At 43.6% G+C, this 72,089-nt stretch overlaps 2 protein-coding genes and 1 pseudogene across 7 annotated transcripts; 2 read left to right on the top strand and 1 right to left on the bottom strand.

Moving 5' to 3' along the window:
- Nucleotides 1-34,827: 34,827 nt before the first annotated feature.
- Nucleotides 34,828-40,404, top strand: LOC127753292 (wall-associated receptor kinase 2-like). Its single transcript, XM_052278773.1, has 3 exons — nucleotides 34,828-35,830; nucleotides 37,921-38,094; nucleotides 39,075-40,404. The coding sequence occupies exons 1-3, from the start codon at nucleotides 34,912-34,914 to the stop codon at nucleotides 40,196-40,198; spliced, it is 2,217 nt and encodes a 738-aa protein (XP_052134733.1). The 5' UTR covers nucleotides 34,828-34,911; the 3' UTR covers nucleotides 40,199-40,404.
- A 2,497-nt stretch (nucleotides 40,405-42,901) lies between these two features.
- LOC127752463 (heterogeneous nuclear ribonucleoprotein Q-like) lies at nucleotides 42,902-50,275 on the top strand. 6 transcript variants are annotated; one of them, XM_052277843.1, is made up of 10 exons: nucleotides 42,921-42,971; nucleotides 43,137-43,154; nucleotides 43,319-43,744; nucleotides 43,831-43,947; nucleotides 44,034-44,174; nucleotides 44,256-44,441; nucleotides 45,092-45,296; nucleotides 45,506-45,666; nucleotides 47,310-47,395; nucleotides 47,488-47,891. In XM_052277843.1, exons 3-10 carry the CDS (start codon nucleotides 43,334-43,336, stop codon nucleotides 47,597-47,599), a joined length of 1,419 nt encoding a protein of 472 aa, XP_052133803.1. In that variant the 5' UTR covers nucleotides 42,921-42,971; nucleotides 43,137-43,154; nucleotides 43,319-43,333; the 3' UTR covers nucleotides 47,600-47,891. The 6 variants fall into 6 exon arrangements, 2 of the variants coding, with proteins under 2 accessions (XP_052133802.1, XP_052133803.1); XM_052277842.1 differs by lacking the exon at nucleotides 43,137-43,154 and having other exon boundaries at nucleotides 42,902-42,971; XR_008012363.1 differs by having other exon boundaries at nucleotides 42,909-43,154; nucleotides 45,506-46,177; nucleotides 47,488-47,520.
- Nucleotides 50,276-58,386: 8,111 nt separating this feature from the next.
- On the bottom strand, nucleotides 58,387-59,296 carry LOC127752659 (putative wall-associated receptor kinase-like 16; annotated as a pseudogene).
- Nucleotides 59,297-72,089: the final 12,793 nt, after the last annotated feature.

Genomic DNA, 72,089 nt, shown 5'->3' with positions numbered 1-72,089 from the left:
AGATACGGAGCAAATACGAATCGAAACGAATACGGTAACGAATAATTATCAAAATATCAAGACCCCTCAAAATAAGCCTCTTAAAACGAGGAAGAGATGTAGCCATCAAAACATCAGTATTTTCAAATTTTATCTCTATTTATAAGGGCAAGGGGGAGATAGAAAATTTTTTGTTTACTTTCCATACAAATTTATGTTATCATGAAACAAATAAATTAATGTGTATCACTGAAATTTTCGTAGGCACATTGAAATTTTTGAAAATTGGTTGAATTTTTAAAATTTTGGGTTGAACATTTCAATTGAAAGATTTAAAAATTTGAGTGGTTATTGAATTTTTTTCATTTTTCTGTATGTGGACCATTTAAGGGACTTAAGAAGCCGTATGCAAAAATAAAATTTGGAAATTCGAAACTAATTTATCTCACTCATATGAACTTTAAATTGGATGATTATTTTTCCTAAATGTTTCTAAAATCATGCTCTATCATATTATTGTGTTCTTACTGCTATTATTTGGCCATTTTTTTCTTGTGACTTTGTTTTATCAATTAAAAATTTGAATTTCAAAACTTCAAATAATACTTTGAAGCTGTAATTAATTTCAGCTGAAAAAGTCATAAACATAAAAATTGTAGAGCTCATCAAGACATACAACTTTTATTTTGGTCATTACTTCATCCGACAAAGTAATAGTAAGATTGTTCACAAAGTTTATATATCTCACTTATAGTTTATAGAACCAAATGAGATAGATGTAAATTTTGTGAACAACGTTACTATCACTTTGTCGGATGAAGAAATGACCAAAATAAAAGTTATAGATCTTGATGAGTTATACAACTTTGTTGTTGATGACTGTTTCAGTTGAAATCATTTAGTATTTCAACATATTGTTTGAAGTTGTCATATTTTGAAATTCAAATTCAAACGGTTCAAACAAAGTCATATAGAAAAATGACCAAAACAAAAGTTGTACATGTTGATGCGTTATAAAACTTTGTTGTTGACAATTTTTTCATTTGAAATCATTTACTACCTGGAAAATTATTTGAATTTATTATATTTTTAAATTCAAATTTTATATAGTTTAATCAAACTCGATAGAGAAATGACCAAAATAAAAATGATAGATCTCAATAATTTATACAATTTTGTTTTTAACAACTTTTTTCATATGAGTTGATTTAGTGCCTTTAAATTCGTTTTAAAGAGCCACATGTAAAATAAAAATTAATTTTTACATTTAAAAAAATCTACCATTTTTTTTCACCCCAACCTTATCCTCTTACTCTTCCTCTCCTCTCTCCCACACACCTTCTACTCTCTCTCTCACTTCCTCTCATCCACACACCACAGGGCGCAGGGCGGGGCGTGCGGCGGCCGGCCGAGCCGGCGCGGGGTGGGGCAGGCGGCGACCGGCCGAGAGCGGCGCGGCGGGCTCCCGTGGCCGGCGTCGGCGGGCGGGCTCGAGCGGCGGCGGCGTCGGCGGGCTCCCGCGGCCGGCGGCGGCGGGCAGGCTCGAGCGGGGCGCCGCGTGGCGGCGGCGTCGGCGGGCTCCCGCGGCCGGCGGCGGCGGGCGGGCTCGAGCGGGGCGCCGCGTGGCGGCGGCGTCGGCGGGCTCCCGCGGCCGGCGGCGGCGGGCGGGCTCGCACGCGGCAGCTTGCGCGGCCAGCTAGCTGGCTAGGGTTTCGGGATTTTTTTGTATTTTTGTTTTTTTTTGGCTGAAAAATATCTCCGGATATCTGATGAAAAATCCCGGATAGTTTCCGACCGTTTTCCGATTCCGTCGGATATCACCCTTACTGTATTCGTTTTCGTATCCGAGAAAAAAATCCGAATTCATTTCCGAATCCGAGAAATTCCGGACAGTTCCGACCGAATTTTTCCGAATCCGAAAATTGGTCCGGACGGACGGAAACTATCCGAACCAGTTTCATCCCTATCCATATTGGTCTCTTTAGTTATACTTGGACAAGGGGACACCTATGGGTATAAATAGGTCCCCTAGGAGGAGGGGGAGGAAAGAAAAAAATCAAGACACTACATACAATAGATCAAGCCAACGCACGACAAGACAAGCCGCCGGACATCAACATCAGAGATAAGCCTAGACAAACCTAATATGGTGTCTGCGGAGGCTAACAAGAGGGATCTAGCGCTATCTCTGATCTCACCGAGTGCGGATTCGAGGAGGAAGACTACTCTGTTGTCGACTACGTGATGATATTTTAGGCCGCCAAGTCAACAATGGTTAGATAGGTAATCCGAAATATTGTACTAATGTAGGGCTATTACCTATCAGATAAGGGGCCTGAACCTGTATAAAAATCCTTATCTTTATCTCTTTTATTTCAATCTCGCAAATACCCTGGTACCAACGATCCTTATGCTATGCAAAATACCGTAGGCGGGATCTCAAACATCGACAGAATGTATTTTACATATTTTTATGATTTTTATTTTTATGCTCTTAATCAGGCCACGGTTAATTATATATGATTTTTAAAATTCTATTATATTTTTAGCCACTTTTAATGTATTGCACTTATTTTTACGATTTTTTAATTTTAATGCGTTTAATTGAATAACGGTTAATTAATTATATATGATTAATTGATCCCGTTTCAACAACAACAAGAAGAGGAGGAAGAAGGAGGGTCGAACACTCTACCGCATGCATGCCTTCGATTAGTCTTGTCGCATGCGCTGATCAGCTGCCAGATCATTGAACCACGGAACAGGGCTGACAACAGCTGGTAGACAGATCGATGCGTAGTGTTAAATTTACATTTTTTGTGAGTAATTAATTCATCATCGCTTTCGTCAACTGCCAAGACATACAAATTTCAGCTAAGCTTGTCGTTTTATTTTTGACTGACCAACCTTATATCAGTAGGTCATTCTAAAATTTATTTGACTGAACCAGCGGACAACGTGGATGCTTAATTATGGGGGCTTCAATTAATTAAACACGCTGAAGAGCCGAGATTTATTAATTGCATCATAACCTCGGGTTGCGTTTTTTTGTTTTTATTGTGAATTGAGGGAGATGGCACAGCTACCAATTTGACTAAAAGCAGTGAGTCCATTTCCTTATTGAATGACTAGCAAAATATGTTTTGGGTATATGTCTTCAAGGTCTCGAGGTTAGTTATCTGTACTGTACTCCGATCCGCCAGCCACGCTGATCGAACACGTGACTATGCAGTCGCGCGCAATCTTCGCTGGGCAAGAAGCAAGCTAAGCTAGGCATCACCTAATGACTTCCTTCTAGGGTATATTCGGTTTGAAGTAATTTAAGCGCATAAAAATAGAAAAAGTGACGAATAAATATATATATGTAAAGCGTTCGCCAAATATATATATATATATATATATATATATATATATATATATATGACACTCATATGGGGCACCATGGTATCAAATGCACAAAATTACTCAAATTTTTCAAAATTTTTAAATTGTTAGTATATACCTAGTTATAAGAATTCGATTCATACCTATACCTATCAATAAAACAACTTAATATTATATATATATATATATATATGAATTTTTTTCAGAAGGTTTGATTAGATGGAAAAATCCTATATTTTCTCTATCTCTATTATTATACAAATTGAAAATGATTTTACCGGTATTTTGGTACGTCATTTGTGTTTGAGTCAGTTTGTAAGGTCGTTCGCTTTCCGAAATATAGATAAGTGTTTAAGTTGGATTTTAAGCTCATTTGTTTTTAAAAATACAAAAAAAGTCATATAAGAAATCTTGTTTAAAAAATTCTGCATGAAAGTCGGACTCCTAATTGCAACTCATGATTTTCTTAAAAAAAATCCAAGCGAATTTCCACAGTGAATTTTACCCAAACTAAACCGTATAACAATAATAAGATTACAATAGCATTCACCCGTACCTGATAATAATAATAAGATTACAATAACATTCATCCATTACAACACACATGTATTTTTCTAGTACAAACTAATTTATAGGATCCTTTTCATATACTTTATTTCTACAAACCGAATGATACTCGTAAAAATTAATCTTATACCAATCTAAATTATTTATTTTTTCCTCAAGCCCATCTAATCCTTAATATACTTTGACGAACAGGTACTTCAATACTCTTATTATATGTAATTGAAGTCTTGAAGATGACAACTTGAAAAGACCATATATATAACTAGCCAATTCTGTTGGAATTAATGAATGGGCCTTAGCCCACTCGAAGATTAATTCTTTGGAAAATCACAAAAGCCCACCTCATGGGATGGCATGCATGTGGAGTTTAGTACCACCTTGCTTATTCTAGGAGAGGGGAACCTCCTTAAAAGGGAGGATGCACTCCTAGCCATTTGAAGCATGTGTGGTGGAGAGAAGAGGGGAAAGACACGCGCGCGCTCGCTCGCCTCGCCTCGCCGGGCAGGGCAGGTCCGAAAAATCCGGTGCGTGCAAACGGCATGGAGTTCGGATAAGTTACGCGCGACTTATCCGGTTCGGTTACGCGCAGTAGAGATCGTGCGGGCGCCCTGATCAAGCGACCCTTCCCTTCTCTATATAAATTGACCCGTCGTCTTCACGCAACACACGCGAAATCAATCTAGGGTTTGCCTCCTACTCTGTACTGCGCCGTCGCTCGTAGACTACTCCATCTCGCTCGCCGGCGTGCACCGGCGATCGGGAGAGCAGGTCTCCGGAACCTCTGCCTTCGACGTCCTGCACCGGGAGAAGGCGGCAATAAGGTTTTTGGGAAGCGCTTCGCGCGACTGCTCCCTGTTCGTTCGTGACGGCTCGTCTTCCTCTTCGCTCGCGTGTTTCGTGCCTTCGTAGACGCCTGCGAAAAGTTTCGACCGAGCAGCCGGTCTTTCCGTCAACTCGGTACGTGTTCAATATGTTGCGCATATTTGATCTGTTCATGTTATACTGTGTAGTTTACATGTGTAGATCTAATGATTCGTTCATGCTAGTTTTCATCTGTAATGTCATGATTTGTTTATGGAATAGATTAAATCATTATATGCCTATAATCTCAACAGTCCAAAAACCTTATTGTAGGCACTGTGATTTTACTATGGCTGGTTTTGCCGATGCACTGAGGCCGGATAAATTCACCGGTGTGCATTTTAAGAGATGGCAGATCAGGGTCACTCTGTGGCTGACAGCTATGAAATGCTTCTGGGTGAGTACTGGCAAACCTGAAGGAATTCTTACTGCTGAACAGCAGAAGCAATTCGAGGAAGCCACTACTCTCTTTGTGGGATGCATTCTTAGCGTTCTTGGCGATCGTCTGGTCGAGGTGTATATGCATATGACCGACGCTAAGGAGTTGTGGGATGCACTGAATACTAAATTCGGTGCTACTGATGCTAGCAATGATCTGTATATCATGGAGCAGTTTCATGACTATAAGATGGCTGACAACCGTTCTGTAGTCGAACAGGCTCATGAGATACAAACCATGGCTAAGGAACTCGAACTCCTTAAGTGTGTCTTACCCGACAAATTTGTGGCCGGGTGCATTATTGCGAAATTACTTCCATCTTGGAGAAGTTTCGGTACTGCACTCAAACACAAGAGACAGGAATACTCCGTTGAGGGGTTGATAGCATCTCTTGATGTTGAGGAGAAAGCTCGGGAAAAGGATGCCGCGTCTAAGGGCGATGGTGGGCAGTCTAGTGCCAATGTTGTGCACAAGGCCCAGAACAAGAGCAAGGGGAAATACAAAGCTCAGCAGACCACCAACTTCAAGAAGCAGAAGAAGAACAACAACAATCCTAATCAGGATGAGAGGACTTGCTTTGTGTGTGGTCAAGTTGGTCATCTGGCTAGGAAGTGTCCACAACGCAAGGGGATGAAGGCACCTGCAGGGCAGACTTCTAAGTCTGCTAATGTGACTATTGGCAACACTGGAGATGGAAGCGGGTATGGTAATTTACCTACTGTTTTTTCAGTTAATCAGTCTACTAATTGGTGGGTTGACACTGGGGCCAATGTACATGTTTGTGCTGACATCTCATTGTTTTCTTCTTATCAGGTCACACGGGGTTCCACCGTCCTAATGGGGAATGGGTCACATGCTTCTGTTCATGGTGTTGGCACGGTAGATCTGAAGTTTACTTCGGGAAAGATCGTGCAGCTGAAGAACGTGCAGCATGTCCCTTCTATCGATAGGAATCTTGTTAGTGGCTCCCGTCTGACTAGAGATGGATTTAAGTTGGTTTTTGAGTCTAATAAAGTAGTCGTGTCTAAACATGGATATTTTATTGGTAAAGGTTATGAGTGCGGAGGCCTGTTCCGTTTTTCCCTTTCTGATTTCTGCAATAAGTCTGTGAACCATATTTGTGGCAATGTGGATGATGAGGCTAATGTTTGGCACTCACGTTTATGTCATATTAATTTTGGCTTGATGTCTCGGCTTTCCAGCATGTGTTTAATTCCTAAGTTTTCCGTTGTCAAAGGTTCTAAGTGCCATAGTTGTGTGCAATCAAAGCAACCTCGCAAGCCTCACAAGGCTGCCGAGGAGAGAAACTTGGCACCACTAGAACTCCTACATTCAGATCTTTGTGAAATGAATGGGGTGTTGACGAAGGGTGGAAAACGATATTTCATGACGTTGATTGATGATGCTACTAGATTTTGCTATGTGTACTTGTTGAAAACGAAAGACGAGGCTCTAGACTATTTTAAAATTTATAAGGCAGAAGTTGAAAATCAACTTGACAGAAAGATAAAAAGGCTTAGGTCTGATCGTGGTGGAGAGTTTTTCTCGAACGAGTTTGACTTATTCTGTGAGGAACATGGCATCATACATGAGAGGACGCCTCCCTATTCTCCCGAGTCTAATGGGATTGCTGAAAGGAAGAACCGCACACTGACTGACTTGGTGAATGCCATGTTGGACACCGCGGGACTGCCTAAGGCATGGTGGGGGGAGGCATTGTTGACCTCAAATCATGTGTTAAACAGAGTTCCTAACAGAAATAAGGACAAAACACCATATGAGATATGGATTGGGAGAAAACCATCACTTTCTTATTTGCGCACGTGGGGATGCTTGGCGAAAGTCAATATACCAATAACGAAGAAGCGCAAACTTGGACCTAAGACTGTGGACTGTGTCTTTCTGGGATATGCTCATCATAGCATTGCCTATAGATTTTTAATAGTTAAATCCGAGGTACCGGACATGCATGTTGGTACAATTATGGAGTCTCGTGATGCTACCTTCTTTGAGAGCTTTTTCCCAATGAAGGATACACATAGTGGTTCGAACCAACCCTCTGAAATAATTCCCAGTTCAATCACACCACCAGAACAAACTGAACATACACATGAACATGTCTCTGAGGAGGATGTCAGTGAAGCTCCTCGAAGGAGTAAGAGACAAAGGACGGCTAAGTCTTTTGGTGATGATTTCACTGTGTACCTCGTGGATGACACTCCTAAGTCAATTTCAGAAGCATATGCATCTCCTGATGCAGACTACTGGAAGGAGGCTGTCCGTAGTGAAATGGATTCCATTATCGCTAACGGGACTTGGGAGGTGACAGAGCGACCCTATGGGTGTAAACCTGTGGGGTGCAAGTGGGTGTTCAAGAAGAAGCTTAGGCCTGACGGTACTATTGAAAAGTACAAGGCTCGGCTTGTTGCTAAGGGCTATACTCAGAAAGAAGGCGAAGATTTCTTTGACACTTACTCACCTGTTGCTAGATTGACCACAATTCGTGTGCTACTTTCCCTAGCAGCCTCACATGGTCTTCTCGTTCATCAAATGGACGTTAAGACAGCTTTTCTTAATGGAGAGCTGGATGAGGAGATCTATATGGATCAACCTGATGGGTTTGTAGTTGAAGGTCAAGAAGGCAAAGTGTGCAAATTGTTGAAGTCTTTGTATGGTCTGAAACAAGCTCCTAAACAATGGCACGAGAAATTTGACAAAACATTGACATCTGCAGGCTTTGCAGTCAATGAGGCAGATAAATGTGTGTACTATCGCCATGGTGGGGGTGAGGGAGTTATTTTGTGCTTGTATGTTGACGACATACTGATATTTGGGACAAACCTTGATGTGATAAATGAGGTTAAATCATTCTTGTCTCAAAATTTTGATATGAAGGATTTGGGAGTAGCTGATGTTATCTTAAACATTAAGCTAATTAGAGGTGAGAATGGGATTACACTCTTGCAGTCCCATTATGTGGAGAAGATTTTGAATCGCTTTGGCTACATTGATAGTAAGCCTTCTCCAACACCTTATGATCCTAGCTTGTTGCTTCGCAAGAACAAGAGAATTGCTAGGAATCAACTGGAATACTCCCAAATTATTGGCTCGTTGATGTACCTGGCTAGTGCAACTAGGCCTGATATCTCCTTTGCTGTGAGCAAATTGAGCCGATTTACCTCTAATCCGGGAGATGATCACTGGCGTGTGCTTGAGCGAGTAATGCGCTATCTGAAAGGTATTGTGGAATTGGGGCTTCACTATGCTGGGTATCCTGCGGTACTGGAGGGTTATAGTGATTCTAACTGGATCTCTGATGTGGATGAGATCAAAGCCACTAGTGGATATATCTTCACACTGGGTGGTGGTGCTGTTTCATGGAGGTCTTGCAAACAGACCATTTTGACGAGGTCAACCATGGAAGCAGAGCTGACGGCACTGGATACTGCTACTGTTGAGGCAGAATGGCTGCGTGATCTATTAATGGATCTGCCTATTGTTGAAAAACCGGTGCCGGCTATCCTTATGAACTGTGACAATCAAACGGTAATTGTCAAAGTGAATAGTTCTAAGGATAATATGAAATCGTCTAGACATGTGAAAAGACGATTGAAATCTGTCAGGAAATTAAGAAACTCCGGAGTTATAACGTTGGATTACATCCAAACAGCGAGAAACCTAGCAGATCCCTTCACGAAGGGACTATCACGAAATGTGATAGACAATGCATCGAAGGAGATGGGTTTGAGACCTATGTGAGTTATACTATGGTGGTAACCCAGTCTATGTGATCGGAGATCCCGTGAATTAGATCCTGGGAAGAACAAATCATTAGTAAACTAGAGGAGAGTACCAATATATACCCTCTCCAAGTGAAGATGCATGTACTCTCGTGAGCTGCAAGGCAGGTTGTCTATGCCTTAATGAGTTCTGTTGGCTTTAATTAGCGAAGATGTTGTCCTGCAGAACATTCTTGAAAGAACTCACCTTTGTGAGCTTGACTGTTGGTCGCAGTCTATGAAGATTTTGGGTGAATCTTCTAGGAAGCTTACTAAAGACCTAGGAGTATGACTTATACGCTCCAACGGAGGGGTAGTCTACAGACGGTCTAGTACCAGATAAGACTTTGAGTGAAACTTGCTTGCACAAGACTTGCAATTCAAGGCGTAGTCCATTGTTCAAGTTGTGAGTAAGTGTAGCTTGGAGTTCTAGGTGGATGTTCAACCTTAATCGATCTCCATCGAATCGTTGGTATATAAACAGTACATTGGAAAAGGCAAATCTCAGTGGGATTTTGAGATTTGGTGGGGGATATGTTGGAATTAATGAATGGGCCTTAGCCCACTCGAAGATTAATTCTTTGGAAAATCACAAAAGCCCACCTCATGGGATGGCATGCATGTGGAGTTTAGTACCACCTTGCTTATTCTAGGAGAGGGGGACCTCCTTAAAAGGGAGGATGCACTCCTAGCCATTTGAAGCATGTGTGGTGGAGAGAAGAGGGGAAACACACGCGCACGCTCGCTCGCCTCGCCTCGCCGGGCCGGGCCGGGCAGGGCAGGGCAGGGCAGGCGGCGCGCGTGCACGACGTACGCGTCGAATGGTCCGAAAAATTGGCTCCTCATCCTTGCGCAGATGCAGCCTCCTTTTGCAGTTTTGTTTTGCTGCAAATTCGGATTCGTTTTTGTTTTGGAAACGTTCCGAAAAATCCGGTGCGTGCAAACGGCATGGAGTTCGGATAAGTTACGCGCGACTTATCCGGTTCGGTTACGCGCAGTAGAGATCGTGCGGGCGCCCTGATCAAGCAACCCTTCCCTTCTCTATATAAATTGACCCGTCGTCTTCACGCAACACACGCAAAATCAATCTAGGGTTTGCCTCCTACTCTGTACTGCGCCGTCGCTCGTAGACTACTCCATCTCGCTCGCCGGCGTGCACCGGCGATCGGGAGAGCAGGTCTCTGGAACCTCTGCCTTCGACGTCCTGCACCGGGAGAAGGCGGCAATAAGGTTTTTGGGAAGCGCTTCGCGCGACTGCTCCCTGTTCGTTCGCGACGGCTCGTCTTCCTCTTCGCTCGCGTGTTTCGTGCCTTCGTAGACGCCTGCGAAAAGTTTCGACCGAGCAGCCGGTCTTTCCGTCAACTCGGTACGTGTTCAATATGTTGCGCATATTTGATCTGTTCATGTTATACTGTGTAGTTTACATGTGTAGATCTAATGGTGCGTTCATGCTAGTTTTCATCTGTAATGTCATGATTTGTTTATGGAATAGATTAAATCATTATATGCCTATAATCTCAACAAATTCATGATACGAAATTAATTATTATACCCACAACCCTGTTCTTATCATATGGCATACTAACTAAATGCTAAATGCTGGCTAAATGCTAAGGTGGAGAAGAGAAGAGAGGAGAGAGAGGAGAAGCGGGCTGTAAACTTACAGCCAGCTTGGACACCAGAACCAAGAAACTCTGTGAGAGAGACAAGTGGACCATACATTAATTATAAAGAGCTAACTATTATATAGGTAGATTAAGAGAATGCTAAAAAAACTTATAGCCAACAGGTCGGCTGTATTATTAGCTTTCCTCTAACACCCCTATCATTAAAAACTAACTACCGCGGATAGTAATTACCCCCATCACTTGAGATTTGAGCTAGACTCATATTTCAATCGACATGCAGAGAAAACAATTCACAGATACATGAGAAATTCCGTCAACAAAAGTGACCAACGCACAAATTAAAGATATGCTATGTGTGTCTGAGATTTTAGGGTGTTCCTAATGTTTCATGACAATAAAGATAGCTTACCCGATAAGGAAAAAGTACGAATTACTCCCCCAACTATCGTGGTCGACGGAATTACCCCCTGAACTGCAAAACCGGACATTACTCACACTGAGCTTTCAATACCGGACGAATTACCCCCCTCGACCCAATTTAGAGCGGTTTTATCCTACGTAATGTACGCGTGGCAATCCAGTCAGCATTTTCTTTTTAAAAAATGGTGGGACCTACATGTCATACCTACCCTTCCCCTCTATCTCTCTCTTCACTCACTCTCTCACGGAGACACGGGGGTGGCACAGGGGGCGCGCGCGAGCGGTGGCTCGGTGGCGCCGGAACGAGCCATGCTTTCTTGACAGAGCTCTCTTCACGCCGGCCACCTCACTGGGCGCTAGCCTCGGGCACAGTTGCCAGGCATGCGGCACCGTCTCTTTGGCCGGTGCTGCAGCGTCGCCGTCGAAGGAGACGAGATGAGCGTGGCGGCCGAAGAGGCGAGGCGAGGTGGCGGCGGCGGGCTCGGCTGGGTGACGACTGGGGGCGCGAGGCGAGGCGGCTGCGCGAGACGAGGAGGCAGCGGCGACGTCGTCCCCCCTCCACTGTGCCCATGAATCCATTCCATTCCGTTCTCTATCCCCCACCCATGTCGCCACCGCATTCGCCTCGCCTTGCCTTGTCTCCTCCGCCGCCGCCACCTCGCATCGCCTCCTCAACACCGCCGGGAGGGGACCGGGTTGTCCCTCGTCCCACCGTGCCGCCGCCTCCGTGTGCCGCGCCGTCGTTGCCGCCCGCCGATCGACGACGGAAACGAGAGAGAGAGAGAGTGCGCGCCGAGACCGTCGGTCACCGGCTCTGTGTCCCACACCACTGCAGGCTCTGTATCCCACGACGCTGCCACCGCCTCCACATCCCACGCTGCCGCTGCCACCGCCGCCTCCGCATCCCACGTCGCAGCCGCCGCCGCCGCCGCATCCCGCGCCACAGCGGCTTCTGCATCCCGTGCCGTCGCCGACTCTTCCCACGCCACCACCACCGCCGCGGCCTCCGCATTCCTCTGTGTCCCACGACGACGATGACACTGTTGCCGGCGCTCTGTGTGTCCTCGCCGAGAGAGTGAGTGAAGAGAGAGAGGAAGAGGGGAAGGGTAGGTATGACATGTGGGTCCCACCATTTTTTTAAAAAGAAAGTGCTGACTGGATTGCCACACGCACGCCAAGTAGGGAAAAACCAGTCTGAATAGGGTCGAGGGGTTAATTCGTCCGGTACTGAAAGTTCATTGTGAGTAATGTCTGGTTTTGTGGTTCAGGGGGGTAATTTGGTCGACCGTGATAGTTCGGGCGGGGGGAGGGGGGTAATGCGTACTTTTTCCGTAGATTAAACACTGAAAGTGGCACTAGAGAAAATAAGGTGTCACACAAATGCAAAATGATCGTGCTATTAGCACCGGTTCAAAAACCGGCTAGAACTACCCAACAAGTGGCAGTAGTTGTTCAGTTTGTCACCTAAACGAACCTCTTGCTAAAATTCGAAATCGGCATTGTTGGAATAAAATCAACTGGATTTACTAGCTCTCTTACTATTAAGGTGACAGTATGGCGCGCCCCCGGGTTTCTGGCTCCATGCTATTATCCGGATAATGGCATTCCCCGGATAATAGCATGCTCCGGTCTCCGCCTTGCCGGCTGAGCCGTGGCGTCAGGGGTGGTTGGCGGATGCTTGGTGCGCTTTAATGCGCGTGGTAGAGGACTGACTATGTTGATGCCCCAACGCACGAAAGGCGGAATTGGCATGAGCTGTGTCGGCAGCCTTGGCAATGGCGAACCAAGTGCTCCTATCTGCCACAATTGTGGGCCAGTATAGGCCCAGCCGAAAGCGTTTTCTCTGCCAAGGCGCTCAGGGCGAGGTGGGTTCAGCAGTGCCCCTCGTGGATGTCCTTAAGGAGCTCAGCTCCTTGACTCCGGCTAATGCATCGGAAAAGAGGCGCGCAGACCCCGTCTTGTATAAGGCGTCCTCGATCAACATGTAGCCTCTTGCACGCTGGCGGAGGCGCTGATGCTCCGCAGCGGAGGATGGCTCCGTCCGCCCAACGAAGATATCCACAATCGGCAATCTTCAATTGGGCTCCGCGTTGATTATCATGACCTTCACTGTCGGGCGCAGGGGGGGGGGCTCCCCGCCCTGCTCCGCCGAGGAGCACAGTACCTCGTAGAGAACATGCGGGGGGCATGAGTGAATTGGCCGTGGCCATCTTGGCTAGGGTGTCTACATCGGCTCTTGTTGCTCGCGGCACTCCGGTGACCGCGATGCCCTGGAAGTGTGCTGCAGCCTTCTGGAACGCTGCCAAGTATTTGGCCAGCTCCGGATTCCAGGCTAGGTAAGTCTTGTCAATATGCCCAGTTGCCACCTGAGAATCGGTGTTAACGACAAGCCGGGGAGCACCATAGCCTTGCCTTGCGGAGCGCCAGTAGGATAGCTTTGTGTTCGGTGGTGTTATTAGTGGCCGAGAACTCCAAGCGCGCCGCAAACGACGTTGTGCGGCCGGTGGGCGAAGTGATTATCGCGGCTGCACCAGTCCTAGACGCGTTGCAGGCTCTGTCAGTGCACGCTGTCCAGATCTCCTCCGTGGGGGCTTCGACTGCTCGGTGCTATGCCTAGTCCATTCTATAATAAAATCCGCTAGGACTAGCGAATTTATGGTGGACCGCGCGACAAAGCAGATGGTGAAGGAGGCTATCTCCACGGCCCACTTGCCGATACGCCCTGTGGCTTCCCAATTCCAGAACATGTCCCCTAACGGGTATGACGTAGGCACGGTGATATCGTGAGCCAAAAAGTAATGCCTCAGTCTGCGGTCAGCCATTACGAGGGCATAAGCTATCTTCTCGAGTTCTGTAAACCGCGTCTTTGGCCCTGCGAGGGCCTCCAACACGTAGTACAAGGGCTTCGAGCCGGAGTTGTCCTCCAACACCATCACTGCTGACACTGCCGCTGGTGAGGCGGACAGACAAAAGAGCAGCCCCTTGCCCAGAGGCGGTGTTGCTAGGGCCGCCAGCTTGGACAGATGCTCTTTGAGGCTCTCGAAGGCCTGGTGGCACTCCTCCGTCCATCGCAAGGGAGACACCCCCCGAAGCATAGCGAAGAATGGGAGGTAGTTCTCGGCTGACTTGGCGAGAAAATGCGACAGGGCCGCCAGGCGCCCCACAAGGCACTAGACCTCCTTGGGGTCCGCAGAATAAATATATATGTAAACGTAGATCCATATGATTTTTTTTCAAAAGGTTTGATTAGATGGAAAAAATCCTATATTTTCTCTATACAAACTAATTTATAGGATCCTTCGTATACTTTGTTTCTACAAACCGATGGTACTCGTAAAAATTAATCTTATACCAATCTAAATTCTTTACTTTTTCTTCAAGCCCATCCAGTCCTTAATATACTTTGACGGACAGGTACTTATTGAAGTGACTCTTATTATATGTAATTGAAGTCTTGAAGATGACAACTTGACAAGGCCATATATATAACTAGCTAAATCATGATGCGAAATTAATTATTATACCCGCAACCCCGTTCCTATCATATGGCATACTGCTGATAGCAGTTACCCCATCATTAAAAGGGACACAACTACATCGAGAGTACTAGCTGGATAGTGCTAAAGAGAGACACCCTTCTTTCCAAAAGAAGCTACTAGTACACTCAATATCTATGTATTTTTTTTTCTTTTTAGAGAAGTTTCTCTTAAAATACTTATCCGATTTATAATCCGATTATACCGTTGTGTTCGTTGCAATTAAATCTTTACAACAAGATCTTACATGATTATATTCTAATATATATATATATATATGTTGTAAATTACTTTTATAATATTTGTAAGTTACTTTTATTATTGTGGTGATTACGGATACCCCATATCTACATGGCAATTATATTTAGGTTGGATATAGGGTACCGAATATAGATAAAATACCTTTATAGGAACTCGGGTTTGTTTCATAACTTGTACGTTAAGGAAGTACCCGGGGACTTAGTCGGTTACGATTGTATTTTATCTGTAACTTCATGTTCCGTTAGGGATATGGGCTGTATTTTGTAATACGGACTCCTTCCCCTATATAAGGAGGGGTCCGGGTCCTTTTTGGGACACGATTTTCCCGAAGATCATACAATTAATAACATACTCGGCGGATCCATCCCCGGACAGGAGTAGGGTATTACTTCTTGAATAAGAAGGCCTGAACATGTATAAAATTCCTTGTCTCCAAACCCATCCACTTTTCTAGCTTGATAGCCACCCCCTTTTAGTATTGCCGAAATCTTGTTTCGACAGTTGGCGCGCCAGGTAGGGGGTGTGTCAAGCTTTTCGCCGATCAGTGCGATGGGTTCCGTCTCCGGCATCGACGACTTCGTCTTTCCTCCCGGACAGGCGTTTTGGTTCGGCAGTCTCGACTTCATCACCAATGACTTCGGCAAGATCTCTTTCCTCAACTCGGATTCGAACCAGTCGGGAAGGAACCGAGTCTCAGCCCCGTTCGGAGTTCCGAACTCGGCCAAGATCTACTCCAAGACCATCTCGATCGAGTCGGCTTCAAATCACTCGGATGAGATCTCATCTTCTTCAACGTCACCAGATCGAGACGATGGGGCTTACCCACCGATCCTAATGAAGCTCCCCAACGATTTGGCGGCCGTCTTCGCCACAAGGGCGTCTTCTCCCCGTAGGCCTAGGCGGAGGTCGGCTTCAACACCAATCTCGCTTAGCTCCAGGGAAGTCGGCGTCATCCTCCAGCCACTCGGCACAGTTTCGACAGATCAATTGGAAGGCTACCTCAGCTCCCTCGGCGTTGACTCGCGTCCAACCGAGATCGTGGAGTTCGACGAATTCGGCTTCCGCAACAACAACCAAGACCCCGACGACTTCGACGAAAGCTTGGAAGAAAACTACACCCCTCTCTATTTCGGCGTCTTCATGGCCGATATTGAGACAGAAGAACAACGCCAAGCCCAAGAAGCCGAAGCACGACGCGAGGCTGAACGACGCTGACTGGAAGAGGAGCGTCAAGCACAATAACAAGAACGGCTGCGGCGTGAGCAACAAGAGTGCGAGCGGGCTGCAAAGGAGGCTGAAGACCGATGACAACGAGCCTTGGATGCAGGGCGCCGAGCGCGAGATCTCATTGGCTAGCAAGATGTTGAGGGGACACCGGTTTTCCGCACCCTACAACAGAATGCTGTCGCCGCGATCACCCTCCTCGACACCCTCCTCAAGGAAAACGAGCTCAATCAATCCGATCATGTCGTCAACATCTTAAACCAGACCAAGACCATGATCGCCGCTTCGGTCCCGGTTAACTCCGGAAGTGTCCGCACGCCGACTGGCAGCCGGGTCCCCCATCTTCAATCACATGATTACCACCAGCCAAGCCTTAGCATCGCCGGCGCAGGATCCAATCGCAGGAGCAGGGGCCACGACAAGCGATCTGTTCACTCGCCTACCGAACACCACAGGGAGCATCGGGTCGAACAGCCTCGCTCGCCGCCTCGCCGCCGCCCCGTCGATCTACGCGAAACGATCATTCAGCGCCGAGCAGCACGAGGCCACCGCCATTCACCGGATCGCTACGACGATGACGTAGATGGAGTTGCCGCCTTCACCAACGACCTGCGTCGAGTGGATTGGCCAGCCGGCTTTAAGCCGACTGGAATAGAGAAGTACGACGGTACCACCAATCCGGAGTCATGGCTTACCGTCTATGGTCTCGCAATCCGTGCAACAGGAGGAGACAACAAAGCTATGGCAAATTATTTACCTGTGGCTTTAGCGGATTCTGCCCGGTCCTGGCTCCACGGATTACCCCGTGGCACGATCGGATCTTGGGTAGAACTTCGCGACCACTTCATCGCCAACTTCCAGGGCACCTTCGAGCGCCCCGGCACACGGTTTGATCTTTACAACGTTATTCAGAAGTCCGGAGAATCCCTTCGAGACTACATCCGACATTTTTCTGAGCAACGAAACAAGATCTCTGACATTACCGATGATGTCATCATCGCCGCCTTCACCAAAGGAATTCGCCACGAAGAATTGGTCGGCAAGTTCAGGCGCAAACCTCCCAAGACCGTCAAATTTATGTTCGAAAAAGCCAATGAGTATGCCAAAGCCGAAGACGCCATCATCGCATCAAAGCAGTCGGGCCCTAGTTGGAAGCCAAAGAAGGATGCGCCGACTACGGGAGGGGGTGGAAGTAACAATCACAAGGACCGCAAGCGTAAGCCTGAGGAACTTGTTCCGACCACTACGCACTCCTCTCGACAGCGTTCGCGCGTCAACACGTTCGACAAGATTATGAACTCTCAATGTCCGTATCATCCCAATTCCAACCACGCGGCTAAAGATTGCTTCGTCTACAAGCAGTTCGCAGAGCAATACATCAAGAATACGCGGAAGAACCCTGATGGAGAACAAAGCACGTCGAAAAAGAAGGATTATGATGATGCCCCGACAGGTTTTCAAGACCATCGCAAGGAGCTCAATCACATCTTCGGCGGTCCTTTGGCTTACGAATCCAAAAGAAAGCAAAAGCTGACTAAACGGGAGATCAACGCCGTCCAGCCCGATACGCCCCAATATCTTCGATGGTCAGAGACGACAATCAAGTTTGACCGCTCGGATCACCCTGACCGAGTGGTCCACCCGGGGCGGTACCCCCTGGTATTAGACTCAGTGGTCCGCAACGTCAAGCTTCGCAGAACCCTCATCGACGGTGGCAGCGCACTGAATATCCTCTTTGCCAAGACCCTGGACGACATGCAGATCCCTCGCACCGAGTTGAAGCCGAGTAACGCGCCCTTTCACGGAGTCATCCCAGGGCTATCTGCAACTCCACTCGGCCAGATCACTCTCCCGGTCACCATTGGTACCCGAGAAAACTTTCGCACGGAGAACATCTGCTTCGAAGTCGTTGATTTCGAGACAGCATATCACGCCATACTCGGACGTCCGGCGTTAGCCAAGTTTATGGCTGTCCCGCACTATACCTACATGATGATGAAGATGCCCGGTCCTCGAGGAGTCTTATCCCTACGAAGCGACATCAAGCAAGCCGTCACATGTGACAAGGAAAGTTACGAGATGGCCCAAACCCGCGAGATCGCGACTGCTCGAGAAGACATCCGACTGGCTACAACCATGACAAGCGAAGGAGAGGTGCCCGCAACCAAGGTTTCGAAGAGTGGAGAAAGCGAAGCTAAGACTAAGAAAATTCCCCTAGATCCTTCTGATCCTACTAAAATTGCTGTAATAGGCGTCGAGTTAGATTGTAAGTAGGAAAGCGCGCTCATCACCTTTCTTCAAAATAATAAAGATATCTTTGCGTAGAAACCATCCGATATGCCTGGTATTCCTAGAGAGGTGATTGAGCACTCTTTACATGTTAAGGAAGACGCTAAACCCATCAAACAACGACTCCGCTGCTTCGCACAAGACAGAAAGGATGCGATCAAGGAGGAATTAATCAAGCTGTTAGCAGCAGGCTTCATCAAAGAAGTCCTTCATCCCGACTGGCTGGCTAACCCAGTCCTAGTTCGAAAGAAGACTGGGCAATGGCGCATGTGTGTCGATTATACCGACCTCAACAAGTCTTGCCCTAAAGATCCTTTCGGGTTGCCTCGCATTGACCAGGTAGTCGACTCTACCGCTGGCTGCGAGCTACTTAGTTTTTTGGATTGCTACTCGGGGTATCATCAGATCCGACTGAAGGAATCCGACTGCTTGAAGACCTCATTCATTACGCCCTTCGGGGCCTACTGCTACATCACCATGCCATTCGGACTAAAAAACGCAGGAGCAACTTACCAATGCATGATTCAGAGATGTTTCTCGACTCAAATTGGCCGCAATGTTGAAGCCTATGTGGATGATGTAGTCATCAAGACCAAGCAGAAGGATGATTTGATCTCGGACCTGGAAGAAACCTTTGCAAGCATCCACGCTTTCAGGATGAAACTAAACCCTGAAAAATGCACCTTCGGAGTACCGTCAGGGAAGCTGTTTGGCTTTATGGTGTCTCATAGAGGCATACAAGCCAACCCGGAGAAAGTCAACGCCATCCTTAACATGAAACTGCCAAGCTCCCAGAAAGACGTTCAAAAGCTAACTGGATGCATGGCGGTGCTCAGCCGTTTTGTCTCACGACTCGGCGAGCGGGGGATGCCCTTCTTTAAGTTGCTAAAGAAAGCAGACAATTTCCAATGGGGACCCGAAGCACAGAAGGCCTTTGAAGATTTCAAGAAACTCCTCACCACGCCACCAATTTTGGCCTCGCCACATCCACAAGAGCCGCTACTGCTGTACGCGTCAGCTACCTCTCAAGTTGTGAGCACGGTCTTGGTCGTCGAGCGTGAGGAAGAAGGCCATGTACGGAAAATCCAACGACCAATCTACTTCGTCAGCGAGGTCCTAGCCGACTCCAAGACGAGATATCCTCCGGTTCAGAAGCTGCTGTATGGTGTTTTGATCACCGCTAGAAAATTATCTCATTATTTCCAAAGCCACTCGGTCACGGTGGTTACATCGTTTCCAGTTGGCGATATACTCCATAACTGCGAAGCAAATGGATGGATCGCAAAATGGGCCTTAGAACTGATGTCCTTGGACATATCATTCAAGCCTCGAACCTCGGTCAAGTCTCAAGCTTTAGCCGATTTCGTTGCCGAGTGGACCGAGCACCAGGAGGACATCCTCAAAGAAAAGATGGAGCACTGGACCATGCATTTTGACGGATCAAAAAGGCTTTCGGGCACTGGAGCCGGAGTGGTTTTAATTTCCCAACTGGAGAAAGATTAAGTTATGTGCTTTGGATACATTTTTCTGCATCCCACAACGTCGCAGAGTATGAGGCACTCCTCCACGGACTACGGATCGCAATTTCTCTGGGAATTAGGCGTTTAATAGTTCGTGGAGATTCACAGCTAGTTGTCAACCAAGTTATGAAAAAGTGGTCCTGCCTTGACGACAACATGATGGCTTATCGAGAAGAGGTACGCAAACTAGAAGACAAGTTCGATGGACTCGAGCTCAGTCATGTTCTTCGACACAACAACGAAGCCGCCGACAGACTAGCCAATTTTGAATCCAAGTGCGAAGCGGCCCCTTCCGATGTGTTCGTTGAACACCTTTACGAGCCAACCGTACCCAAGAAAGAGATGTCTCAAGTTGCGGACACTCAAGACATAGCCATGGTTGAAGCCGACTGGAGAGAGCCCCTCATACGATTTCTAACTTCCCAAGAACTCCCTCAAGACAAAGACGAAGCCGAGCGGATTTCCAGGTGAAGCAGGCTTTACATTATTCATGAAGCCGAGCTGTACAAGAAAAGCCCTTCAGGAATTCTGCAACGCTGTGTATCTTTAGAGGAAGGGAGACAACTGCTAAAAGATATACATCCTGGCATCTACGGCAATCATGCTGCCGCACGCACCATTGTCGGCAAAGCTTACCGGCAAGGTTTTTTCTAGCCCATAGCTGTGTCCGATGCCGACAAGATTGTGCGGACGTGCGAAGGTTGTCAATTTTTCGCTAGACAAATTCATCTACCCGCTCAAGAGTTGGAAACTATCCCGCTGTCCTGGCCGTTCACGGTTTGGGGGCTTGACATGGTCGGTCCGTTCAAGAAGGCAGTTGGTGGTTACATGCATCTATTTGTGGCTATTGATAAATTCTCCAAGTGGATTAAAGCTAAACCGGTTGTCACAATCACGGCAGATAAAGCCAGAGATTTTTTCATCAACATTGTGCATCGGTTTGGAGTACCCAATCGGATCATCACCGATAATGGCACTCAATTCACAGGCGGAGTATTCAAAGACTTTTGTGAAGACTTCGGAATTAAAATCTGCTATGCCTCCGTAGCGCATCCCATGAGCAATGGACAAGTCGAGCGAGCCAATGGCATGATACTTCAAGGAATAAAGGCACGAGTTTTTGACCGACTAAATCCCTATGCTGGAAAATGGGTGGAACAGCTACCATCAGTACTTTGGTCCTTGCGCACTACCCCCAGTCGGGCCACGGGCCAGTCCCCTTTTTTCCTAGTCTACGGAGCAGAAGCAATGTTGCCTAGTGAAATTGAATTCGAATCTCTGCGTTTTCGCAATTTTCGTGAGGAGCGCTACGGAGAAGACCGAGTGGATGACCTGCACCGATTGGAAGAGGCCCGCGAAGAAGCCTTAATTCAGTCGTCCCAATATTTACAAGGGTTGCGTCGTTATCATAATGCGGCGGAACAGAGCGAAATGAGGCCTAATGCCCAGGAAAGCTTCACAGGTGTGGATGAAATTGGCAATATAGACTATGGAGTTTGGATTCAAGTGATGCAAATTGATTCCATAAAAGTTCAAGATTCCACGGAAAAATCTCGAAGTCGGAAGAGAAAATCCGCCATAAAAGAAATGGGAAAAAACCACGACCTCGTGAGTATCGGGGGTTGGGAATGCTTCACCAAACGCCGGTCGCCATCCGATGATTTCCTTTGCTGGAAGCACACCGCGCGCCACCATCTCCTTCAGATTCTCCTCCGTTACGTTGGAGGGCGCCCACTGGCTCTCGAAACTTTCTCGTTCTTCCGCCATTGATGCGACCTAAATGGATTGATTTGGCTTGAAGAATGGTTGGGGAAGGAAGTGGAATTGAAGCGGTGAATGCGCGGAGAAATTTTGTGGATTTTTGGGAAAGGATTGCGGTGGATTGACGAACCCTAATTTCGCCGGCGTAGCTTTGTACTGTAGCTGGGAGTGGGGGAAATGGCGAGAGTTCTGGCGGGGAAGACGAAGCGACACCTAGACTTCGGGGTTTTGTTAAGGTATCGGAGGTGCTAATGGGCCTGGGCCTGTACAATACTTCAGCCCAATATTGTTAACAGCGTGACCCATTGTGATCCCTAGGGACTTAGGCATTCTTTTGCTTTGGCAATTTGTGCTCACAATGGTGTGGCCTGATGCTGTCAAAATCCTTTTTTCTCGCGGTTAGATAATTCTTTGGAATTACTACGATGCAAATAAAAAGGTGCCCAACAGAAGTGTTATATTACTTTTTGTCAGCCTTTTAGGTTGCAAAAATTGTTTGGGTTAATTTGAGATGGCTCATTTTTTAATAGTCATTCTCTTGGCATGTTATATGCCTACTTTGATTATGGTGAAAGTCATAGCCTAGGCTGTTAGACTTGTTAATTACCATGATTTTTACAAAAATATTTGATGGATCATTTTAAAGAGTTTTTACTCGGATTCTTGTCAAATATACCTATTTGTGGACCCTTTGAGTGTTATTTACTCGGGCTCTTTATTCTAGATATACTAAGGCTGAAAAGCAGTCGGCTGGATGTTTATTGAAAGTCATACATGCTTTGCTATATGATGTTTGGTTGTGAAACCATTTGGTTCTTGACTATATGTTTAGTTTTTTAACTAATCACATAGTCGGGGGCTACACCTAATTAGGTGCATCTATTCGATGTACCATGTTTTATTTTCGCCCTTTACAGTCTTTGATTATATCACTCGGCAGGCTAGAGTAGCAAGAATTAAAGCACTCGGATCATTCTTGAGAAGGCTATTTCATCGACTGCAAAGGACTCGGGGGCTACTGTGGAGATTACGGATACCCCATATCTACATGGCAATTATATTTAGGTTGGATATAGGGTACCGAATATAGATAAAATATCTTTATAGGAACTCGGGTTTGTTTCTTAACTTGTACGTTAAGGAAGTACCCGGGGACTTAGTCGGTTACGATTGTATTTTATCTGTAACTTCATGTTCCGTTAGGGATATGGGCTGTATTTTGTAATACGGACTCCTTCCCTTATATAAGGAGGGGTCTGGGTCCTTTTTGGGACACGATTTTCCCGAAGATCATACAATTAATAACATACTCGGCGGATCCATCCCCGGACAGGAGTAGGATATTACTTCTTGAATAAGAAGGCCTGAACCTGTATAAAATTCCTTGTCTCCAAACCCATCCACTTTTCTAGCTTGATAGCCACCCCCTTTTAGTATTGCTGAAATCTTGTTTCGACAATTATACATGTAAGTTACTTTTGTCATATATGTGATTTAAGCTCTTTAATAACTTATATATTTTAAATCATGTATTATTTTTAAGATCTATTTGCATCATTATACTCTACATAAAATATGTGACAATGCAAGATCCATATTGGATATATATTCAAATATTTTATTAATTTAAAAGTAATGTATTTAAATTGGAGAAGTAAATTAGCTATACAATAGAAGTAACTTAGCTTTACAATAGAAGTAACTTAGCTATGCAATAGAAATAAGTTTCTGTAGTAGAAGTAATTATATATGCAACGGAAGTAACTTAGTTATGTAATAGAAGTACTTCTAACTCTCTGTAGTAGAAATAATAATTTACATAAATCATAAAAGTAACTTAGCATAAAATGCAAGTAAATTGTTACAGCATTAGAAGTAAATTTGTTCTAGGAAAGAAAATATGGTCTATCGAAAAATTAAATTTAAAGTCCACAAATTATAGAATTGACTAAAAACAATAATACAAATAATCAATTTAGAGCATTATGAATGTATAAGAAGTAACTTAGTCAAATCTAAAAATAATTTATATATATATATGATAAAAGTAACTTACGTATATAATAAAAGTAATTCACAAATATAAATATTTTTTCATCGCAATATAATCATGTAAGATCTTATTGTAAAGATTTAATTGTAATGAACATAATAGTGTAATCGGATTGTATATCAGATAAGTAATTTTGGAGAAAATTTTATAAGAAGGGTAAAAAGAAATGCATGTCTATATAGATGTGTAGGCGTTTGTCTGTTGTCTCCCATATAGATGTGTAGGCTTTCTCTGTTGTGTAGGCTTTCTATACTGTCTCCCGTGAAGATTAAACAGAGAGGCCTCTCTCTTTAGATTTTACCCATTAAAAGCTAACTACTGCGGATAGTAATTACCCCCATCACTTGAGAGTTGAGCTAGACTCATATTTCGATCGACATGCAGAGAAACAATCCACAGATATGTGGGAAATTCCGTCAACAAAAGTGACCATGGCACAAATAAAAGATATGCTGTGTGTGTGTGATTTTAGGGTATTCCCAATGTTTCGTGACAATAAATATAGCTTACCAGATAGGTAAACACCTAAAGTGGCACTAGAGAAAATGAGGTGTCACACAAATGCAGAATCGTGCTATTAGCACCGGTTCAAAAACCGGCTAGCACTACCCAACGAGGGGTACCTCCAAATCGGGCGTCCAACCCTCTCAAAAAAATCGGTAAGTCAAATATTGTAAAATACGGCGGTTGACCACCAGTGAAACATTAAGTTATATACGGTGAAATGAAAAAATTAGAACATTTATTTTTTTTAATCACAGTTAAGACACACATTGAAATTAACATGTTGCTATGAAACATTAAGTATTAACGGACTGAAACATATGTTTTTTTTACATCAGAACATAATCACGCCATATCTTGTCGTGAAGATTTAATTACAACGAACAATCGGATAGTAGATTAGATAAGTAGTTTAGGAGAAAATTCATTTTGAATTCATGCATCCATGCATGGATAGAGAGGAGGGAGAGTAGGGGCAAAAAAAACTCCATCAGTCAAATGTTACAGGTAACTACCAGTGAAACATTAAGTTATATTAAGTTATAGATAGTAAAACAAAAAAAATCAGTCACAGCAACATTTAAACTTTTTTTTGAAACACAGTGAAGACATATGTTGAAACATGTTGCTATCACGTATGAAACAATGAGTGTTAACAAACTGAAACATATGCTTTTTTTCATCAGAACATAATCAGGCGAGATTTTGTTGTGAAGATTTAGTTATAACGAATATTTAAACTTTTTTTTTGAAACACAGTGAAGACATACGGTGAAACATGTTGCTATCACGTATGAAACAGTGAGTATTAACAAATTGAAACATATGTTTTTTTATTAGAACATAATCATGCGAGATCTTCTTGTGAAGATTTAGTTATAACGAATACAATCTTGTTATCGGATCATAGATTAGATAAGTAGTTTAGGAGAAAACTCATTTTGAAGGTTGCTAAATCCATGCATGCATGCATAGATAGAGAGGAGAAAGAGTTGGGGCAAGTACTTCAATAAATTTTGTGAAACATAGCGAATGCACACTTCGAAACATGTCGCTACCACACAGGAAACATTACGTTTTAACAGTCTGAAACATATATTTTTATTTTATGAAAATATAATCATGTGATATCTTATTGTAAAGATTTAATTGCAACAAATTCAATGGTACGATCGGATCATAAATTGGGTAAGTAATTTAGGAGAAAAAATATTTAAAGTGATGAGAAAAAAAGAAAAAGAAACTATAGTTAGTACTCGTCTTGCATGCATGCCGTAGCAAGCATGCCCATTTTTTCTCTTCAAATTGGGTAACCGAGCAAGAGGATTCTCGCCCAACAAGCGGTAGTTGTTGTTCAGTTTGTCACCATAAGGAACCTCTTGCTAAAATTCAAAATCTGCATTGGTAAATTTTGGTAAATTATAGCGTAATTACCAAATTTTTATAACGTTGGTCATGCTTGGTTTGTAGCTTTATCAAATTCCGGCAATGTTTTATAAGAAGAATTACCAGAAATAATAAATTTTGGTATGGTGATAATGACAAGAGTATGTTTTGTTCCCCTAGCAAAATCTGGTGATGTAAAAATTCATAAGGATGAAAGTGGTAGCAAGCTAGCTAAACAATCCCTGAAACACTGGGAATCAAATTTCAAAATATACTGTTCATTCTATTTTTTCTCAGAAATATTCGGGATGCAAAAATTTATATAGAAATATACAGTCGGTCTCACACAACAATTGCCCGAAAATGACGCAGGAATAATGTCACGGGCGGTATCGTGCAGTGAAAGCGCGAGACCGCGGGTCTCGCGGAAGCAACGAGCGATACCGTGCCATGCCGATTTAATTAGTGATTAATTATCTGATTAGTGATTAATTAATTAATACTTAATCGCTAGTCAGATAATTAATCACTAATTTTTTATTAGTTAATTGTTAATTGAGTAATTAATCACTAATGAAAGGAGCCGTCAGACAGTGTCGCTCATTGCTTCAGCGAGACCGAACGGTCTCGCTCTTCCATTCCACGAGACCGTGCGGTCTCGCGCTTGTTGAAATTAATAGATGAGCCTTAGCCCATTAGAAGATTAATTCTTTGGAAAATCACAAAAACCCACCTCATGGGATGGCATGCATGGAGAGTTTAGTACCACCTTGCTTATTCTAGGAGAGGGGGATCTCCTTAAAAGGGAAGATACCCTCCTAGCTACTTGAAGCATGTGAGGTGGAGGGAAGAGGGGAACACATACGCGCGCTCGCCTGGCCAGGCAGGGCAAGCGGCGCGCATGCATGACGTACGCATCGAATGGTCCGCAAAATTGGTTCCTCACCCTTGTGCAGATTCAGCCTTTTTTGTAGTTTTGTTTTGCTGCGAGAAATTCGGATTTGTTTGTTTTGGGTTTGCCTCCTACTCTGTGCTGCGCCGTCGCTCGTAGGCTGGTTTTGCCAATGCACTGAGGCCGGATAATTTCACCGGTGTGCATTTTTAGAGATGGCAGATCAGGGTCACTCTTTGGCTGACAGCTATGAAATGCTTCTGGGTGAGTAATGGCTAAAGAACTCAAACTCCTGAAGTGTGTCTTACCCGACAAATTTGTGGTAGGGTGCATTATTACAAAACTACCTCCAAATTGGATCACAGATAAAATCCGCAAGTGCACGGATATACCGATGTAGCACTTCCCCTACGGAGTATTCCAAAGGGTATCGAATCCAAGGGAACGTGTGTGGTCAGATCTTCCTCCGGTTCATCCAACAACACCAAGCAAATGATAGGCCAGGATAGAGAGGATTTACTAGTGAGAAACAGTGTATAGGGAAAGCTTAAATTTAATCCTAACGCAATACTTAAGTTTAACAGTGTCTAGAGAAATAGTGTCTAGGGCTGTTACCACCTCTACACCTACCTCAAATGTACTGTGGGATACGCAGCAACCACTGGAGATTAATTACCCAGACACCGCGTCTACGCAATTAATAACTACTCTAGTGCCGATCAAACACTAAAGCAATCACTATAAATAAATGAACTATAGTGAACGATTGTCCCGTATGCTATTTAGGAACTAACCAAGAGATAATTCTCACGAGATAAATCTAAATTACTCAAGAAGAATATTATATTGAATTCAGAGTAATAAACAGAATAAGAGAAATGAGAGAAGATTACCGACAACTCCAGAATTCTTCTAACTTCTTCTACTCTACTCCCTTCCTATTCTAGTATACAATATAGTACAATAGAGCCTCTTATAATTCAGCACAAGCTTGGAAGTGTGTGTGAGAGTGAAGGAGTGAAGCTCCTTATATAGAGGTAGGTATGACGGTAACACAATGCGAATTGTCAGAAATACCCCGCAACCACCATCAGGAGATGATTAGGACCGTCCACGCCAAACCCTAGCCTGAACAGCTGAGATTTTGGTTCAGCCGAACCAAGGGGTTCGCCCTAATCTGGGCTGGGCCCACCTGGCCTGGCCTTCGGCCCATCTCCTCTCCTGGTCCTCCTTTATCCATTTCTCGGAGTTTTGGGCTGAGTCTTTGATATTTTGATGAAGTTCACAACCCATCCTTGTATGGATACACGTTTCTTCTCACTTTAGTCTGATTTTCCTTTCAACTTCAGGGTTTATCATCTGCATACAAATATACACCAACACTTGTGGAATATGTGAGATTAAGCACCTATCACTATGCTGGATGTTTTATTATCTGAACTTTATGCAGATGTTGGTGGTATAGAATCGGTGTTTAACAACAGCCAACAATAGCTAAACCATATTCCCATGTAATTAGAAAAACATGCATATTTATTTGCAAACGATAAAACATTTATAAATTGGGCTCAATATGCTTAAGGGGAATGTGTGACTTGCCTTGCTTCTTCAAAACAATCTTCTGAACTGTTATCCGGGCGAAAGCAATCTTCCGAAATGGCGGAATCTACGCGCTGGCACGCAAAATGAGAAAAAACTCTAATAAAAACCAAGTAAACAGTACATAAAAAGTAAACAAACATGTAGAGCTGATTTTTAGATGAATTTCACAAGTTGAATGGCCCAATATGGAGTTCGTATTAATAGTTATGAATTTTAGAAGTTTTGAGCCATTTTAAATGAATTTCTATAATTTGCGCAATTAATGTGAATTATGACATCACCGAGGGGAATTGGTGGCAGCGGCAAGCGGGCCCCACCTGTCGGTGGCTCAAGGGAAGCGGGTGCACGGTGGACCGGGGTCCACGCCGCGTGCACCGGTCCACGGGCGCACCATGTGGCGGTCACATGGTGACCACGGCAGACGGGAAGGGTAACGTGGCGCCACGAGGGCACTGACATGGGGCGGCACCTGGGCGACACGTGGATGGCCTAGATCAGTGAGGGCGGCCGATCGGGTGGCCATGGGCAGGCACGGCGCGGCACGGGCACGGTTCAGGACGGCCCGGCCGAGCGACGGCACGCGGCGGCGCGGCCACTGGCGGCGAGTGGGGAGCGGCGGCGCAGCGCGGCTGGCGAAGAGGAGAAGGAGGTGGGAGTCCTCGCCAAGGGCACGGCGGCGGGCGGCACTCGGGAAGGGGCGGACGGGCACGGGCACAACCTGAGGAGGAGAAAGGAGGGGTTAGTCGGGGATGGGGAGGCACAAGGCGGCGGGAAATAGCGGCCGGAGGCCGGCGACGGGGAAAAATTTCACCTCGACGGGGAGAAGAGGACTCCAACGGTGGATGACGAGGGCGAGGAGGTGGCTATGGTGCGGTACTCGACGGCAAAGCCGACGGAGGTGATGGCGAGCGACGACAGCGGCTAAGACGGCTATGATTGCTGGCCGGAGGCAGCAAGGGCAGTGGCGGCGTGGGTTTTGCGGCGTGGTGGTGTTTTGGTGGTGGTTGGAGGGAGAGGAGCGGTTGCCGGGGTGGAGCTCGGCACAGCGTTGCCGATGACGGCGGCGGTGCAGCGCGGCGGCCACTAGGGCGGCAGTGGCTGGTGGCTGGAGGCGGTGTAAGTTGGTGGTGGCTCAGGTGCACGGGGAAGAAAGCGTTTAGGCGGCAGTTTGGTGGAGCGGAGCAGCAGCCGGGGTATGGCTTGATGCAGTGGAGCCGCTGGCGCAAGCGGCGAGGCGCAGGCGGTATTGGTGAGGTAGGAGGCGCGGGAAGGAGCGGCGATGTAGCGCCCGTTCCGTCGTGGCGCCTAGCGGGAAAACTATCTCTTAAAAACCCTAATTGCGAAATCCGTTTCCTTGCTTGTTGTCTAGTGTCCGTGCCATCTCAGATCTCAAATCCCCGATCTATCGTCGAGTTCAATCCCGAATCCAAATCCTTCCCAAATCAAATCCCTCCGCAAAAGTCTAATTCGCCTCCCTAGGGTTCGATGGGCCAAATCCCTCTTGGCCCATCTCCCCCTCCCTCCCCGGCTCTCTCTCTCTCTCTCTCCGCCCCCCCCACTTTGCCCAAGCGCTGCACGCGCGTGCGCGCGAGCCGCGCCGAGCCGAGCCCTCTCTCTCCGCATCCCGCTGCCGTTCCCGCCGACGCCGCCAAATCGTCGCCGCGCGCCGATGCTTCCCGCGCGCGCGCGCCGTGGTGGCCGACCGGCCAGTCGCCGCCGCCGTCAGTCTCTGCCGCGCCTGCCGCCCGTGTCGCCGCTCCGCTCCAAGCCGCCTCCGCCGTCATCGCCGTCGTCATCGATTCGGCCCCGCCACTCCCCGCGCGTGCCTACAAGGGACGGAGGCAGAGCCCTCCGCCCCCCCTCTGCCGCGTCGCTCTCTCTCCCCCCCTTTTTCCCGAAGCAGCAAGAAGGCAAGCCCCCCTTTCTTCCCTCCTTTTTCTCTTTTTCTTCCTCCGCCGGCGTCATTCCCCTCCTCCCTGTCGCCGATTTGGCCGCTAGCCAGAGCGCCAGCTCGCTGGCTTGACCGTCCAAAGTCGGTTCCCCTCTCCCAAACCGACATTGTCGCCCATATAAACCCAAGTTCCCCCCCCTTTCCTTTCCTCTCCCATTCGCCCTCGCCCCACCGCGCCATTGCCGTCCCTCTGCCACTCTCTCGCCGACCGCCGCCGTCGCGTGTGCCGGAGGAGCCGGTGCGCGCTAGGACGCGGAAGGGGACTCCGGACGCGCCCTCTTCTTCCTCTTCCCCAGCCCGAGGCCGGAGAGATCGCTCCCGTGCCGTCGGCCCATCGTCACTGCGCCCTTCCTGGTCGCGGTAGTGTCGCCCCCCGTTCTCCCTCCTCAATCCCTCCCTTCCCCCTAGTTTCCGGTAGAAGCATGTGTAGCCTCCCCGTAGCTAGCCGGCGCCGCCCCGACCGTTGCCGCCGCTCACCGTGTGCTCGCCGCCGTCGCCGCCCGAGCTCCGTAGCGCCCGCTCGTCGCCAGCCTCGCTCGGCGTAGCTCCGCCCAATCCGACGCTAGCAATGGATTCCCGTAGCCGCGTAGATGCTCTCACCGCCGGGAATCGACCCCTCGTGACCTCGTCGCCGTTTCCCCCTTCTCCCGCCGCCGGTTGCCGCCGCCGCAATCCGTCGCCGTCGAGCATCCCCCGGCAAAACCGAGCCATTGGCTCGTCTCCCCTCGTCCCGTGCAACCTCCCGATGTGCTCGCTTTCGCTTGTATCGCCGTGGTTCGCTCCGCCGATTGCCACCGCCATCCGCCGTCCGTTCCGGCCGCCATCGTCGTCTACCTCCCGTCGATCCGCGTGGCAGCCACGTAGGCGCCACGTCGGCGCCACGTCGGCCGCAACCAGGCCGACTAACCCGGCCAGCCGCGCCCTCCGCTTCCCTACCCGTGCGCGCGGTCCACCGCGAGCCGTGAGGCTACGCGTGGGCCCGCCGCACCGCGTCCTCCGCAAGCCGCGCGCATGCGCCGCGCCTCCCTCCCAAAGCCCTAGCACGCCCGCGTGCACCTCGCTCACGATGAGCCGAGTCGCTGACAAGCGGGTCCCACCCGGGACCACGCGGGATAGACCCTGCCCACCGGCTCTCTCTCCCCTCCCCGCCCGCGCGCGCGCCTTGGGCCGCCTTCTTGGGCCGACCGGCCCGTTAAGCTCGGCCGAGCCGCCCCTTTCTCTCGGGCCGCGCCCTAGCCGCCCGCAGGAAGTCTAATTTCCCTCCCTCCTCCTTTTCTTTTCTTTTCTTTTTCAAAAAGGATTTAAATAAATCCTTTTCCTTTAGACCAAAAATCCAATAATCTTAGAAATTCAATATCTTCCCAACCGTAAGTCCGTTTGACTCCGTTCAACTTCCAAAATTCCTCAAATCTCGAGATCTATCTAATGGCACGCTTAGAGGTCAATAATAGGGCTTTATTTTCTCCGTTTGTTGAGTTGTCCTATTTCGCGTGTAGTTTCGGAGCCCGAAGACCCGCAGTGCGAGGATTTCGAGGATCAAGCTCAAGATCTCGAGCAAGGCAAGCCACCTTTGAACATATTGAGCCTATATTTGAACTTAATTATATTGCTTGCAAAATATTATGCATTGATAGGATTGCACTTAATCTGTTTACACCGTCTGCAAGGCAGACCGCTGTGCCTACCTAACTTGTTGCATCTGATCCTTCCATTGTAATTGCTATACCATGTTCCCTTGTAACCACCTAGTTGTGCCTCGGTAATCGTGCACCCTGCACGGGTATCGACGGTCGCCTTCAAACTTAAAATCTGAGGAAAATCTTGGGTAAAACTTGGGTTTTACAAAAGACTTGGAAAACCCGACACCTGGGTCAGTGCTTGCGAACTAAATGAATTTCCAAAATCGCGGACCGGGGAACGTACCGGGAGTACGGTTTCCCGCTCTTGCACTTAAGGACCGTTTCCTTGGAATTTCATCCGAACATAAGACAAGTACGACCACATGGGTGGAATGGGACACCCCTGGCTGAGTAATTTGCTAATCGGGGGAGCCTTGATGCCAAGAGACATGTGGATTCGCCGGGGTGGTGTTGGGGAGGACCCCTGGGCTTCCTGGCACAGTATGGTCTAGGACCTAATCTGGTGTTGGTCTGGGACCCCTCTCGTTGGCATATGGTGAACCTGTGTCGGCTTTCGAAATGCCTTGTCATGAAAGCCTTAAGGTCTCTAGTCATGGCCGTTCTGCACGGGCTGGACGATCCGGGTTAGTAATGTCGTGTGGGTAAAGTGTACCCCCTCTGCAGAGGTTATTAAACTGTTCGAACAGCCGTGCCCACGGTCATGGGCGGATGTGAGGTGATTCCTAGCATAGTTTTGTTTGACCACTGCCTTGTGAAATTTGCTGTTGAGAAATGGGTTTGATGTTTGGAAAATCTGCGGCTGATGGGATCAGCCAGGCCCGGGTGGCCGTTTGAAAGCTGTTGGCCGGGTGCCAATCTTGATCAATTCAAAAGACTGGTACATTGCACATACTCCGACCGGACGAGACGCACTGTCTCACCCGTGTCGTTTGAGAAGCACTCACTTAGTCGTTTCAGAAATAAGTTCAAATAAAATCAATTGCAAAAACAACAGCTTTTCCTTGAGGCCTGCATTAAACACTTATTTCCCATGGCTTGCTGAGTACTTCCGTACTCACCCTTGCTCTATATAAATAATCCCCCCAGTTGCTGAAGAAGATGAAGCGGATCCCACCGATGAGGAGTTCTTCCAGGAGCAAGCCGGCTACGATGAGTTTTAGGGTTTCGGCCTAGTTCCCAAGTCGCGCCTGTGATATGTGGTCCAAGTCTTGGCTTCCGCGATTCCTTTTGTAATGCAGTTGTGAGCTCGGGAATGTCCGCAGCCCAACATGACTGTACCCCTACTCTGTAATAAAGAGACCCTTGTTGCTGTGATATTCTGTCTTCCTGTGATACCAGCACTGTTTCCTGGGACTGGTATCGATTAACAGGTTAATTTGGAGCGTCACGGGCTAGTTCCGCTCGGGACTAGTTCGGGGCGTGACAGGCGAGTTGGGGAAATGGACGAAGGGAGGCCGGGGTGCATTTTTATAAGCTCGAAGGTGGAGAACATGGCCGGACATGGCGGAATCGAAGCAACAACGGCCGACGATTTTTGAGGGGGGAAGTGGGGGAGAGTGGGGGAGATGGAGGGGAACCGATTCCACTCGGTTTGGGCTTGTGGGCGCGAGCGGGAGGGCGCCGGATTCGGCGGGACGTGGGTGGCAACGGCCGGCCATGGCGGCTGGGTGGCTGGAGGAAGGGGATAACCCCGACAGGTGGGGCCCACCTATCGGCGGCTCGGGTAGAGGAGGGAGGCGAAACGAACTTCGCGCGAGAGAGAGGCCGGCTGGGCCGACGACCCAAAGGAAGGAGGAGAAGAGGAGAGCGGCCGGTGGAGGGGGAAGGAGACTTGGGCCGAGCCCAAGGGAGGGAGGGGAGAAGATTTAATTCGTTTTCTTTTTATATAAATGAGTTTAATGAACTTTGTGACTTTAAAATTATTTCTTGAGCTCCAAAAATTCATGGAAAAATCCGGAGGGTATTTTAGGGCACAGAGAATATTACAAAATATCCTCATCCAATGATTTTTAAGGGAAAATTTTAATTCTCCCATTATTTCACTTAATTAAATTGCTTTAACTTTTATTTAATTTCTAGAAAATGCATTATTAATGATTTTTAATCCCGAACGAAAATCGGGGCGTTACACCACGCAAGCCACACAAGGTATATTTTAAGGACACGACTACACAGTTACCGGTCGCTAGTTTGGTTAAAGCAACGACCACTCTATCTCACATATGAATCCTCTTTAGCTAAAAAAAATAGTGCACATTTTTCTAAACCTCTTTGATAACTTTTATCTTTTAAACTGTATATTATTTTAAAAATATATTTGCATCATTGTACTCCACTCAAAATATATGACAAAACGAGATCAACGGTTAATATATACAAACATTTTATTAATTTGAAAGTAATTTATATTTACATTGCAGAAGTAACTTAGCTATATAATAGAAGTAATTCTCTATAGCACTAAAAGTAATTACATTATGACTGAGTTGAAATAAAAAAAATATGTGGAATAAATTTACAAGCAAAGTGTAGAAAAGATTTTCAAGGAAATACATATATTCGTTATTTAAAGTAATCACTGTATTATATTTTTTAAAAAATTAAAATCTGGCGCCATATAGAAAGTAACTCTTTATGATAATATTAAAAGTAACTACACTGCTGGAGGAAAGTAACTTTTTAAAAAAATGGAAGTAACACTTCTAACGGTATGTTGCTACGGATCTTACAAATAATATGCAGTCTAAAACATATAAGTTATCAAAGGTTTTGTACCAAAAAGAAAATATATTAGTGTAATGGTATTAACCTCATAGCATGTACGCGAATCGACATGACATGTAGCAAATAGCATATGGTCCTTTTTTCTTGCAAGTGGTCTTGTTTTTCAACTAATCGGACGACTTACGAAAGGGCCTCTTGATAAAACCAAATAGAGAGCGCGTGCTGAATATATTTTACCATACTTTAAGGATCTAATTAAGTAGTGCCACTTACAATACTAGTAGTCAAGCATTCAGGGAATCTGGGACGGAGGAATTATAATATGAGGAGGAGCATGACAACTTGCAGAACTGGCTGGATGATGGATGGGATCGGCTGCTCCTGCTATATAAGTACATGCCCGGGGGACATAGGCGAGTGTGCTAGCTACTCCAGCTGATTCAAACCAAGCTAGGAAAAAGAAAGAAACGAGTTAATACTACTACGTCGTATATAAAACGTATACACGTCGATGGCCACATGCTGGCTACTTGCCAGCCTGCTGCTTTTGGCTTCCGCCGCCGGCGACGAGAGCGTCGTCACCGGCCGGCCTGCCGGCTGCCAGGCTAGGTGCGGCGACGTCGACATTCCCTACCCGTTCGGCATCGGCCCCAACTGCTCCCGTGGGGAGGGCTTCGAGATCGCCTGCAACACCCGAAACGGCAGCGGCGACCTGGTGCCGACCCTCGCCGCCGCCAACGGCAGCATCCATGTGCAGAGCCTGTCGGTGGAACAGCTCCCGGAGGTGAAGGTGATGCTTCCCGTGGCGTACAAGTGCTACGACTCCGGTGACAACGTCACCAGGAGGTTCTACGGCGAGGTAGACCTCAACAACAACGGCGTGTACCGCATCTCCGACAGCCGCAACATGTTCGTCGTGATCGGGTGCAACACCCTGTCCTACACCCAGAACGGGAACAGCGGCGGCAGCAACACCCACTACAGCGGCCTCTTCTACACCGGCTGCGTCTCCTACTGCAACGACTCCCGGAGCGCGCAGGATGGCCGGTGCGCCGGCGTCGGCTGCTGCCATGTCGACATCTCGCCGGGCCTCACCGACAACGTCGTCTCCTTCGGGCCCTGGACGCGTGGCTTCCAGGTAGATTTCAGCCCCTGCGACTACTCCTTCCTCGTCGACAAGAACGAGTACGAGTTCCGTAGCGCCGACCTGAAGATGGACCTCAACCGAACCATGCCGGTGTGGCTGGACTGGGCCATCCGCGACTCCGTTACCTGCCCTCCACCGGAGGTGCAGGAGAAGAAACCGGCTGGGTACGCGTGTGTGAGCGACAACAGCGAGTGCGTCAACTCCACCAACGGTCCCGGATACTACTGCAAGTGCAAGCAAGGCTACGAGGGTAACCCCTACGACAAGGACCAAGGTTGCAAGGGTAAGATTAATGTTTTTATTTTATTAGCTAACAGTTTTGCTAAATAGTGCCACCATTTTACCTTTATTTTTACCTTTCGTTGTGTACATCAACCCTGTTGATGTTTAAATTCATTATCTAAAAAAAATCTACCAGGTTTCATTTGATCTTTTCGCTATTTGATTTAGGCGCAAAAAAAAAAGGAAAAACATATTTTGTATTTTAGTAAGCAACTATATATACACGGCCGCGCGTCGCAAGTTTCACGAGTTGCGTAATTTTGCACACGTGTGGTATATAGGATTTGAACGGGGACCTCTTCTTCAAGTAGCGTCCTTACCATCTCGCCTATAAAGAACTTTGTGCATGTGGGAGAGATGCTTATTCTTTTGACTTCGCCCCTCTAAAACTTGTAATATATAAATTGCACTATAAATGATATCAAAAGGAAAATTTATCAACCACAAATTTGTAGATCACATCGAGCTCTACAATTTTGATATAGGGCACAGCTCCATCTGAGTTCATTTAAAAACATAAAAGTTTGTTTATTCAACAATAGATTTGAGATTTCGTAACGAATATCAGGACCCATAAAAAGTCTCGAGTGAAAAAACATTCAACTATATAGTTGTAGAGCTCTCCAATTTTCATAAAAAGATTTTCATCATACGACTTCATATATATCAAGATACTACTCCTTTCCTATTGTAGTAGTGCTATTATTTTGAAGGGTGGTATTTTCAAGAGAACCGCCTCAAAAGTTGATTTTTGCGAGCCTTTCCATATGAGAATCGCCTAAAATGACATTTCTTTAGGAAGTCCATATGAAAAAACTTGTTATTCTTTGAAAATGTCTAAACTTTAAAGATTTATGGAAAGTTCATTTTAAGTTCAAATGAGGTGACCAAAGCTATATATGACCCTTACAATATTTTTCATTTATATTTATGTTAGTATAATTGTTTACTTATCATTTACCTCTATATGAGTTGATATGTTATCTAACGTGACATTAGTGAATGACCATACTAAAAAAAATGTTCTAAGAAAAATATTACTCCCTCCTTCCAGAATATAAGCATTTTTAGGGTTGGACATGGTTATTAAGAAAGTATGTAGAATTAAATAGGGGACGGTTGTGTTTGGATGAAAAGTGGAGCTTGATGGGAAATTTGAATGATGGGAGATTATGATTGCTTGAGAAGAGAATGTTGGTGTAGAAGTTATTATATTTTGGGATAAAGATTTGGAGGCTCGAAGTTGTTATATTTTGGGACGGAGGGAGTTACTAAGGTCATGTTTAAGAACCCAATAGAGGGGAGATAAAGTTTTGGATTTTTGTGGCACGTTTTTCAAACTGCTAAACAGTGCATTTCGTGTGAAAATTTTCTATATAAAAGTTGTTCAAAAATATCAGATTAATCCATTTTTCAAGTTTATAATAATTAAAACTTAATTAATTACAAGTTATTACCACCTTGTTTTACGTAAAACACATAATCTTCATTTTTATCTTCATCTTCATCTTAGACTCAAACAGAGCCTAAGTCTTACTAGAACGATCTTGGAGAACTTTAGTTAACCTCAATAGGACTTAAAATGAATTTTCTATGAGTTCCTAAAAATTTTATTTCTTACAGAACCTCTTATACAAAAATAGATACTAGAGCTTATAAAGATATTTACTAGTACAAAGTTGTAGATCTAGTTAGGCTCTACAATTTTAATGTAGAATGTCTTCATCCAAGATCATTTGAAATACTCAAAAGTTCATTTTCAAAAATAGGTCTGAAGAGTTTGTAACGAATATTTAGACATCTAAACGTACTATCTAAAATGGAAAGAAAACTTTCAATGTAGATTTCATGAAGAGCTACAAATTTTATAGGCGGTTTTTTAAGAATTTGCCAATTAAAAAATAGGTTTTCATACATGGTTTATAATCCTGGGACAGCCTAAGCCATCTTGACAGGTGATTTTCATTTTGAGCTAGGTTCCTGTCAAAAAGAAAAAGGAAAAAGAAGCCAAAGCCTACGAAAATTAATTCTTTTTTTACTAGTGACAGTTGATCTAACGACTAATATATATGCTCCCTTTTATATGCACAGACATCAACGAGTGTGATGTGTCCAACAAGAAGAAATATCCCTGCTACGGCGTCTGCAACAACATCCCAGGGGATTATGAATGCCACTGCCGTGTAGGATACCAGTGGAGTGGTGAAGGCCCCAAGAAACAAGAGTGCAGCTCAAAATTCCCTCTTGCAGCAAGGCTTGCCCTAGGTACATATGCACCTCAAAATTTTTAAAAAATATATGAAATAATATACTATATATATGTCTTGAGTTTACACCAATTCAATGATTTCCCATCAACTATGTTTTTCAATTGTTTCTACAATTTACCATTCAGCCAAACAAAGAATTTCTTATAATGCCTAAAAATATAAGGGTTGGCAGTTAATTGACAAAACTAAAAAAAATCAACAATTTTAAAAAATTAGCCTCCTAGCACATAATATAAGAATATAAGTTTGTATAAGTTTCACGCTTTTTACATTTTATTATTTTTCTATAAAATATAATATTTCTGTTATGTCTCACATAGTATACTTTTCTGTGGTGTTGTATTTCTATACAAATCATCTTTCATGTGCTACACAAAATATTTTCATTCTTTTTTTGTGTAAGTTATTTCTCTCTAATGCCACATAAAAAGACTTTTCAAAAAATACATGCAAGAAATTTTGAAACATAAACAGAAAATTCTATGTTGTGTAAGGAAACTACACCAAAAATTTCATAATTTTTTAAACGTATAATGAGATAAATCAATTGTCAACCTTTGGATGCATGTCTACAAGGGTATTTTGACTTTTAAAAACAATCATATTGTAGAAACAATTGATAAATCCAGTGGCATATCGTAGAAAGCGACAATATTGATGGTAAACCATTGGAGCAATATAAACTAAGTGGTTTAAAGTAATCATAACTATCCCTTATTTATTTTCTTTACCAACTTACTCATCTCGGCCAATTAAAACCATCCTTATTTAACTTCACGTCCCTGCTAAGTATAAATAAAAAAGATTAGTTACAGCGATATATTGAACATGCCAATATTAATATAACATTAGTTATTCATAATAATATTTATCAAATAAAATGATCCTTCATTCATATTTCTGTTAAAAAAATAATACTGCAACTCATATATGGATTTGTTATGTTTGCTAATAAGTTTTTCTTAACTTTTGTAGGCATCACTTTGGGATTTTCCTTCCTAATTGTTGCTGTTCTTTTCACGCTAATGATGCACCAAAAGCGAAAAATGAATGAATATTTTAAAAAGAATGGTGGTTCAGTGCTACAGAAAGTGGACAATGTCAAGATTTTCTCCAAAGATGAGCTAAAGAAAATCACAAAGAATAATTCAGAAGTTCTTGGTCAAGGAGGCTTTGGTAAGGTGTACAAAGGGACTCTTGAAGACAATACTACGGTTGCTGTGAAGACATCAATTGAGGTAAATGAAGCTCGAAAGGATGATTTCACAAATGAAGTGATCATCCAATCGCAAATGATGCATAATAACATTATCAAGCTTTTGGGTTGTTGCTTGGAAGTGGATGTTCCAATGTTGGTGTATGAGTTTGCCGCTAAGGGAAATCTTCAAGACATTCTCCATGGTGATGCCAACATCCCTCTCCCGTTGGGCTTACGCCTAGATATCGCAATTGAATCAGCTGAAGGTCTAAGGTACATGCACTCATCAACAAGTCGTACCATACGACATGGTGATGTCAAGCCAGCCAACATACTTTTAACAGATAAGTTTATCCCCAAGATCTCAGATTTTGGGACATCTAAGCTTCTTACTGTAGACAAAGATTTCACCATGTTTGTTGTAGGAAGCATGGGCTACATAGATCCAGTATTCCATAAGACCGGCCATTTAACACAAAAGAGTGATGTATACAGTTTTGGAGTTGTACTGCTAGAGCTCATATGTAGGAAGCCAACAATATATGGTGAAAATTGTAGCCTCATCATTGAGTTCCAGAATGCCTATGATCAAGAGAACAGTGGGAGGATAATGTTCGACAAGGAGATTGCAAAACAAGAAGATATCCTAATCCTAGAAGAAATAGGCAGGTTAGCAATGGAGTGTTTGAAAGAAAAGGTTGAAGAGCGACCTGATATGAAGGAGGTAGCAGAACGACTTGTTATGCTGAGAAGATCTAGGAAGTGTGGACAGGGAAATTATAGTCTAAGTCCTCAGCACTGTGAGGAGATTACTATTGAGGGAACTCCTAAGAACTTTGGTGCTAGCATCAGTGCAAGTAGCAGTGCGACGCTTTCTGTACCAACCACTCCACTTAACTAAGAAGGAGGACAATAGGAAGGATCTACGAACAGAAATATATATTTTGTGGTATGCGTGATATAATCAATGTTATCAATCAGTGTCATTTCATTTAAAGTAAATTGTGTTTTTCAAGTATGTATCTCCTATTTATGTTTTCTGTAATTTTTGAAGCGACTTTTGTGTACTGTAGTACAAAACTGTGTAATCTATTGTTGTTGTGTGGAACTCAGGTCATGTTATAACTATTGTTGGTGTGTGGAACTCGGGTCATGTTATATATTGTCTATGGTTGTTTTGATTGCAGCACGTGACTTGAAAATGTTTCATTGAAGTGCATGCACTGTAACATTGCTTATATATATCTAAAGTAAAAAAAATCATTATCCTTACAAAGACTTTTGTGTAATCTTGCATAGTTTACATAGATAGATTGGCTTACCACCTATGCATTGCTGGGTTTCAATATGTGCCAAGAAGGAAATGCCTAACATTTGTTCTCAAAATATTTTATATTTCTATACATAGGCCCGTTTGGCTGGGCTCAAACTCCTAAATTTAACTTCAGGAGTTGGATCTAGAGTGGAGTTGTGGAGTAGCCCAAAACCAGCTCCTCTTCTCTAGTTTATTTTACAAAAGCACTCTAGTCAGCTCCGATCCCTTTTTGTGTTAAGCTGAAACTGTTTGGTTGGGCTTCAGCTCCAAGATGAGCTGGAGCGAGAGCTAGAGCAAGAGGTGGTGACGTGCCAAACTGGCCCATACATCAGCAAAAATGCCCGTGCATTACAATGTATCAAGTCAACCCTTCGCTCATTCATCTTCTCATACATTGCAACAAGAAAAACTAATATTATAATAAAAATCACATGATTAGGTTGCGGTATCGATGTCAATATAGTTTTGAAGATGATGCGGTGAATTTTTTTGGATAATGGATTAAATTCCTGCCTTTACTTCAAATAAGCTACAACCACTTATTATAAAATTCTTTGAAAGAGAGCAAACATGCAGACCACTTCATAGCGACGGGCGCGTCCCGCAAGAACAGTTCCAATATACATCGTCACCACGGAGACCAACACCATGTAGATTTCTCATAGCATGACTGCCAGTAGGCACCACATGTAGGCGTAAGCGTTAACGAAGGAACGTTAAGATAGAGATCGAACTAAGAAGGCAGGTAGATCGCCACTACCCACCTTGCAGCACGGGATGACTTATTGTTGACTTCCCCGACTATGAGGGGCGTTGAACGGTTGGAGTCCGATGACCATTATTGGTGCACTAGCATTATACTCCCTCTAATGTTTTAACTTTTTTCTAAGTTAAACTTCTGTATATTTGATCAAATCTATGAAAAAATATAGTAACATTTTCAACACAAAATAAACCAATTTAATAAAACCAATTATATTCAATGCTAGATTTAATAAAAGCATTTTGGTGTTGTAGGTGTTGCTATATTTCGTTATAAATTTAATTAAAATTAAATAAGCTTAACATAGGAAAAAAAATCAAAGTGTATAATATGGTACAGCAGCAGCAGCCGCCGCAGCCTCCGTGCATCTTCATATGTGATTTCCTTTGCCTTCAACGGAGGGTGGCCCGAGGGGTGGCGAAGATGGACGTGAAGTGTCACTCGAACTCTTGGAAGTGGTAAGAGTCGAAGCGCTAGAACGTATGCGTAAGTATGCAGTTGGTACTTCGCCGACCTACAACAAAAAGGTCCGAATCTTTTAAGCCTAATTGCGCCATGATTTGATAATGTGGTGCTACATTAAACATTTGCTAATGATGGATTAATTAGGCTTAATAAATTCGTCTCGCAGTTTTCTGGCGGAATCTGTAATTTGTTTTATTATTAGACTACGTTTAATACTTTAAATATATGTCCGTATATCCGATTTGACAACCAAACCCAAAATTTTTCCCCAACTAAACAAGGCTTATTTGGGGCTGATGGATGGTGTACTCTGGTGATGTACAGGATCCGGCATGCAATTTGGATGAACTACAGTTATTACATTCAAGTCTGAAGAAGCTGATGCTTGTTCAGTCTTACAGCCACTTGTTTAATGCTTCAGTTCAGTAAAAGAATACTGACCTCCTAACTAACTTGATCTTAAGGGTCAACACTTTCCAGATTTCCAGTTAATTAGATCATCTGATCTTTACAAAATAAGTACTTACACAGGACATGAAGTATTTAGGGATACTACTGTACTCGAGGAAGAACTAAAAGTTGATGAAAACTAAGTTGTCATTACTGAGGAGTCAAAAAAAAAAAAAACTAACACTTCTCTCTTTTTCGTTAAACAAAAGCTCCAGATATGATAAATGACCATGTATAAAGTCTTTTACTCTATTTTTTCAGACCAAATCTCATATTCTGGCAAATGAGTCTATTGTCTGAAACAGCCTAAACTCAGATTCTCTCTTCTGTGTTTCCTTTTTGAGATATTTCATTTTCTTGGTATATGCTTAGAATCAAGGACAGAATCCTCAAATTACAAAACTATTCCCTTTTCCTGTGACACGATTTTGCAGTCCACACGAACAGGCCCATCTGGATATTGGGCCGTTTACAGGCCGTGTCCTTGAAGAGGCCGTGCTGGCGCGGCCCGGCCCGTTTTGGCGCGAAGCAATGAAGCACGATGGGCCGTACGGCCCAAGTCACTTCTGACAGCAGCTGTCTATATATACAAAGGTAGCCGGAAACGCGTCTTCCCTTTTCCGTTTGAGCGGTCGAGTCGCAAATTCCCCATCCAAAACACCACTCTCCTCCTCCAGTCCAGTAAGCCCCTCTTCTCCTCCCTTCCCCCAATTCCATCCACTGCTCTCAAATCTCAATACTACTACTGTTCTATCGAATCGATTCGAAATCCACACCGCTACTACTGCTAATTACGCTCTCTTTCTTCTTCTCTCGCATCATGCCGCGATTTTCGAATTTCCCTAGATTTTTTCCGTCTCAAAGGTACCGATTTATTTTATTTTTTTTTTCAATTTTTTGATCCTGATGATGCGTTAGATCTGTAGCACGCGCGTTCAATTCGTCTCTTGTTTTGAGGATTTGTGTTGCTTTTTGTGGGTTGGTGGTTTAGGATTTACGTTTTCTTTTGTCTTGTTGGGGGTTTCTAGGGTTAGGGTTTTGGGATGGCGGATCGGCAGCAGTCGGAGGAGCCGGAGGAGCAGGTGGACCTGGAGGGGGACGACGACATCATGGACGACGACGACGGGTACCGCCGCCACCGCCGCGAGGACTCCGACGACCCGGAGGAGGAGGATCCCGATGAGAGGCAGGGGGAGGGCGACGGCCGTCGGGAAGACGCGGAAGGGCCGGGGGGTGCGGGTGGGGATCCCGCCGCGGGTGGCGAAGGAGGCGCCGATGTGATGGACAAGGTTGGCGGCGATGCCGGGCCCGAGGACGAGGAGGAGAAGAGGAAATGGGACGAGTTGCTCGCTCTGCCGCCTCAGGGCTCGGAGGTGTTCATCGGTGGTCTCCCACGTGACACCACCGAGGATGACCTCCATGAGCTATGCGAGGCGTTTGGCGAAATCTCTGAGGTATCTGAATGATCTAAGGCTTTTCCAGTAATTTTTGCATCCCTGTAACACATAGTGCAATAACCTGAAGCTCTGGATGACAACAGGTGAGGTTGATGAAGGATAAAGAGACGAAGGAGAACAAAGGATTCGCATTTGTCACCTTCACCAGCAAGGATGGGGCTCAGCGTGCTATTGAGGATCTGCATGACAAAGAACACAAGGTATTGTGGCTCTCTGGGTTGCCACAGAGGTTCTAATTCCATCACGTATGGTGCACTTATGTTGGATGGTATGGTCTGTGGTGCAGGGGAGGACACTGCGGTGCTCATTGTCACAGGCAAAGCACAGGCTATTTGTTGGCAATGTACCCAAGGGGTTGAGTGAGGACGAGCTGAGAAACATAATCCAGGGGAAGGGCCCAGGTGTTGTGAACATTGAGATGTTCAAGGTGTGTCTGTGATTTCATGGTTGTACTTTGCACTAGGAAGGCCCCGAATTTGCTAATTGAGACCTTGTTTTGGTCCTGCAGGATTTACATGATCCAAGCCGTAACCGTGGGTTCCTCTTTGTTGAGTATTATAACCATGCTTGTGCAGACTATGCCAAGCAGAAATTGTCAGCACCAAACTTTAAGGTTGATGGTAGCCAGTTGACCGTCAGCTGGGCTGAACCTAAGGGTTCATCATCATCAGATTCTTCTTCTGCAGCTGCCCAGGTATACACTGTCAATGAAAAGTCAGCGCTATCTATGCTCAACGTATGCACTGCAACTCTGCAAATTGAACTAGGGCCCCTTGGGAAAAAAAACTGTTTATATTGCTATTTTATTGGGGTAATTCACTTGTAAAAGAGGAATTGGATTTGTTTCTTTTGTGCCATAATTTGCTAAAGGAACTGGCAAATGATCAAAGAAACATGAAATATTTTGTAATTCTTATGTTAATCATTTCTCATTCACATTAGTTTTTGTTATCTGGAACTACTGATTACCATTGTTGAACCAAACTAACCATCATTTTATTGATGTATTTCCAGGATGCAGCTGCATCATGATTTTAGTTTCTACATGGCACTTTAAGGATTGTATAACTGACAACACTTTGTTGTATGTAGATTAAAGCAATCTGAAATACTAGTTAGATTGAGTGTTTGACTTGGAAGTTATTCTACTCATTCAATACCACTGCCCGCTGGCTCAACCTGTGCAAGGTTGTTTCTGTTATGGATGGATGGTCCTATTCGTACAAGGCACCCTTAGCTTGTTGATTTTTTTATATTCATAGAGATAATTAGCTTGGAAATGTCATATAATTTTGTTTTGTTGAGCCCTAGGAACATTTGTCTGATTGGCCTTTTCTTTTACAGGTGAAGACTATATATGTGAAGAACTTACCAGAGAATGCTTCTAAAGAGAAGATTAAGGAGATCTTTGAAATTCATGGAGAGGTCACAAAAGTCGTTTTACCGCCTGCTAAGGCTGGGAATAAGAGAGATTTTGGGTTTGTTCATTTTGCTGAAAGATCAAGTGCATTGAAGGCAGTTAAAGGAAGCGAAAAGTATGAAATTGATGGTAATGTTTTCTCCATGTTGTTATCCTTTTATCATTATTTATTAAACTTGATCTTAATCTAGGTAGGTGCTTTGTGTGGAAAGCAGATGTGATTTGATCATTTGCTGCAATGATTTTATGGGACCTTTGCAGTTACCACCACTACTCTGTATATTAGTAACTTCGAAATATGGTTGATTAGAAATAATCTTGTGCTAACTGAATCACAGGGCAAGTGCTGGAAGTATCCATGGCCAAGCCATTGGGAGACAAGAAGCCTGATCACTCGTTCAAGCCTGGAGGAGCTCCAAATTTTCCTCTTCCTCCTTATGGTGGCTACATGGGAGATCCATATGGTGCTTATGGTGGTGGTGGTCCTGGATTCAACCAGGTAAACCAAACTAAACCAAGTGGTGCTTATGGTAGGGTTGGTCCTAGTATACCTAAATACCAAACACATTCTGCGAGAAAATCCACATATAAATAGGTATAATACATATGTATAATCTCGTTGGGTCAAATGCTTCGTTCTCTGGCTCTTTTCGTCCATCCACTAAACCCTCAGTCCACAAAATGACCCATTCTTGAGCATCGCCACTTCAGCTACAGTCTGCCTATAAGGCCCAGTGGCCCACAATGCCCAACACCAAATCCTAGTTAACCAATATCCAGCATCTCTATTCCTCAATTCCCCATTTCCAGCTACCCAGCTGGCAGCATGGGTGCACGGTCACCCAGGCATGGCATGGTTACTGCGGTCCCAAGTGCCAAAGCTGACAGGTGCCCAGGGTGGCAGAACGTCGCATTTGCCAGGAGGAGCAGCTGAGCAAGTAGTGTGCCTGTTGCGCACTAGTTCTCTGGATCCTGTACAAGGACATGCAGGTAGATGGAGGAGCTAGCATGTGCGTCTTGATTCTAAATCCTAATCTTCTCTGTAATATGTGCATCTTGATTCGAAATTCGAAGTTTCTTTGTTGATACGTAAATGTGAAATCAAAGTATGGTACATTGTTTTTTTATGGAAAACTGTGGACTGTAGACACCAAAACAAAAGTAGAAAGATCTGTAACCACATCGGGGCGTGTTGTAAGAACACTAACATTGACCTGTGACGGTGTATCAAAGCAATCCAATAGACTGTTCACTTCACATGCTCCCTTGATTTGTATGTAGATGATGAAGTTCTTAGTGTTGTCTAATGATGATAAAGCATCATATTCTGAAGTTGTGAAAAATGCCTTGAGTCTGTTGAAGATTAGTCAACATATATTGATAGTCTGTTAATGTTCTTTTATACATGGATCATGATTTTTTTGCATGAACTTTCCATTTAGTTATTAGATACTACCTCCGTCCCAAAATATATCTATTTATAGCATAGTATCTTGTCCCAAAATGAAGCTATTTCTCCACCTACCTCCTCTCAACTAATTAATATCATTCTCCTTCACCTACTTTCTTTTTTCAATCTATCACAACCTTCCTCCAATCATTCCCATCTACTTTTTATTACTTGTGCCAACCTAAAAAAGCGCACATATGAGCTGTTTGTTAATTGTGGGGCTAAATTATACTCCCTCCATCCCAAATTATAGGGCGCCGCTGCCCCCTTTTTAAGGAAAATCAAACTTGGTTGCTTTTGACTAATAATCATACTAACCATATCTATACTAAGTATTATGCATGTTATATCACTAGATTTATATTTTGAAGTACTTCTATGTGATGCTAATTTCATATTTGTTGGGATCATAGAATGGAATAAAATACTAGTCAAAGTATATTATTGAAGACTGTAAAAAAAATATAGGTCTTATAATTTGGGACAGACGGAGTAGTTTTCTTTAATGATTTTGTAACACCTTTATATTAAATTGCATGGTCATCTATTGTACATTGATTTTGGTAGTTCATATACTGTCCTTTTCCATGAAATATGCTTTAAGTAACTCTGAATACCCATGCTAGAAATCCTGCATCCACCACTGCATATTGACAATTTAGTCATTGTCTCTATCAACATTTTTGTTACAGCCTATGATATATGGTAGAGGACCAGCACCAGCTGGAATGAGGATGGTACCAATGGTGCTCCCTGACGGTCGTCTGGGATATGTTCTGTAAGATAATGCTGTCCTAGAGTCACAACTCACAAACAAGTCTTACCATACATCTTCATTTCCTAACAGTTCTGTTTGTAATGTCTTGACAGGCAACAACCAGGTGGAATCCCTCCTCCGCCCCCACCGCGACGGGGTGACCGGAGGGATGGTGGCAGCAGAGGTGGCGAAGGAAGTCATGGCCGGCGATATCGCCCTTACTAGCTTTTTCGTTCCCTTGGTCCTGCTGCCATCCAGCCATCACGCAATGTGATGGATTTCTTAACCTAAAGAAACAAGATAGAAGCTTGTAACCCTGTTCCAGCATAACACCTGCAATTGCGCAAGACATGTACCGTCTTCTTTTTTCAGTTATATTTATCTGTCATGCATGTGGTGCTTGTGACTTGAAAACAGTGTCTTGAAGCTTTGTATCTCGCGGTGGCGTCTGTAGTGGTAAACCGATGGAATTGGAAAATTATCTGCAGACATACAGTTGGACCTGTCTACCTCTTTACATTTTTTTCCCCAAATATGTTAATCTTGTGCCAGTTTTTTCGGTGGGTGCGTGATTTTGTAACCTCATCATTGCTGGTCTGTCCAGGACTCCTGGTACAGCATTATGCTCCTGGGTGTGCTTGGCTGCTTGCCGAGATTGTCATGTGGGGATTGCATTATGCACGGCGCCGTCGCAGAGTTCCGCCGACACAGCCGTAATGAGGAATAGTAATCGGTTTAGTCTCTGTTCAGTTTAGGAGTTTGTTAGTCATCTTTATCTCTTGAGTTGTTAGGATTCTATCCCTTAGCTCCCTTATAAATTGTAAGCTGCTTTCGTTGGAAGTAATCAATCAAAGTTCAGATTAATCTAGTATCAGTTCCTGCCTCGCAGGTGCAGTGCCGAACACGGCTCCTCCGCGCCGACGAGGTCCAGGACCATGTCCTGTTACAGCCTATAAATACTTCCTCCGTCGCAATCCTCCTTCCCATCTCGTCTGTAACAGAGATTCGATGGACCGTTTGGATAATAGGAAAGGGAAATGATTTTTCACCTATGAAGGGGTTACTTTAAATACTACCCATCCATTTTCTCCAACTTGTTTCATCATAGTCCTTCATTTAATCCCAATCACGCTCCTCATTTTCTATTATTTAAACTAGCCGAGAATATAAGATAAGCACTATCGTTATGTCCCATTTAAAGGGATTATAAGGGTTTAGTTGTGGGCCATTTAGAGGACGACTGCGTAGTAGAGAAATTTTAAGGCAATCGTTAATCAGCAAGATGGTAAACAAAAGATTGCGACAAATTTATGAATCTAAACTCTTAAAGTGGCCTTTATACTGCTAATTTATTTATTGGGGGATACTACTAATTTATTGTTGGGGGTGATTCACTTGTAAAAGAGGCATTGAATTTACTCCCTCTATCCTATAATATAAGAGATTTTGGATGGATGTGACATATCCTAGTACAATGAATCTGAACAGACTGTATGTTCAGATTCATTGTATTAGGATGTGTCACATCCATCCCAAATCTCTTATATTATGAGACAGAGAGAGTATTTCTTTCGTGCCATAATTTGCTAAAGGAACTGGCAAATGATCAAAGAAACATGAAATATTTTGTATTTTTTATTAATCATGTCTCATTCACATTAAAGTTTTTATTATCCAGAACTACTGATTACCATTGTTGAACCAAAATAACCATCATTTTATTGATGTATTTCCAGGATGCAGCTGCATCATGATTTTAGTTTCTACATGGCACGTTAGGGAATGTATAACAGACTACACTTTGTTGTGTGGAAGCTAGTCTACTGATTCAATACCACTGTCCACTGGCTCAACCTGTGCAAGGTTGTTTCTGTTATGGATGGATTGTCCTATTCGTACAAGGCACCCTTCGCTTGTTGATTTTTTTTTATATTCATAGAGATAATTAGCTTTGAAATTTCATATCATTTTGTTTTGTTGTTCCCTAGGAACATTTGTCTGAATGGCCTTTTCTTTTACAGGTGAAAACTATATATGTGAAGAACTTACCAGAGAATGCTTCTAAAGAGAAGATTAAGGAGATCTTTGAAATTCATGGAGAGGTCACAAAAGTCGTTTTACCGCCTGCTAAGGCAGGGAATAAGAGAGATTTTGGTCAAGTGCATTGAAGGCAGTTTAAGGAAGCGAAAAAAAAAATGAAATTGGCGTGTTGTAAGAACACCAACATTGACCTTTGATGGTGTATCAAAAGCAATCCCATACACCGTTCTCTTCACATACTCCCTTGATTTGTATGTAGATGAGGAAGTTCTTAGTGTTTGTCTAATGATAATAAAGCATCATATTCTGAAGAGAAAAATGCCTTGAGTGAGTCTCTTGAAGATTAGTCAAATTGATACTGTTAATGTTTTTTCAAACATGGATCATGATTTTTTTGCATGAACTTTACATTTAGTTATCAGATATCTAGTAAATTTGTGAGATATATATATGCATTTGAGCTGTTTTCATCTGCGGGGCTAAATTATTGTTTTATTTAATTAATTTCTAGCATCTTTATATAAATTCTATGAAACATGATTTAATTAACTCCGAATACCCATGCTAGGAATCCTGAAGCCTCATCTTTTCGCTGATGCTTATCAGCTAAAATTTAAATTTTCAACCTTAAATTTGGAGTTGATTTTGAAATTTTCTCATTAAAGTTTATTTTTCAGACTTTGCTTTTAGATTTGCTAAGAACACACATGTAAAAATTCTATTCACAAATAATTCTTCGTTTGCAATTGCTTCGTCTGCATCCGCTACTGCATGTTGACATTGTAGTTGTTTCTATGGACATTTTTGTTACAGCCTATGATATATGGTAGAGGACCAGCACCAGCTGGAATGAGGATGGTAACAATGGTGCTCCCTGACGGTCATCTGGGATATGTTTTGTAAGATAATCTCTGCTGCCCTAGAGTCGCAAACAAGTCTTACCATATACAATATCTTCATTTCCGTTCCCTTGGTGCCGCCAATCCAGCCATCACGCAATGTGATGGATTTGTTTAACTAATTATGAAACAAGATAAAAGCTTAGACGCTGTTCCAGCATAACACCTGCAATAGCCTAAGACATGTACCGCCATCTTCTTTCAGTTATACTTATGTGTCACGCATGTGGTGCTTGTGAATTGAAAACAGTCGTGTTCAAGTTTTGTATCTCGCGGTCGCGGCAGCGTCTGTAGTGGTAAACCAATGGGATGGAAGAATTATCTGCATACAATTGGACCTACCTGCCAGTTTTTCTTCTTGTGATTTTGGGCTCATTGGTTGCTGATTATATAAGCGGTAAGCCAGTAACGGCTTATTTTTAGGGATAAAAAATGATTTGCATGTAAAAATTACTACATGTGTCCTTAGTGTGACTTAAAAACGAAAGCTAAAAAATAAAACTACATTGAAAAAAAAACATCAAAACCAACTTTAAAATCAAGTTTTGATAAGCCATAGGACGAATGATGAGGCTCCTTTTTACTCATCATTACTCGAAAAAAATTACAAATATACTTATTTTTTTAATAATTTACCATTATATACCTGCATGGAAATAAATTGAAAAAAATATACCCTCCCGCCACGCAGGACCGATGGTCCCGCGGGACGACGGTCCCGCAGATCCAAAACGCGGGACCGCGATGGTCCCGCGCGACCAAAACGCGGCACCGCGGCTAGAGCGATTTTATTATCCGATCGGCACTGTTTAGTACTTTTTAAACACTGTTTAGCACTGTTCATTAGGCAGTCCGGCAGACCCATTGTGTGGAACCGGCATGCAAACAGTGCCAACTAGTTTGTGAACAGTGTCAACACATTGATAAAAATCGCTGCTATAGCGCTGCCGCGTTTTGGTCACGCGTGACCGTCGCGGTCCCGCGTTTTGGATCTGCGGGACCGTCACTCCTGTGTTTTAGAGCTGTGGGGCCGTCGCAGGATGGGTATATTTTTACAAATCTTTACAATAACAATGCAGATATATAAACGTAAATTATTGAAAAAATAAGTTTATTAGTAAATTTTTTTCATCATTGCTCCTCTGTCCATGAAGAGTATTATAGCGTGCTTGCCGAGATGTAAGGCAATAGGTTGGACGAATTTCTTTATTCTGTTACAAACAAATTTGGTATAATTTTTTTAAGGCAATCAATCTGAATAAATAAACTTAAGTCGACCAACAAACATTTACATCGTCTCGTTTGACATTTAAAGTTGGTTTTGATTTTTTTTCTAAAGAATGTGAAAAAAATTGTGAATCTGAAGTCGGCGAGGCGCCTCCCCGTGAACCAACCACCGGTGCTCCACGGCGGCCTTTGCCGTCAGCCTCTTCCTGTCGCCATCTCATCAAAGGCAAACAGCCGAAGGTTAACACACTGCTGCCGAGTCTGCACCCCTCGGGCCGCCCTCCCTCCGTGGAAGGCAAAGGAAATCACATATGAAGATGCACCGAGGTGGCATGTCACGTCCAGAAATTCCCGAATAGAATTTCAAGCAGAATGTGCATTAAAACCCCTGTTCAGTACCGGCCAGGGTACACAAACGACAAAGTTGACATACAAATCCACGTTTTACAAACATTATAAAAATCTTACATAAATACAGCGGAAAATAAAAGATAATTGAAGCTAAGCCTTGACTTGTATTGCAGCGGGAACACCATTTCACAGGCATCCTCGACGGCACGGACGAAGCCTACTTCTCGGAGAAACCACCATCGGACGCATACTCAAACTCTGAGGGTTGGGAGATAGAGCAAGAACTACCCACTGTACTCAACAAGTCATACCGGAACGGAGGGTATGATGCAAGGTATAACCAAAGGAGGGCTAAAAGAGTTCATTTGCATAAAGCTAGCATTTATAAACAGTAGTTGAAAGCAGTAAATCAATTGTAATGATTAGCCAATATTAAACCAACCACTGCTGAACGCTACACCACGTTGAGACAGGCCCAAACCACCACCTGAACTAATCAGTTCCATTAAACTAATCTAGGGTGAGACTAATCACAGTGAATCTGGTTGACCGCCCATAACCGCGGGCACGACTATTCGAATAGTTTTACTCTGATCAGAGGTGTACAATTGTACCCACAAGACACAGCCCCACAACACATTCCCGTGCGTCGACATGCCACCACGACATACTGGAAGGAGGCCGTGACAGGACCCTTCGCATAACCCCCTCTAACCAAGCACACCACATCTTAGGTTTCACCCCCACTCCTCTCAAGGCAGCGGACAGTCCCCTATCGTGTCTAGGTGAATCCGAAAGCCGCATAAACCATCGCAGCGCCCATCCGAACTCCATCACGCCCACCCTTGCCTGGATGCGTCAGATAGAGGGAAGCTACACTACAAGCCCAGCCGTTGCCCATACTGGTTTGTGGTAAGTATCAGAAATTCTTCCAGGGTTTCCTACGAACCAGTCCTTAATTGCCATGGGCACGACCATCAAAACCATGCACCCACAGCCCACCATTTAATATATTTTAATTAACCAATACCACAGCGGTGGCACTAATCCAACATCAATACTAGAATCTAGAGTCTATGCATTAATGTCCCCCATTATGTACTAGTTGAACTAAGCATGGCTAAGCATTCCCTAATCTAACATCTAGTCATATTACAACCCAAACTAGCAAAGGAACAGGATAACAAATGATATGGCTGAGACAGTAGGTAATCATCCCATAGTAATATTATAAAACGATGCAATATTTAAAGGAAAACAATAGAGCATTTGCAATATGGGATCAATATGTTCAAGTGACAAGCATGACTTGTCTTGCTCTCCGGCTGGAGGAACCTCGACGACTATTTCGAAGTACACCAGAGCGTCGGGAGAGCCGGAATCTATGCGACATACAAAGTAAACAATGCAAATAGGCTATAAGACTACTGAAATAGAGAACAAAACCATTTTTAATGGATTCATTGCATTTTTCTTGATTTACTGAGATTTGAATGGGCTTAAACGGAGCACGGATGAATTTTCTATGAATTTTAGAAGATTCACTGTGTTTTTACTATAAAAAGAAAAACCATAATTGATTTATTGCCAATAATTAGCCCTGGTGACGTCAGCGAAGGGGGGGGGGGGCGTCGCCGACATGTGCGGGCCCCACATGTCATTGGCTCAATGCCGCTGGTCCACGGTGAATCGAGTCGACGGGACCGGGGATGGGAGCGCCACGTGGCGCACACGTGGCGCCGACGTGGCGGCCACGTGGGCTGCCACGTGGGTGGCGATGGACGGCCCCGATCTACCCTCGGGTAGATCTGACGGCGGAGGCGGCGTGCGGCCGGGAGCACGCGCGGGCCGCGTAAGCCGGCCCGGCGGCTCTGGCGAGCGGCGGCGCATGAGGCCGCGAGCGGCGGCGACACGGCTAGGCGGCGGTGCTAGGCGGCGTGGGAGAGAGAGGGGAAAAGGGGAAGGGTCTCACCGATGACGATCGACGACGACGAGCGACGGAAAACAACGACGATGATGGGACGGGCTCCGGGGCAACCTAAGGAAACAATCGAGAGAGATTAGAGAGGGAGAGCGAGGCAGGCAAAATCGCGCCGGCCGAATGCGGCGGCCATGGCGAGCTCACCGTCGCGTGGTGGAAAGCGGACTCCTGCGGCGGAATTGGACGGGGAAGGGGTGGACGGCATGGCCCGCGGTCTTGCGAACCCGACGACGGCGATGGCGAGGCTCGGCGACGGCTCTAGCGGCGGCGAGTGGCGGCCGAAGGTGGCTAAAGCAACGGCGGCGGGTGGTGCACGGTGCTAGGGCGAAGGAGAGCTCAGGAGTGGATGGCGAAAGAGGGAAAAAGGTGAAGGAGGAAGCGGTGGTGCATTTATTAAATTAGGGTTTCTCTCTTGCCATTACTCAAACAATTTCTCGGGGTCATTTATTAATATGATTTAGGCTTGGGAGAAGAACTTCAGGGTGTGACACGGCGATACCCTGAACCCTCTGATGGCTGCTGCGGTTGCTGCTGCTGTACCATATTATTGTTGATGTAAAAACACGAGGCCTGGGAGATCTGCTTAACTCCAGTGGAGGTCCAAAAGCTTGCCTTTAGGTGTATGAGCGTGCCAGTTGATTTGATCCTGCAATCAACAAGAAACAAAGACAAAGAAACCGCGGTTAAATCCATAAATGATAGCCGATCGGCTAGTTGCCGATGACATATCATTTATCTTTGAGCTGATGTCACATATGCATCGATCGGCAATTATGAGCGAGTAAGAAAGAACTAAATCTACTCGATCGGCTGTAGATATTAACAATATTCAATCCTTATGTCGATATATACTTAAATCAAGTGATTGGTATAGATTGGTCGCCATGCCGAGACAGTATAAATCACTTAGATCGAAATATATATTAACAACGAGATTATATATTTTCATAGCATAGCCGATCAGATAGATCTAGTATGTATCGGCTAATACTCCGATACCACTCTATATTAAGATATTAAAGCAAGCAGAATATATCAAACAGAAACCTAATATACTTAGATGCAACAAGATCTTAACATAAAGGGCAGATCTAAAATGTCAATTAAGCATATAAGATAAAAGTAGTTAAATCAGGTAAGATCGGCTGAAACCCCGATGCTACCCTAATTGACAACCAAAAAGCAGGCTAGAGATTAAGATTCTAATCACGACTTATAAGGTCAAACTCAACTGATGCAGCTATAAGTATGAAAAGAAGGATAATATCTAGACAATCAAGTCGTTGGATGTTTCATAGAATGGTAGATATCTTATATAATCTAAGCCAACGTTGATATTTAATCTAATCGGCTGCCTTCTAATAACAGATGTTAGCCGATTGGAGGTGAGATAACGATATTGTCAGGGATTATATAAAATATATGATAACTCGATGAAATACATAAACAAAATTAGAGTATCATAAAGATGGAAGCACTAATCCCGAGAACGCAAGCCGCCATAACAAGTTTTACCTCTAGTTGAAGATCGAAATCGATGCAGCTCAACCCGAAAGCAAGAACTCGTCGAATCAAAATAAAAGTAAAAGGGTGGCGATGCGCCGAGATTGTATTGAACGTGTGTTAGTTTGATTACATGGGGCTCGGGGTCTATTTATACCCGAGATTACAAAATATGTCCATATCGGACACGACTCTTATCTCTAACAAACTCTAAGATACCATAAGTCTTTGCGGCAGACTTTTGTCGAAACATATCTCTAAGGAAATTACATAAAATATCCTAATTAATAGATACAATTGCCTTCTTAGGACTCTATCCATGCGTGGCAATCCTCATGAAGCTTATTAACTCAACCCGACAACGTATGCCTTGTCATATTATCAGATTCAGCTCAATCGGCTAACCGTGTCCAACTCGGACTCTGCCAATCCTGGCCGCAGCCGATTCGGACTTCAGCCGATCTTTACTCTGTTTCCGGGACGATCTCCATCTCGAACTCCATCTCGATTTCTTCTTCATCTCCGATCCTTGGATTACCAAATTTGGTCGTTAACAATTATACACTTTGATTTTTTTTCCTATGTTAAACTTCTTTAATTTTAATCAAATTTATAATGAAATATAGCAACACCTACAACACCAAATTGCTTTTATTAAATCTAGCATTGAATATAATTGATTTTATTAAATTGGTTTATTTTGTGTTGAAAATGTTACTATATTTTTCTATAGATTTGATCAAATATATAGAAGTTTAACTTAGAAAAAAGTCAAAACGTTAGAGGGAGTATAATGCTAGTGCCACTCATGGTTGGGGAAGTCAACATTAAGTCATCCCGTGCTGCAAGGTGAGTAATGGCGATCTTCGTGCCTTGTTAGTTCGATCTCTATGTTAACGTTCCTTCGTTAACGCTGATGCCTACATGTGGTGCCTGCTGGCAGTCATGCTGTGAGAAGTCTACATGGTATTGGTCTCCATGGTGGCGATGTATATTGGATCTGTTCTTGCTGGACGTGCCCGTCGCTATGAAGTGGTCTGAATGTTTGCTCTCTTTGAGAGAATTTTGTAATAAGTGATTATAGCTTATTTGAAGTAAAGGCGGGAATTTAATCCATTATCCAAAAAAATCACCGCATCATCTTCAAAACTATATTGACATCGAAATCGTAACCTAATCATGTGATTTTTTTATAATATTAGTTTTTCTTGTTGCAATGTATGAGAAGATGAATGAGCGAAGGGTTGATGCAATATACTCAAATTTCAGGGAAAAATTTTCGCGAAAAGTTTTAGTTGTGCTCTTCTCGACTTTTCCTTTGAAGCAACCTTACTTTCTTTTAATCTCTTTTACTTTGGACCTAAATTTTATTTGTAAAGTTAAATGCTCTCTTTTAAACTTTATAAAATCCTTCTTTATTTTAAACTTTATAAAACCCTCCTTTTTATTTCTTTCGACTTTTACAAAACCCCTCAATTTATTTCTCTAGCCTCTAACTGTTGCTCTGGGATATATTTCCTTTGGATCCTTTCCCAAACATCTCTAGAGTACATGAAATACCATCTCCCTAGAGTCAACACTTTTCCTTTAGAGCTTACCATTCTACCACCAATTCTGTTCATATAGAAATTCTTATGATTCCCCGTCCACATTTATTTCCAAATCTAGATTTATTAAATGTTCTTACTTATTGATGGCGCGTGAATCACTGATATATCAGTGTTGTTAACACGTGGATCTATACTATTTTATCATTTTATCTAAAAATAAAGTAATGTAACTGTTATAAGAAATATATATCTAAGAAATTTCTTTACAAGCTGCAATCATATTTTTTATTTATGCAGTTTGTGTTTTCCCGTGTAGGTACACCTGGAAGCCAAGATTTGTGAATATCTTGAACACTAAAATATATAATTTACAAAGAAATCAAAACCAAAACAATATAGAAATATAAAATACAAATTCTAAAGAAAATGAAAACATAGTTACCAAGCATACTAGTTACAGATGGGAATTGAGATGGTTGTCCACCTGCTAATCGCGCATCTGCACAAGTGGCCGAAAGTAAACTGTAGGGCTTTCCACCATCGGAAACCTGATAACTGAGGGTACCGTCGGCCATTCGCTAATTACTGACCACTGATCGCCGAGGGGAAATTAAGCCGACGGTTTGCCCTTGGCCACTAGTACTAATTACCATGTGTTTTTGTGTATGGCCTACGGTTATCTCACACTAGGCCAAAAAAGTAAGAGATCTTGAAGTACTTGGTTCGGAGTCTCAATTATATTTTTTATATAATTTACTAATTCAAAATTTGGGGAGAAATTACCAGAATTGTCATGATTGTTATATACCTATATCTAACAATAGAAAGAAAATAAGAAGAAGAAATAGAAACGGCAAGCAAAATGGTCATTTGGCTACCATGGGGGATGAATAGTCATGGCAATATTATGTTATTTTCTTAAGTCGAATTCTCTTCGTAAAGCCATTTAACAGCCTACGATTTTTTGATCGTATGGAGAAAATTGTCTATAAAATCATCAATGCAGGATTGGATAAATAGTATTAATCAGGACAATGTAATTTTCAGCAGACATTTCATTTGATCATGAAGCAAATATTAGTTAGCTTTGTAGCTTGTCAACAAACGATTTAGATCATTAGATATATAGTGTTTACTATACAAATAAAAAGCTTCTATACACATTCCAAGCTACTTTAATTTAGCTCTATGAAATTCTTTAATGTGATCGAAGTCGTGCATTACATGTATACAACAATATCTAACATGGTCCAAGTTCCACACTACAGAAAATAGATTACACAATCTTGTGCTACAACAAACTGCATCTCTGTCATAGCTAGAAAACATAGGTAGGAGATGCATGCTTGAAGACATAAAGTTATTTCAATCAATGGATACTAATTTATAGGATAGGTACGCTGCACATACCAGAAGATAGATTATATATATAGCTTATTTGCTTCACTTCCAGTTGTTGATCTATAGCTTGTAGAGTTCTTTGCGTTCTGGAGTGCATGTTGCAGAAAGACTCACACTACTACTTGTGCTAAAATCAGCACCAAAACTCGTAGGAGTTGTTTCAATACTAATCTCTTCATGGTGTCTAGGACTCAAATTATAGCTTCCTTGTCCATGCTTTCTGGCTCTTCGCAACATCACAAGTCGTTCTGCTACTTCCTTCATATCAGGTCGTTCTTCAACCTTTTCTTTTAGACACTCCATTGCCAACTTACCAATTTCTTCCAAGATAAAGATATCTTCTTCCACCGCGATCTCCTTATCAAACATTGCCCTCCCACTGTGTACTTCATCATAGGCCTTCTGGAACTCGATGATGAGGCTAAAGTTCTCGCCATATATAGTTGGCTTTCTACTAATGAGCTCTAGCAATACAACACCAAAACTATAAACATCACTTTTCTGCGTTAAACGACCAGTCTTATGGAATATTAGGTCTATGTATCCCATGCTCCCAAACAAACATGGTGAAGTCTTTATCTACAGTAAGAAGCTTGGATGTCCCAAAGTCTGAGATCTTAGGGATGAACTTGTCTGTTAAAAGTATATTGGCAGGCTTGACATCACCATGTCGTATGGTACAATTTGTGGACAAGTGCATGTATTTTAGCCCTTCTGCAGATTCAATTGCAATGTCCAAGCGTATGTCTAGTGTGAGAGGGAGTGAGCAATTGGCATCACCATGGAGAATGTCTTGCAGACTCCCATTAGCGGCAAACTCATACACTAACATTGGAACATCCACCTCCAAGCAACAACCCAATAGCTTGATAATGTTATTGTGCATCATTCGCGATTGTATTATAACTTCATTTGTGAAATCCTCCTTCCGAGCTTCATTTACCTCAATTGAAGTCTTCACTGCCACCATTGTATTATCTTCGAGCGTCCCTTTGAACACTTTACCAAAACCTCCTTGGCCAATAACGTGTGAATTGTTCTTTGTGATTTTCTTTAGATCATCTAACACGCCACTCCTACCTTGGCTTTGCTTTCCTCAGCCGATGATTAATTTCTTGTTCAACCTCCTGAAGGCGCTCTCTGTTCCTCAATCTTTGAACCCTTCTCTTCTGATTCTTTGTGAAAATACCAGAAGGACACCATTGATTCTTCTTGATTACATTGTCCTCTTGGCCATGATCTTAATTCACTAGACCCAATCTTTGATGAACAGAAACTCTTGTCTGCCTTAGTCGATTACCCCTATTATATGATCGGCTTGAGCTCTCAACGATATCACTGCACCCAGGGCAGTTTTCAATAGATGGCAACCTCATACCTTCATTCCAGCAGAATCTAAAGAACTCACAACCCCAATGAGAATCAAAACCATCATCGTATTCTTCATGATGCCTCTCCTGCTGCTTGTCTTACTTCCTCTGATATTTGTCGATAATCTTAGCCGAATTCGCCTGAAAACCCCTTGCACGGACCCTATCGGCTATTTGGCCAGCTGTATGCACCATATTAACAGGAAAAGGGTTACCGTCGACCTTCATCGGCTTTTTGGAATAATCAAACCTAATCTTGCCCCCCTCAATGGCCACTTGAATCTGCTGTCTAAAAACCTTGCAATCGTTAGTAGAATGAGACCCAAAATTATGCCATTTGCAGTACCTCTTTTTACCTAATTCTTCAGCCGATGGGATTGTATGACCAGCAGGAAGTTGAATTTGCTTCTCTCGGAGTAGCATATCAAAGATCTTGTCAGCTTTAGTAATATCAAAGTCATACTTCTCCTCTTTTCCAGAACTTTTTACCCATTGGCATGGTATGACCTTTTTACTCCTCACCCATTCGGCTGCAGCTATTTCAGAATCGTCCTCATCATCATCCGACCCATACATGTACGGACAATCATGATTAACCTTCTTAGAGCTTTTCCTAACTTCCGCAGACCTATGCTCATGCAAGGTTACCTTCTGTATCAGATGTGACAAGCTATCAAAGTCTTCAGACGAGAATTTCTCCCTAATCGGAGCAATCATACCCTGAAAGGCCAGATCGGCTAACTGGGCATCAGTTAAACTCAAGCTGAAGCATTTATTCCTCATCTCCCTGAATCTCTGAATATACTCGTGCACAGGTTCATCATGCCGCTGCTTAATCGCTGTCAAGTCAGATAATTTCATCTCATGAACCCCACTGTAGAAATAGCTGTGGAATTGCTTCTCCAAATCGGCCCAACTATTGATCGACCCATACGGCAAAGAGGAAAACCAAGTAAAAGCCGATCCATATAAAGATAACCGGAATAACCTAACCTTCAGAGCGTCTACAGCCGATGCTTCACCACACTGAGCCAAGAATCGGCTAATGTACTCATAAGTTGACACACCATCTTGTCCCAAAAATTTGGAGAAGTCTAGAACTTTGAACCAATTAGGAAGAGGAACTCTCTCAAACCACTCAGGGTAAGGCTACCGATACAAGCTTCCAGTCTCTTTTGGTTTAAGCCCAAACTGTTCCCTCATTACGTCAGCAATCACATCGGCCCACGGTCGTTGCTGAGCTGCCCCTTGTGACTGCTGTTGCATGGGCTTGAACTGACCGTATTGAGACGCAAACTGAGGTTGAGCCAATCCCCCTGGCTGATATTGGGCTTGCGGGGAAGGAGACTGATATTGATAATTCATGTTACCCCCTTGGTAATTATGAAGGTTCGGCTAGATATTGCGTACCAAGTGCTCAGGAACAACTTGAGGCATTACCCGGCTGTACGTGGTGAACCAAATGTTCTGGGACAACTTGGTTTAAAAATTGTTGTACAGGCTAACCACCAGGCGTTGCAAACCCAACCGATGCGCTTATTGAACCTTGGTGCTGGATCGGCTGAACGATTTGCTGTCTTAACAGCGTCTGCTGAATCGGCTGCAGGGGCTGCTGCCTTGGTGGTGTTTGCTGAATGGTTGCATGACCTGTTGCCGGATTGGTTGTACAACCTGCTGAATTGGGGGTGTCTGTTGAATCGGCTGCTGATGTATTGGATCAACAACAGGTTGAGGTGGATGAAACATGGCAGCAACCTGATCTTGGGTCAGCCGATTCGCAACCTGCCCGCCATGCTGTGGCTGCTCTCTCATTAACAACCGAGGGTTCACCGGCTGGCCTGGCGCCATCGCTGATGAAGTAGGTAGGGGAGTTGATGCCGGCGCCGTTGGCTGAGTTGTTGGTGCAACGGAGGGAACCGCCTGAGTAGATGGCTGAACATCGGTAATCAAAGACCGATAATTTGGGAAGACACCTCCTTGCAAATAAACCGGGCCTGCAGCCTGATGCTCAGCTATTGAACCATCGGCTATTGACTTCATCATGTTTGATAAGGTATTGACTAACACCCCAGACTGATTGATCAAAGCATGATGCACAGCGTAATCAACCCGATCTTGGAAGTTATTGAAAAAATCCTGTGCCACATCACTATTCTGATTAAGATTTCCTCCCTGCAGCCCCTGAGCACCATCACCTTGAACTCCATGCACCCCGTCACCTTGTACTCCATGGACTCCTTGAGAATTGTCGCCTTGATTTCCTAGAGAGCCATCGGTAGCACCTTTGATACTCGGCTGAGCCGAGCCGTCTGGAGCTTGTTTCCCATCTCCATCCTTAGAAGAACTGGTCCCAGGATCATCAGCAACCACTTTTATTTTGTACTTCTGAACAAGTGTCCCCTTGCGGGTCTGCATGAATGAGTTCAAGAACTGATCCCGTGCTTGCTGCAATATTGCTTCAAACTCTTTCTTCTACTCAGGTGTGAATTTTTCTGGATCGATCGGCACGACGTTTCCTTCATTGACGTTAGTCAATCCTAGCTTTAGCATGTTGTCCTTAACAGAGCCTGGGCTAGATGGTGGTGGTGGTTGTTTCTCGGCCATGAAGAAGAATTGTTGGCTGACTTCTTAAATTTCCCACCAGGCGTGCCAAAAACGTGTTGACAAAAAACACGAGGCCTGGGAGATCTGCTTAACTCCAGTGCAGATCCAAAGCTCGCCTTTGAATGTATGAGCGTGCCAGTTGATTTGATCCTGTAATCAACAAAAAATAGAAGCAAACAAACCGCGGTTAAATCTATAAATGATAGTCGATCGGCTAGGTGCCGATGACATACCATTTATCTTTGAGCCGATGTCATATATGAATCGATCGACAGTTGTAAATAGACAATAAAGAACTAAATCTATTCGATCGGCTGTAGATATTTCCAATATATAGTTCTTATATCGATATATACTTAAATCAAGTGATTGGGATAGATCGGTCACTATGCTGAGGCAGTATAAATCACTTAGATCGAAATATATATTAATAACAGGACTATGTATGTTTATAGCATAGCCGATCAGATAGATCTAGCATGTATCGGCTAATACTCCGATACTACTCTATATCAGGATATTAAAACAGGTATAATATATCAAACAAAGGCCTAATGTACTTAGATACAGCAATATCTTGACATAAAGGGCATATTTAACATGTCAATGAAGCATATAGAGCAAATATAGTTAAATCAGATAAGATCGGCTGAAACTCCGATGCTACCCTAATCGGCAACCAGAAGGCAGGCTAGAGATTGATATTCTAAGCATGACTTAATAGATCAAACTCAACTGATGCAGCATTAAGTATGAAAGGAAGAACAATATCTAAAAAATCAAGCCGCTGGAAGTTTCATAGGGTGGTAGATATCTTATATAATCTGAATCAACGTCAAAATCTAACCTAATCGGCTGCTCTCTTCGATAGATGTTAGCCGAATGTAGGTTAGATAGCGATATTGCCAAAGATTATGTAAGATATATGATAACTCGACGAATTACATAAACAAGATTAGAGTGTCATAAAGATGGAAGCACTAATCCCGAGAATACAAGCCGTCATAACAAGTTTTACCTCTTGTTGAAGATCGAAACTGATGCAGCTCAACCTGAAAGCAAGAACTCGTCGAAATAAAACTAAAGCAAAGGATGGCGATGCACCGAAATTCTATTGAACATGTGTGTTAAAAGTTACATAGGGCTCGGGTCTATTTATACCCGAGAATTAGAAGATATGTCCATAACGGACACGACTACTATCTCTAACAAACTCTAAGATACCATAAGTCTTTGCGGCAGACTTTTGCCCAAGAGTATCTCTAAGGAGATTACATAAAACATCCTAATTAATAGATACAATTGCCTTCTCAGAACTCTATCCATGTGCGGCAATCACCTTGAAGCGCCTCAATTCAACCCGATATCATACATCAAGTTGCATTGTCGGAATCGGCTGTACTGGCTTACCTAGTCCGACTCAGACCCAGCCGATCCTAATCGTAGTCGATCTGGACTCCAGCCGATTCCTGCTCTGTTTCCGAACTCGATCTCCGCCTCCGCTTCGCTTCGATCTAATCTTCTTTCCTGACACCGATGTTACCAAATTTGGTTGTTAACACATCTTTATATAAATTCTATGAAACATGATTTAAGTAACTCCGAATACCAATGCTAGGAATCCTGAAGCCTCATCTTTTCGTTTATGCTTATCAGCCAAAATTTAAATTTTCAACCTTAAATTTAGAGTTGATTTTGAAATTTTCTCATTGAAGTTTATTTTTCAACCTTTGCTTTTAGATTTCTAAGAACACACATGTAAAAATTTCATTCACAAATAATTCTTCGTTTTCAAATGCTTTGTCTGCATCCACCACTGTTGTTCACATTGTATTTGTCTCTATGGACATTTTCGTTACAGCCTATGATATATGGTAGAGGACCAGCACCAGCTCGAATGATGGTACCAACGGTGCTCCCTGACGGTCGTCTAGGATATGTTCTGTAAGATAATCTCTGCTGCCCTAGAGTCGCAAACAAGTCTTACCATATACTCCCTCCGTCCCTAAATATTTCATATACTCCCTCCGTCCCTAAATATTTCATATACTCCCTCCGTCCCTAAATATTTGACGCCGTTGATTTTTTTAAGACATGTTTGACCGTTCGTCTTATTCAAAAAATTTAAGTAATTATTAATTCTTTTCCTATCATTTGATTCATTGTTAAATATACTTTTATGTATACATATAGTTTTACATATTTCACAAAAGTCACTACACCATGACCTGAAAGCTGCAACAGCTCATCTGTCGGTAAAGACCACCTTTAGCATCATCCTGTCTGTCGGTAGAGAGTTTTTCCGACAGATTACGTGTATCGGGCGAAAGCCTGTCGGCAAAGGGCTTCTCCGACAGATAAATCTTTACCGACAGATGAACTGACCCCTATGTTTACCTTCAACGACAGACATGTCTAGCGACAGAAACATCTTTACCGACAGACGAGTTGATGAAAAAAGTATTTGCCGACACACTGTCTGACAGCAAGCTCTGCTACCATTAAAAAGAAAACTATTTCACATTATTGTCCATTACACCTGTTTACATGAGCATACCAATTTCAATAGCTAATGACATTCACAATGACAACCACCCTCAAATGTCTGATTCATTTCATTCATTCATTCATCTTGTACATGACCAATTGACCATTCTCAGCATTTTAACAGAGGATTGTGAATTAAAAAAAAAAAGCTAAGAAAGAATTTGTACATTGACGATCCTAAGGGTGGCAAGTCCTTTTTGGCTTCACATAAATCACTTGATTAAGAGGTGATAAAATTGAACTAAGGAAAAACCAGAGGCAGTAGCACCACCCTTAGCAGTTCAGACCTAATCATATGCTACAGCCCCATATCCACCAAGGTTAAGGACACTATCCAGTATGAGGAATCTGAAAACAAAAGTGAGGTACATGCATTAGTTCTTGAACAGTGCATGTTAAGATAAGATTAAAGAAAAGGAAATACAAAAGCAATTAGTGTATAATCAGATGTTTGCTGCCCTCTAATAGTCATGGTTTGCAAAACCAATAGCCAAACAGCACAGCCTCCAATCCTAACCAAAGTCCAAAATAGCTAATCATACCAGAGTAGCTGTGCCAGTTAATCAGAGCATAGCAGATGCCGCAACTAGAACAGCATGCATGGGTAAAAAGCAGCACAGGTTGGCCAAACAAAATAGCGTATGTATACCAAGTAAATCAGAATTTATTCCCTCTTTAAGCTCAGCTGTGAAATACTAGTTTGATCTTAAAAAACAAAGGGGCAACACATTAACTGGATGCACTGAACCTCATGCTCTTTTCATTCTGGATGGCAAATAAAGAATTTCCTTAACACAACAGTTTTCTTTTCATTGTGTATATTGCTAATTTACTAAAATCTATAAACTGAGGTGGCCTAGTAGTGCAATAAAAATGTGAATACATACTAGAAGATTCAAAAATACTAACCTGCCCACATTCAATGTCCTTTACACTACTATTCAATATTGTCTTTGTCAAAAGAACTTCGTGCAGCAGGAAGCCTTAGATGATTAGATCACCTCAGCATACAGGAACTAAAGATTATTATGCCCCCTTAAGACAAGACCGTCTAAATTGCAATACAGGAACTTAACATAAAGTATTTTGTCACAGAACATTAAGCAGCTAAAACATAGCTAAACAACAGAGACCACTCACTCCATCATAGCCCAAATTAAGATTTATCTTATCCAAATGCGTTTGCCACCATCACTTCTGGAATTTTTAGTGATCAAAGGAAAGTATAGAAACCGAGAATTATTATATGTTCAAGAAGCAAAACCACTGAGTACATGATGAAACAAGATCTACAGGAACTAACCTGCAAAGCATTTTTCTATATATATAATTTTGACAACGGAAATAGGAGTTTATTTCAGAGAAAAGAAGTGCTAAGATTTTCCGCACCTAATGATCAGTGATCTCAACTGGATGCATGCTCTTCAGAGGTACATAGATGGATTGCATTAATTAAAGTCCAATTTATTTCAGGCTAAGAAGATAAGGACACAAAATGGTAAAAGTGCAAATCAGTAAGTATAAAAATGCCAACTTGAATTAATATACTCATACCGAATTTCTGTAAAATACTTTAGTTTGCATATATTCAGAACATATGAAGTACTTGCATTCTCTGCATTTGTAAATGCCCCTAAAAGGATTGGAATGAACATTAATCCACAAATTTTATATACTTAATTTAGTAGTCTGAGTATAAAGTAATTATCCAAATTCTATAGTTCAACATATAAATTTTCTGCTGAGCTCAACACCTATAAGGTATGTTCAAGACTTCTAGTGGAGTAACATCCCTGTCTATGTTTCCTGATTAGTGGCCTGCAAGTAACTATGCCAAAAAGATCAGGCAAGCAAAGATGACCGTGATGCACTATATATAGTCAAAATCTAAACTTTGTACAGGATTAACAAATTCTTGAATCAAGTTATATATCTTTCTTGAAAACTGATAACAAATGCATTTTGATCAGCAAAATAATTAAGTTAAAAAGATTTTTCAGAGTTATTTAAGATCCAAAGCAATGATAATTAATATACGAAACCTGTAAAGCTTGTATATTGAGGAGATGCGAGGGTCAGCGAGAATGAGTACCGCCGCAAAGGGGAAGTACAACAAGCCTGCCCACCCCTGGACGTGTGGCCCTCGCACCTGAGCATAAACGCATCAAACTAATCATGCTAGCTACTGCGCAAAGAAAATACCCGTTTATCACTGAAAATGGGGATCTGCAGGAGGACCATGCGGCGCTGGACGGATCCAGTCGCCCCAAGGTAGGGAACAGCCGGATCTGACAACCCCCATTCCCCTCCAATGTCGTGGCGGTTGGACCTACCAGGAGGATGGAGGAGAGCTCCCACGGTGGCTGCTGGATTGGACGATGGGGAGGAGTGCCGACACCAGCTCCGGCGGCTGGCTATGGGAATGGAGTGCGGCGGCGCCGGCGCTGGCGCCTGATGACACAAGAGGGAGAGCAGCGCCAATAGCTAGATGGACGAGGGAGCCCGAATGGAGAGTGGAGACACGGCGATGGGAGAGCGCGAGAGCGGGCGTACGCGGGCGAGGGGGAGCCGGGGGAGAGCGAGCGGCGGCGCACGCCTGATTTTGCGAGGGCGAGATGCGAGAGCGGAGGAGGTGAGAGAAGTCTAGGGTTTGTCCGGAAGGGGATGAGAGATAAAGACCGGAGATTACTAAGCGCGCGCAGGGAAACCAAACAAAATTTGGCCCCAGCCCGCGAACACATCTGATTTTCGGCCTGGCCTCCTCGCGCTCGCGCACCCGTGACCGACAGACTGGTTGACCCCATAAACGGAGTTACCGACAGATAGTTAGTCCTAATTTATCAGTAACATTACCGATAGACTTTCTGTCCTTATTTTGAGAACTACCGACAGACCAGCTGTCACAATGCTTTCTCGACAGAACATATGACGTTGAATAGCAATCTTTCCCAACAGATATATGTCGCGAATTCTGGTACATGGTGTCGTGAGTTTTTAATAAGACGAATAGTTAAACATGTTTAAAAATATCAACGGTGTCAAATATTTAGGGACGGAGGGAGTAATGTCTTCATTTCCATTCCCTTGATGCTGCAAATCCAGCCATCACGCAATGCGATGGATTTTTTTAACTAATTATGAAACAAGATAGAAGCTTAGACGCTGTTCCAGCATAACACCTGCAATAGCCTAAGACATGTACCATCGTCTTCTTTCAGTTATACTTATGTGCCATGCATGTGGTGCTTGTGAATTGAAAACAGTCGTGTTCAAGTTTTGTATCTCGCGGTCGCGGCAGCGTCTGTAGTGGTAAACCGATGGGATGAAAGAATTATCTACAGACATACAGTTGGACCTACCTGCCAGTTTTTCTTCTTGTGATTTTGGGTCATTGGTTGCTGCTTATATAAGCCGTAACAGCTTATTTTTAGGGATAAAAAATGATTTGTAAGTAAAAATTACTACATGGGTCCTTAGTACGTGATTTAAAAGCCGAAGCTGAAAAATAAAACTACATTGAAAAAAAAAATCAAAAAACCAACTTTAAAATCAAGTTTTAAAATTCAAGTTTTTATAAGCCATTGGACGAATGATGACGCTCCTTTTTACCCCATCATTGCTCCTCCGTCCAGGAAGAGTATTGTAGCGTGCTTGCCAAGATGTAAGGCAATAGGATGGACGAATTTCTTCTGTTACAAACAAATTTGGTACAAAATTTTGAAGGCAATCAATCTGATTAAATAAACTTAAGTCTGTCAGGGTTATGAATACCACATACCTAATAGTAGTTGACTAAATCTCGACAAGACCTACCACATACCATGTCTTATATGGAAACTGACCTCGAGGGAGTTCTGGATAAGCAAAGACAACCAGAGTTCTACATGGAAACGACAAGTACTACTCGGATTGTATCCATATTGGTTTCCCTAGTTCTACTTGGACAAGGGGACCTATGGGTATAAATACAAGCCCCCCTAGGAGGAGAGGGGAGACAGGGGATCAACACCCAACAGGATCAACACCCAACACAATAGACATAGAAGCCACAACATAGAAGCCTACATACGCCAAGACACGCCGTCGGATATCGACTTCAGGGATAAGCACGGCTAGTACCCTATGGTGTCTCCGGATACTGTTAGGAGAGACGAAAGCACTATCTCTGATCTCGCCGGGCACGGATTCGAGGAGGAAGGCTACCCTGTTGTCGACTACGAGTCAGATCGTCAGACCGCCATGTCGACAACAGTTAGATAGGCTACCCCAAATATTGTACTAGTGTGATTATCATGAATAAGAGCAATACCGGCTTCGGCCAACAGGATGTAGGGTTATTACCTGACAATTCAGGGGCCCGAACCTGTATAAAAATCCCTGCCTCCATCTCTTTTACCTCAGTCTCGCGTATATCCTAGTACCAACGATCCCCATGCCATGCAAATACCAAAATTGCGACATTAAACGTCGACAAAGTCGACCAACAACATTTAAATAGTGAAAAAACATTTAAACAGATTACAATGCTAATCAAAACAATGTGAAAATATTGTGAATCTAAAGTCAGGGAGGCGCCTCCCCGTCAACCACCGGTGCTCCACGACGTCCTTCGCCATCAGCCTCTTCCCGTCATCATCTCATCAAAGGCAAGCAGTCAAAGGTTAACACGCTGCTGCCGAGTCTGCACCCCTTGGGCCGCCCTCCGCGGAAGGCAAAGGAAATCACATATGAAGATGCACGGAGGCGGTGATACCCTGAACCCTCTGATGGCTGCGGCTGCTGCTCTACCATATTATACACTTTGATTTTTTTCCCTATGTTAAGCTTATTTAATTTTAATTAAATTTATAATGAAATATAGCAACACCTACAACACCAAATTGCTTTTATTAAATCTAGCATTGAATATAATTGGCTTTATTAAATTGGTTTATTTTATGTTGAAAATGTTACTATATTTAACTTAGAAAAAAATTCAAAACGTTAGAGGGAGTATAATGCTAGTGCCCCCAATAATGATCATCGGACTCCAACCGTCTAACGCCACTCATGGTTGGGGATGTCAACATTAAGTCATCCCGTGCTGCAAGGTGGGTTGTGGCGATCTACCTGCCTTCTTCGTTCGATCTCTATGTTAACGTTCCTTCATTAACGCTGACGCCTACATGTGGTGCCTGCTGGCAGTCATGCTGCGAGAAGTCTACATGGTGTTGGTCTCCGTGGTGACGATGTATATTGGATCTGTTATTGTCGGATGCGCTCGTCGCTATGACATGGTCTGAATGTTTGCTCTCTTTGAGAGAATTTTGTAATAAGTGGTTATAGATTATTTGAAGTAAAGGCTTGAATTTATTCCATTATCCAAAAAATTCACCGCATCATCTTCAAAACTATATTGACATCGAAACGTAACCTAATCATGTGTTTTTTTTAATTATTATATTAGTTTTTCTTGTTGCAATGTATGAGAAGATGAATAAGCGAAAGGTTGACTTGATACATTGTAATGCATGGGCATTTTTGCTGGTGTATGGGCCTGTTTGGCATGGCACCACCTCTTGCTCTAGCTCTTGCTCCAACTCGTCTTGGAGCTGGAGCCCAACCAAAAAGTTTCAGCTTGACACAAAAAAAAAGGATCGGAGCTAACTAGAGTGCTCTTATAAAATAAACTAGAAAAGTTGATCTAGGTTTAGGCTACTCCACAACTCCACTCTAGATACAACTCCTGAAGTTAAATTTAGGAGTTTAAGCCCAACCAAATGGGCCTATGTATAGAAATATAAAATATTTTGAGAACAAATGTTAGACATTTCCTTCTTGGCACATATTGGAACCCAATAATGCATAGGTGGCAAGCCAATCTATCTCTGTAAACTATGCAAGATTACACTAAAGTCTTTGCAAGGATAATGATTTTTTTTTACTTTAGATATAGCTAAGCAATGTTACAGTACATGCACATCAATGAAACATTTCCGAGCCACGTGCTGCAATCAAAACAACCATAGGCAATATATAACATGACCTGAGTTCCACACAACAACAATAGATTACACAGTTTTGTACTATAGTACACAAAAATCGATTCAAATTACAGAAAACATAAATAGGAGATACATACTTGAAAAACACAATTTACTTTAAATGAAATGACACCGATTGATAACATTGATTATATCATGCATACCACAAAATACATATTTCTGTTCGTACCTCCTATCTTCCTATTGTCCACCTTCTAGTTAAGTGGAGTGGCTGGTGCAGAAAGCATCGCACTGCTACTTGCACTAATGCTGGCACCAAAGTGCTTAGGAGTTCCCTCGATAGTAATCTACTCACAGTGTTGAGGACTTACACTATAATTTCCCTATCCACACTTCCTAGATCTTCACTTCCTAGATCTTCTCAGCATAACAAGTCGTTCTGCTACCTCCTTCATATCAGGTCGCTCTTCAACCTGGCTACTACTACACAAAAGGATTTTGGTGTCGATTGAGAGCTCTCTCTATAGGTGCCGGTTGTCTCAAACGGCACCTGCTAAGCGGCACTGATGAAACCCCAGGTCATTGATGTAAGTTTCACAACCGACATCTTTGATGTGCACGCGAGGCAAAAGAAAAATAGCTTGATGCATTAGATTGATTCGACTCGATGCTTTGAGCTCATCACTGAATCCGAAATCATCACAAATTTAATTCAAAAACTAAATCCTAATCCAATCGAAAATCACATGATCATTCCAAAATAAATCACAAGACAAGAGACTATCCAATCAGAAATCACAAAATAAATCACACATGAGATGAGAGGAGAGGCGGAAATTACAAAATAAATCTCACAGGAGATGAGAGGAGAGGGACGGGCGAGCGGGAGGCCACTGCCGCTCCTAGCCGAACCCCTTCCTTTCCTCCTCACTGCTGTGGAGGTCCTAAGCTCGGGGGCCAAATCCCGCACCGCTGGGTTGCCGCTGACCAGCCACAGCACCGCGAAGATGCTGAGAGGGAGATGGAGAACGAAGACGACGACGGCAAGGCCAAGGAGGCATGGCGGAGACAGGTGGGGGGCGAGACGGATGTAGCGGGTAGGGGTGGTAATGAGGAGGTAGGCGTGCGGCGACAATAGGGGCGGGTGTGAGTGGGGCGGCGGGAGCAAGTGTGGAGGAGGAGGAAGGAGGAGGAGACGGAAGAGGAGGTGTGGTGATAAGGATGACTAGACAAGGGAGCAAATAAAGTCGTTCGGTGG

This window comes from Oryza glaberrima, chromosome 10 (genome assembly GCF_000147395.1).
Source record: "Oryza glaberrima chromosome 10, OglaRS2, whole genome shotgun sequence".
In the NCBI taxonomy this organism is placed as follows: domain Eukaryota; kingdom Viridiplantae; phylum Streptophyta; class Magnoliopsida; order Poales; family Poaceae; genus Oryza; species Oryza glaberrima.
Note: the sequence above shows the minus strand (reverse complement) of the source record. Positions and strands in the feature narration are given on the sequence as shown.

Coding starts and splice junctions, on each gene's coding strand:
- LOC127753292 (XM_052278773.1), top strand. CDS start 34,912: ATGGCCACATGCTGGCTACTTGCCAGCCTGCTGCTTTTGGCTTCCGCC. Junction 35,831..37,920: donor CAAGGACCAAGGTTGCAAGG/GTAAGATTAATG, acceptor TTATATGCACAG/ACATCAACGAGTGTGATGTG. Junction 38,095..39,074: donor TGCAGCAAGGCTTGCCCTAG/GTACATATGCAC, acceptor TAACTTTTGTAG/GCATCACTTTGGGATTTTCC.
- LOC127752463 (XM_052277842.1), top strand. CDS start 43,334: ATGGCGGATCGGCAGCAGTCGGAGGAGCCGGAGGAGCAGGTGGACCTG. Junction 43,745..43,830: donor CGTTTGGCGAAATCTCTGAG/GTATCTGAATGA, acceptor GGATGACAACAG/GTGAGGTTGATGAAGGATAA. Junction 43,948..44,033: donor TGCATGACAAAGAACACAAG/GTATTGTGGCTC, acceptor TCTGTGGTGCAG/GGGAGGACACTGCGGTGCTC.